Source organism: Apteryx rowi, unplaced genomic scaffold (assembly GCF_003343035.1).
Source record: "Apteryx rowi isolate R43461 unplaced genomic scaffold, aptRow1 scaffold_2, whole genome shotgun sequence".
NCBI lineage: Eukaryota > Metazoa > Chordata > Aves > Apterygiformes > Apterygidae > Apteryx > Apteryx rowi.
The window spans coordinates 5,982,208-6,054,296 of NW_020448307.1; the positions used below are offsets into that span (position 1 = coordinate 5,982,208).

The 72,089-nt window shown below is 44.2% G+C and overlaps 1 protein-coding gene across 1 annotated transcript; it reads right to left on the reverse strand.

The window, feature by feature from the left end:
• Positions 1–3,162: 3,162 nt before the first annotated feature.
• RASGEF1C (RasGEF domain family member 1C) lies at positions 3,163–32,688 on the reverse strand. Its single transcript, XM_026063378.1, has 13 exons — positions 32,512–32,688; positions 30,492–30,614; positions 27,732–27,869; positions 22,237–22,449; positions 19,122–19,196; positions 14,549–14,644; positions 13,579–13,681; positions 13,399–13,478; positions 12,415–12,510; positions 7,245–7,340; positions 5,715–5,838; positions 3,639–3,711; positions 3,163–3,187 (listed from the first exon to the last, which is right to left on the reverse strand). Exons 1-13 carry the CDS (start codon positions 32,686–32,688, stop codon positions 3,163–3,165), a joined length of 1,419 nt encoding a protein of 472 aa, XP_025919163.1.
• Between the last annotated feature and the right edge of the window lie 39,401 nt (positions 32,689–72,089).

Genomic DNA, 72,089 nt, shown 5'->3' on the forward strand with positions numbered 1-72,089 from the left:
TGTTGGAAGAAATCCATTCCCCAAATTGTCATCCTTTATTTTCAGTTGTATTCTCACTTTGTTAAACCTGCCAGTGAAGAAAGGCTCTAACCACTCTCCTGTCTTCTGGAGTTGTCCTCTCTAGTTAGGCCAGATAGGAATTACAAATGAAACTGACAGCTGTGATTTAAGGCTTGACCTTGTTTCTATTTAAATCAATGGGATTTTGGCCACTGAATTATGTAAAGACAAGCCACGATTCCTAAAGCCCAATTTTAGAAGGCCCTGTCTTCTCACTTTAAGCTGTTTGTGCACTCAGCTCCAAGTCGTCTTGCAAGGTGCAGTCATCATCTCTGAAAATCAAATACTAAGGATCTGTATGCCACATATCTCTATAAAACAATGATTGCCTCGGTATTCATTGAGAGGTAAGGGTGTTCAGCACCTCTGAAAAAAGTCTGTTTAAATGTGTAACTACATAAAGGCTTAAAGATAATTTGGTGCTTTTGAAAGTCTCACTATGCCCTTAATACCTCTGTAAATCTGACCTTTATGCTCCCATTTTAAGCACTGAGGTTTGAGAGTTTTGGAGTATGAAAGTGGTTCATTTTGCAGCAGTGACAAACTTTATGAGATCTAATTTAAATCATACTAATAAAATTGTCTGAATTCATGGAAGGTGCCAAAGAATGTAAAGTATTTTCATGGGAAATCACATTTGAATTCATGTTCCGAGTGTTCCAGTCTCAGCTGTCCCAGCCTCCTTCGGCTCATTAGAAAAGGAGTGAGGATTTGCATTTCAAAAAGCAGTTTTTAAGAAAGGGCCCATCTACCTACATTGGATTTCAGATAAATAAAAAACCATTTCCACCATGAAGTCACATTGTGCCAGTTAAAAAGATGTAGACATTAAGAAAAAATGACCATTTAGACCACAAAAAAATGACACACATAAGCCTTAGCATTGTTATAGATATGTTTATAGTTATTGCTCTGGATTTGGTTGGAATTTAACAAGCTTTTAATGGCATCATTTTGGAAATGGTTCTGCTTAAAGGAATGGCTGTGTGTGTACCTTTCTCTGTATAGCTCATGTACAAAAATTAACAAGCAGCTTATCAACACCATCCTTACACTTCGTTCTTCCATACACAGGCTTGAGTAAATGGATGACATTTTTATGTTCCCCTGGCTGGAACTCATGCTCTGATAGACTTATATGAAAAGGAGAATGGAAGCTCTGCCTCAAGCCCCTATGCATGCACATCTAGAAGTGGTCCTGCTCATCTCAAATGGCAGAACTGACAAGTACAAGAGCAGCATATTCCTGGTGGCCATGATCCAGACTGCACAGGCCTTCACAGATCAAAACGCAACAGAAGAACTGCATTACAGACACTACCAAGCTTTAGTATTTCACACAGAGCATGTCTCAGGCAGCTGTACCCTGGATCACCTCAATAGTCTGAGTTGTCCTCAAACACTAGCTCGCTAATGCCACACATTTCAACAACTCACTCAGGCACAGAAAACTGTTGTAAGGTCTGGCAGTGGGAAGGAATAGTCCCAGTTTCTGGCTGAACGCATAGGCCAACACAGCTAAGTTTTGTGATTAGCTTCACTTTTCAAAACACTACAGCCATTTGGACTTACTCTCTATTGAAATAAAGCTATTAATGATTTCAAAGAAAGGGCTGTGTCTTCTATTGTAGACAGAGAAAGACTGGAACATCTGAAAGGCCAGCATCAAGTCATTAATAAAATGCTGAGTTTAGTTTCATGTGGCATTAGGTTTCACTTAAGCTTTTGGTGGTCTTTTCTAGGGCAGGTGGGAGCAGTCCTTCCACATACAAACAATTAGTCTACTGTTAGGGCTTAGTTTTGAATCTAATATCCACATAGTCCATTGTAATTTAATATATGTGTTAAGATAGCACCACGACCATTGTACAAGTATAAACACAGACATAGTTCCTACTTCATATTATCTGTAAAGAAGTGGTGAACATGGTTTAGACACTAAAAATAAGAAAGAAAAAAAATGGTTATCTGCTCATGAATGACAAATTCTTTAGCTTAGTGCATTGGTTTCTAGAATGATACCCTTTGTCTTTTTTAAACCATACCATATAGTTCCCAAACTTAGAGCTATTATCTCCCCCTTCCTATTCTCTAGCATCATGTTGCAAAATAAACAGGACTGTATTAACTGGAACCTGATAGATTTTTTTTACACGATAATGCAATTTCTTTTTCTTTGAGTGTGATAAAGCCCTCTAAAGAACACATATCTCAGTATCAACCAAATTAGGGAATACACTACATACATTAACTAGAAGTGAGCTGAGTCTGGAGCCATTTTCTTCTTCAGCTTCAGATGTGGTAGGGGGGTCTTTAAGCAATACCATCTGCACTCTATGCCCTCCTCAAATCTGCCAAGATTCACAGTAAGAAAAGCAACAACAGTGGTGGGAAGAAGAACTAAGCACTAATCAAACTTCAAATTGTTCTCTGTAAAAATTCATGGGATTTGTACGACTCTCCCATGCTGATGAGATCTTTATGTGATGTGTGTATATATTTATATTTATATATATACATATATATGAGCGAGTGATATGAGTTTCATCCGCTGGAAGCTTATACTTGTTGCAGTCAGTGCATTGTTCAACAAGGCTGGGGGACTGCTGATGTAAGATTAAGTCCTTCTTTCTTCATACAGCAATTAACCAGATTGCTGCTTTGTCTGATTTAATTTTATAATCCTCAGAGGGTTTAAAGAGATCTGAAGCACCTGCTTCTGAAATAAGCATGTATATTTTTTGCTTTCTTTTTTTTTTAATACTTTTTCATTCTTTTTTGCAGTACCATTGTTCTCCATGCTCCTGGTTTTCTTATGTTTTCCTTCAGAGGCAAGCGTTACAGTGATCCTGATGCAGTTCGGGCACAGCCACAAATAGTCTGTCCTTCCTCTGTCTCCTAGTTAGAAAAGCATCATTGTGCACACAGTTCTGTTGATTTCAGTGGATGAATCCAGTTCATCCGTCATGTTAGGCAGTCAAAAAACCAACAAAAACCCAAACAAAACAAATTGTCTAAATCCCAAACAGGCATCTTTGGAATCAGTAGTGCAAAATGTTTACGGATTTTTTTCCTTGACCTACTGCAATAACCTCTTAGTCTTCAAGTCTTTCCTAAAATAGTGGATCTGCAAATTTAAAACATAAGAACAATGATAAGAAAGCAACTGTAAAAGTTTTTTTTTTTAAACCACTGCTTTTATTTTTGACTCTCTTTGGATTTTCTTTTACACCAAACATCTTTATGGTACCCTTATAAAGACATGTAAACTGTGGGAAGATCCAGTTAACCTTGGACATTTTTCATCTACACCAGGCTTCTTTTGCATGGGTAAAGAATTGTAAAAATGCACTAGTGTAGGGGTTTCTTTAAATGGTGGATAATTTGAGATGAAGATTAGATTTTATCAGTGCAGCCCCAGCTCTGTAAATTAGTTACAAATTGAAAAGACCTCCATCAGAGGTCACATTTTAAGTGCCAGCACTTTACAAGCTTCAGGCCCAGTTAAGAGATTCCCTGACCATCAGTGCAGCACTTTGGCGATACTTTAGAAGCGAGCTGATAAAATGAGTGGTTACCTTAAGGATTTCCACCTGTCTTTTTCAGTTTGGTTTTCTGGACTTTCACTTTCATAGGAAGCCAGGTACAAACCTGGAAAAGATGAAGATGTGTTATTTCAGCATATCTCTGTGGTGTCTTGTAGGTCCTATGCATTTTGTCTGTTCTTGCTACTGTACCACACAAGAAATTGAACTTTTTAAAACTTCATGGTCCATCAGGTAGCTGGTAGTGAGTAGGACACTCATGTTCAAAACATTTCTGCCTTTGGAAATCTGTTATGCTAATCCTGATGGAACAGTAAACGAGCCCAGAGTTGAAGATGTTAGTATGAATTTGTTACAACAATATTAAACAGTTAAATGGTCTCTGATTTTGAATAGAGATCTGCACCTATTTATTCCATCACAATACTGCTACCAAGGGTGTTATCAGAACATAAAAAAAAAGAGAGAGAGAGGACTGACAGCTAAACAAACTCTTTTACATTAAGAATCTTCCTGTCGCTTAACACAATTTAATCTTCCTCAGCAATCTTTCCAAGGCATTAAGGGACACGGTATCTTAAAAGGATACAAACCACCCCTCAAGATAAGAATGAGTTACAGAAGCCAGAACAGGAACACAGGAGTAGAAAATAGTTTTTTTTTCTTCCTTGAAAAACTTTGCACTGTATGCTGCATTTTATGGTGCCAAAATCTGTCTAGGCTGTAGAGTCTCCTCTGCATAAGCTGGAAGTGCATTAACATCTCACTGTCTTTACAGACTTTTAAAAAGCAGGTGGTGATTTGTGTTCACACACATTTCCTCATTTGATTATTTAGTTATGCTTTATTCTTTAATGCTAGAATCAGTACTCAGTATTCAAATCAGTGCTATAATTCAAGAGCATTTTTATATTTAAGAGTTGGCCTCCGCATTGTGACTAGCACAGTACAGCTGTATTTTGCATAACAGTGCTGCATCTCTCTTTAGTATGTTCTCTCATTTTTTATTCAGGGCAGATCTTCCTGAACTGCTCTTCCCTCTGGCTACCAGGAGAGTTGTGACTTCTGCAGAGGGCGTCTCATGAAAGCAGTATGAATATGGTGCAGCATGTGGGGGAGAGAAACTGTGAACACTACTTCTGAGATACCCCTGACTTTCACTGTCTGCTCTTCAAGAGCCTAAATACAGAACAAATGCCCTGCCTGTCTCCTTTCAATATATAGTACTTCAATCACATTAATTATTCCATTTTGGCAGTCATTTCTCTTGGGATTTAGGCAGGATTTTTGAGACCGCATGTTGTCTTCTGAAGTAGTCTATGAAATAAAAACTGTCTGGTCTGATTAACTTGAACGGGTACAGAAAACTGCCTATAGAATCAAAAGGAAAAATAAATCCAACACCAGTTTAGCTTATGGGAACATAGCTTTAGACAATTTCTGTGTGTGACATGATATACCAAGAGGCAACTGATATCTGCCCATATGAAATGATGCAGTCTGACATGCTGGCTATTAAACTGAAACAGAAAACAGGACAGATAATAAAAAGACAATCAGAGAAATGATTTCAAAACAGGGCTTTCATTAGCTACAGTTTAAATTAATTACTAGAAAAGGTTTTTCTTAAAAATTATTTTCTGTAGATAACATTTCTTTGCTGCTGTGAAGGAGGTCAGCTACTACCCCTGCCCTAAGCTCTGTTGGTTGAAGAGATGACAGTGTTGGTTTGCAGAAGAGATTAGGCCTGGCTCCATCAATCAGAGAATGAGTTTGGCTAGAGGACAAGTGACATCCATAGCAGTCCATGACATGGTTGTGTGTGGCCTCTTTCCGTGACTACAAAAATAGGGCCATCACAGCAACTTACTAGACAGTGCCTCACAGAGAAGCTACGGACAAGAAAAAAGCAACCAGCCAGCAGCTTCATGAGCCAGAAGGTAGTATTTGCATATGGATAGAGTGGGGACAAACAAGCTGCGAGACAGGAAAGCTACAGATGAACTTAGACTGGTCAGTGACAGAGATCACCAGAGCATGGATCAGGGTGTTAATGAGTAGCGATGAAGAGACCTATTTTCAGTGATTAGAGTTTGTACAGGGTCTTACCATCCTCAGTAAAAATGGGAGCAGTATGCAAGTAGTGGATGATGTTAGGGTCCTGTTCAAAGGGACATTCCACTTGCTTCCAGGTTATAAATTCTCCTACTTGCTTAGCCAGTTCCAGAAATTTCTGTAAACATAAAACCATTCCATCAAGTTACAGTGAGATCATGTCACTAAAACAGCTGCATCTGAGCAGATCAGGATCCAGGATCCCTAATGCCAGCTACAGGGATATTAGGGAAAAGCAACCTTGTATAGTTTTAGATGGGTGCCTTTTCCTAGTTCATTTACAAGAGAAAGAGGCAGGAAAGGGTGTGCTGCATTTCTTCTTACAGGCAGTCTCAGTTTGTACTTGAAAAAAAAATGCATCCATGAACAAGTTATGGGTTACACATACGTACTTGAGAGCAGAGGGCATAAACTTTGATGGAACAGGAAGGAGCAGAATTTAATATAAATACATAAAGCAGATTGAATCCAACTCCTTGCCGCTCCTTGCCTTCAAACAGAAAACACGCATGGCAGAAGTGTTCTGATATAATTTAAGGGGATGCCGAGCTCAATATCCTATGCATTACTCACTATCTCACAATGCCAATAACTAAAGGAGAAGTTTAATGTAACCAACAAAAGACACACTGAAGAAGTAATTTACAAAAAATCTGAGAGCTGAAAAACTGTTTTCTCATTGACACTGGGCAGTTCTTTTGGAAGTCCCTCATCTCTGTCCTTCCACAGAAATACAAGAAAGTAGCAATTGCAATGCACAACACAATATAAAAAGTCTGGGTGCCTGCACATTGCAGTTAGCAACAAGTAGCACTAGAGTAAACCCATCCTCTCCGGCACAGAACTGGGATTATGCAGGATACGTGACTAATACTACCTAGTGCCATGCCTGCAGGGAGGATATAAGTCCTTCTAGGGGAGTTAATGGAAATTCTTTCATGTAAAACTTACAGGCAGGAAATAACACACTGATCCTTACACCAACAGCATGACTTTTACCCCATGAACACCGTGATTCTGTGTTCTGTATATAAAATCAGCTCATATTCTAAATTTCTCTAATGACTGCAACTAATTTTTGTCTTTATAAAAAATGAGAAAGGGCTAAAAATGCAGCTAAAGTATAAAGCATTTTATATTGACTTGTTTATTTGTGTATATAGGGAAAACATAGTTTTTCTTGTTTTCTGAAGAAGTCATTTCCTCCTCCAAGCCATTATGTATAATCATTTATACTGCTGACACTACATTTCTATCAGCCAACCCACATGAAGCAAGTTAGGATCTGCCATTCACTCAACATTTGAAAACCCCTCAGTTTGGTTTTTGATCTGCTTATAATGTTTATATAAAATATACTTTTTTTTAAGACATTCTAGGATTGGTTTAACCTTCAAGCACAGTCACTCAAGACTGCCTGTTTTGACATATCCGGTCTTTGCCGGTCTGCACTGAAATTACAGGCAAGTGGTCTTAGATAGTGCTGTCAGAATGGGATAGATAAAAACATTTTTCAGATCTTACTTCAAAGTTGACATGTCCATTTGGAAGGCGATTAGCACATCCTTCATTCAAAAAATAAATGTCTTTGATCAATAGGCTGAAGAAGGGGATCACAATCTGTAAAGAGAAATGGCATAACTATTATCTTTCCAGCTCAGTATTTTCTCTGCATGAAAGAAGAACTCAATCAGGAGAGAAGAGAAAAAAGAAACATTAACTTTTCAGTGTGCTGTGCACTTAAAAAGCAGTATAGTGATAGGCAAGCAAAAGGGCAGCAGGGTACAGAGACACCTTCAGCAATCAGGAGATGACTGTACTCTGGAATAAATAGGCTCTGAGCACAATGGCAGGTAAGATGACTAAGAAAATACTAGTAACCCAGTTTCTTAACTCTCAGTATATCAGTAGTATCACTGAGCATAGAAAGAACAAAATTAAACCTGCAGACCTTTCCTCTCTCTGTTGGGGTCTTTATCAGTAAAGACGTTGAATAGACAAATCAAGCAATTTAAAAACATTTGGGAACCAAAGAACAGCAAGGGAGGAAATACTTAGCACAGATACAGTTAGGTGACCACTATTGTCCCAGAACAAGGAAAGATGGAATAATAAAATTTGGTGGCCAAGGACTTGTCTACAGACACAGTTTATCACCAGGAACAGTTGCATTTTCAACAGCTCCATTCATGGCTTTCTCTTGAGGCATGAAACTGCCTTTGTAGCAGCTGTTTAGTACAACCTGCTTCTCCAAATTAACCTGTAGAGGGTAGGGTTGAAAATACACAGTTTATTGAAAGGAGAGTGCCAACAGTAGGCAGAGAGATCTGAAAATAAGCCCTGGGCATCATCCGGGGCAAACTGGCATATATTATTGATCCTTCTCTTTAACCTATCAGAGTCAGATCTTGATTTGCTATAGAAAACGTCTACTTCAGCGCTAAGGTAAAACTCTTGAAATTAATGGAATTGCAGCAGGCATAAATTCGATGCCAGATGTGCTACAGCAGAAAGTAGTGGCCGCGCTCCTGAAGTGCATCCCCAGCAGTTCAGCAGAGTGCCAGGGCACAGCAGACTTCCTCCGAGCCCTCTCGTGACACAGCTCTGAGTTGTGAGAACGTGAAGGACCAAGCCATGACAACGCTGACCTCCAGTAAGGGTTCTGGGACCCGATGTTCAGATCTGAGTCTTCACGACTCCTCTGCAGCGGCACTGTGATAGAAAAAGGCTGCATGGAGGGTTTGAGCACCCAGATCTGTGAGCATTTTCCTGCAGCAGCCATCTCTGTCTTTTAAGCCAGTAAGCACAGACATAATCACCATGAACGGATAGGAAAGCACATCATGTTGCAGAGTTTCCAAATGTTTCCGCTGGCCTACTGTAAATTAACTGAACTGTAGCTTGTTAAGTGTGCACCACAGTTCAAGTGCCTTCACGGCACGCAAGGCTGGCCAAGGGAGCTGCTGACAACAAAGCAATCGTTCAGTTAAGTACTTAATGTCCTACAGTTATTCCATCTCATGCTGAACATCAGCTGAAACGGTATCTGAAATGGACCTAGAACAGGGCGGCAGCTGCTATTTTCCAGTCTGTGGCCTTCATGTTGCAACAGCGAGTGCAAGCAACTCACACATGCTAAAACACTGATTGAGGGAAGGCCTCGTCAAGCCGCTGCCTGCTTTTGCTGTGAAAATGGAAGCCAATTTCTCCTTCAGCTAAAATACTACACGTAGGGAACTGCTAAAGATTTGCATTTCTGCTGGCTTTTTTATGGGACAGCTATAGACAAACTCTCTGATGTCAGTACAACAGCCATAAAAGGCTGGACTGACACTCCAGGAGCTACTGGCATTATCCTGGTACACCACACTGATATAATAAAGAAATGGGGACAAAGCAAACTCAGTATTTTGGACCTAACCCCACAAAGTGCTGGGCCCTCCTATCAGAGTCAGGTGGGGTGATTTCTAGTCACAAGCTGAGCCAAATGTGTTTCAGGGCTCATTTTTATATCATCCAAACTAGATGAATCAACCTGAGGTAAAGAATGCAATTCAGTATATGGTTTGTTTTCTACCAAAAATGCTGATACTCAGTAACCATTATGGCAGCGGTCTTACAAAGTGGAAAGATATTCACAGAGAGCTGGAGCCAGATACTGATCACCAGCTAGGAATTGCTGCCAGGTTCTGCCTAATGTTTTTGTGCAGGTCCATGTGAGCTTGTTCTGCCCTGCTCCACGCTGCCTGGGAGCTAGGTCACCATAATTAGTGGTACTAAACATAAACTAAAAGCCTTGCTGAGAGGGAAGGTATATTAATGTGGGCTCCATGCCATGTTAATAGAGCTACAAAGCCACCAGTCAGCTCAGAACATGGGTAGAGCTTGTTCTCATCCGCATCCAAAAGGCAGCAAAGACATCCCCTAGGACACCAATTCTCTGCACATATTTCCATAGGATTTCTGTCTTTGGGTCATCATTTATCTCCCCAATAAAAGTATGTCACTCTGCCTGTTTTGTTTCCCAAATTTCTGTAGTAAAGGCAACAAAAGTGGATATAGCTGCACTTTAATGCTGGCTTTAATCCAGGCACTTTGCTAGCATAAAATCTGGGCTAATGCCAGAAACTCATATTTCACTCCCTTTTGATTGCCCACCCTGAACCACCCAACTCACCCGCACGCTGGAGGACAACTGCCTCCTGCAGAACGAAGGAAGCTAATGAGATCAGGCATGTTCTTCTCCATGGCGTCAGACAGCAACAACACACAGTACCGCACTGTACACGCTCCCAACATTTCAAAGCCATTCAGAGAAACGGCATTAGCACAGTGCAGTGTTTCCCAGTGGAATGACTTAATTTGGGGGATGACACAGGTCAGCTGCCCGCATAGATAAAGGCAGCCTTAATTCCTGCCAAATACACTCCTCTGAATTCTGCATGAAACAACCCTTTTTCTTTACCAGTTCTCTCACTCTGCACTATGGTAGCTTTATTTCTGCCGCTGTATTGCAGTCTCGCAGCTTGGAGAGCTGCATGGCAATGCCTTCCTAGAAGCCTGCTCGTGAACAAATACAAATATCCTAGTTGTGCCATTTACACACAGGCAGAAAGGCTGGATTGTGGTGGTGCCCAAGTGCGGCTGGTTCATCCCGTCTCTCCCTGAGGATGTCATTTAGCCCCCAAGCTGTGCCTCTGTTTAAGTGCTGTACAAAACTCAGCAGCCAAGGTAGCAGCCCTAAGGAAAAAAGGAAGTAACGTTTCTGGTGAAGTTGCCAGTTAAATATTAGCTCCTCCAAGCTAAAAGCAGTTTGTCTTCCTGCAAGACATAAGCCATGGCGCAATCTGTCGGTCTGTGACGAGCGCTCCTTCCAGAGCTCCTTCCTTCTCCAGCGGGTGGACAGGGCCCCGCAGCCTCCATGTGTGCTTTGTGGTGGCCACTTGTCGAGAAGGGGGTGGAGGAGGTTGGGATCTCAAACTGTTATAAGCCTGACCCAATTTGAAAATAAATATTTTGCTTCAAAAGGTAAGCTTTGCTCATAGCTTGTCACGAAACAAGGTAACATTTTAGATCAAAAAAGTGGTCATGTTCTTACAATTTTATTCATTCCAGTAAAATAAACAAGTAGGAATCTTGCTTATAATAAGCAACAAAATTTCTTAATTCCTAAAGCACAAATTACAGGTTCTGCTGTATCTGGCACTGTAATATACCCAGCATGATTAGCTACTAAGTCATACGTTTGAACATTTTCTTAAGCTAATATGTTATGTACACAAAGGAAACAGAGCATGGGCTTTTTAATGTAAAATAGATTCCTTTCAATCTAGTAACCTCTTTGCCCTTAGTCTTAACTAGCTGGGGTAGAGAAATGACAGAGATTGCTAACTTCCACAGGAAATTAAATCAAACAATAAAGCAGCTGGCTCAAATATGAGATTGTCACAGAAGAACTAGATTGCAGAAGCATCTCAGAATGACAAGTCCTAGCTGCAGCATGCGAGAGTTAAAAGAATTTCTCTGCTGCTCATAAACATCCAAACCATCATCTCCTCTTTGCCTAGAAAAGTGTTTTTCAGAACAACTCTGTGCACTCCCATCAGAGCTGAGTCAGCCTGTGACCAGATTCTGATCTTGTTTTGCTGTAATGCTGTGAGTTTTCATTCACTTCAGCAGATTTACATCAAATTTACAGTAGTATGAGATCAGCATCTGGGCTGCCTCCTCTAGCAAATGAACATTCAATTCTGTATTATGCTTGTGGATGCAGTATCTACTTTTCCTTAGTTTTGTTCTGTGCAGAGGTTGCCCATTTACAGCTACATGCAATTACAATGTTAAAAACAAACTTAATCTCATAAAAGAAAAAAGAGAACCAAATAGAGAAATAAAAAAGAAAATGAACAAGAAACACACCAGGGCACAAACAATGCAAGATCCTGCACCAAAATCTGATCAATCTGATCTATTCCCATATCAGAGACATCTCAGAAAGATACATATCTGCCATAAACACTGATAGAACACTTCAATTCTTGCTCAGCAAGATGGCAACAACCAAAGGAAATGAAAATTCATAAGGGCAGAATTTCACCCAGATCTGCTGCAATGGGGTCAGACTAAACTTGTTGGTGTGACTTGCGGTAAGTCATCTTTCCCTAACATAAGTGGAGAACCACCCCATCATCTCCGAGTGCTGCACCCTTTGCTCCCTATCTCAAATCACACACTACACAATACGGACTTGTCTGCACAGAGACGCTGGCTGGCACAGTTGTAACAAAATCGCCCTTCCACCCGGGCCTGCCGGGTTGATGCTCCATACCAAAATAAAAGTCATTTTAGTCTGGAATACATCTTCCACCTGGAAGCTGTTTGGTTCATCAATCTAGACAAAGTGAATTTTCAAGGGATGCTTGCACCAAAGAAGTCCTCCCTGCTGTGTGTCCCCCTGCCTCACTCCCCAGCATCTGAGGAGCAAGCCCACAAAAGCTCTGTGATCCATTTCAGACTCCCCTTGGCCGCAGACTGACATTTCTGATCCAATTCAGCAGTGCACTAGCCTTGGCCCCGGGGAAGCAGGAGAGCTGTTCATGCAAAGCACTCGCATCAAGTGCTTCAGTTGTTGACCACAGCAGTGATGCTCCCCTCCCCATCCGTTGGGAGGCCCAGGAGCTGGGGTCACACCTACCTTCTCCCTGTTGCTGTGGGCAGTGAGGGATCTGTGAGCAGCCCCCCGCAGTGCTGTCCTGTAGTTATAGAAGTTACCAGTAGGGTCCATCTGGTGCTAGATCCACAAAAGAAGACACTTCGGTTAGAAAGTGAACTGTGTGCTCCAAAGACAGCTTTACCCATAGCTTTCCAAACCCTAACAGAGCCTAGCCTGCATCTTTGGAAAACCACCACATGCAAAAACCAGACGTGTGATCCACAGATACAATGAAAGCTCTAGAGGCACAGGCTGTGTTTGTTCGTACCTTTGATTTTATATTAATAAATGACTGAGCTTTTATTTGGAGAACAATTTATTTGTAGAATGAGGTGACTTACTTGGATTACAGGAGGACTGCACATTTTATATATGCCAAATCCTGGTTCCCTCAATAACAAAACCCAACCAACCGGATCCAATTCTTTGAATAGGTGGTGCAAAAATGTGCCCCCTAAGCTCTGCTGATAGCAAGCCAAATTCCAGGGGGAAGGAGGGTCAGTCACTAGCAGTACTGCATAGCTGTACTTCCACGTAGCTAACAAACTCCCAAAGTCACGCATCCCTTTTGATCTTGTTCTATGTCCCAGGTAAAGCTTGGGAGCTTTACACTCACCATTGCGTCCATGGCCAAAGATAGCATATTACAAGGCAGAATCAGTGCTGTGAATGTGCCCTTCATAATATATTTTGTGTAGAATACACCTGTTTCTGACCTGTCCTCTCCAAGCCATTCCTCATTTTCTTTTAGTTTCTGAACTGTTTATCACTTTTTTTTTTTTGCTATATGTTTCAGTGCTCCGATTCCCCTCTGCATATCAGCAGCTTTCCACACTACCCGCTAGGCACCGGCAGCCAGAATCTGGCCCTCTGCCTGTGAAACATGTCTACAAGCATCTCATACCTGCATAGCAATGTGAAAATTCACAAACAACAAAAAAAGTTGTTTGTTTGTTTGTTTTTTACCTCGAGAATGAAAAATTTGGCTGTTTTCACTTTTGACCAAGTCTTCTTTAGCCTGGAAACTGGACTCATGTTCATTCCAGCTATAGGAAGGAAGAAGAAAAAGGACAGTGAGTGCAATTCAGATTTTCCCTTTTCATCCACGATAGACGATGGAGAGCTCTGTTGAGAAGCAGTACTTACAAATGATTGCCATCAGCGAATTAAAATTCCCTATGTTAAAACACTCTCGGGCGACGTCGATGAAGAACTCTATGACTTGTGCTCGCTGTTTCTTTTTTGCAGGCTGCAAATTAAAAAAAAAAAAGCTGTAACAAGAATATGCAGAATTGGAGGGCATCTCCAGTATTTGTTCCACACAAGTGGGCTCATCACCATGGACTTTCCTAAGGGCAGGATTTCCTGCCCATATAACAGCAGCTTCTTTGTCCCAGGAAGACTTTGTTTCACTGCATTAAACCCCTTCTGCTGTTCTGGGCCTTTTAAGAAGAAGGTCAGGCCAAGTGGTAGTTTGCATTTTCAAACCACATGTTCACTGTGCTGGAACACCCCACCTTTCCAAAGAAGTTCTCCAAATAGCAATGCTTTTGAGCCATAGGCAATCTGGGCTGCTCATCCCATTACTATTCCTCCCTTGCACATCCTTTTCAAAGGAGAAAACATTCAGTTCATTTTGATGGGGTCAAGTTAAAAAAAAAAGAAACAACTAAAACCATTACCAAGTTAAAAAACCCCTAGTCACAACTACAGGAACAGACAACAGGACAAAGAGCCATGCAATGGAAATTCACCTGCAGAGCAAAGCTTTAGGCGGACAGATAACAAATATTGCTCCACTAGAATCTTTTCCAGTAGAACTCGCACGGGCTAATTCAAGGCTTTTTTTCCTCTCTTTTTCCCTGCAGGGTTCATTAGTCCACACTGTGCTCCTACTACATCAAGAGAACCATGTATCCCCTGCGTGTCGCCAGCTCTGTTTCACAATATGCTTATCATTTATCAGGTTGCTTCTGCGAGTGAGATATTACTAAAACTTACTGCCTGATGCTTGGCTAGGTTATAAGAAATAATCCCCAGGTTTGCTTATTAACATACCATCTCCAACTGGCACATCAAGCATGTGGTAAAACACGGCCACATACATTTTACTTACCATGCAAATTTCTGTTGCTACAAGATAGCAGAGTCTATTGAACCATTTCACATAGGCCTCAAGGTTACTTGTCTTCTTCTGTTCACTGAAACAAGTCTGGGGGAGGAAAAAGGACAGAGAGACATTTAACTTGCAGTTAGCTGTCTGAGTGCTACGATACATGCTACGCAACGGTAATCACTTTGTCACATCTCTCTGACGCACTTGGAGGATGGTGCATTAAGGGCAGAGTTCAGAAAGTCAGTGGGCAGGTGGGTGGCTGGTGGATGGCTCTAGCCGAGTATGTCACTATGCAATTCATGTCAGCAGATGGAAAACAGCCCCGTTTTGCCTGCAGCAAGTGTTCACCAATGCACTGCGCGCTGATCCTTGCTCAGTGGGATATTAACAGGCACTGCAGGATCCACAGAGCAACAACAATATGCAGAAAAATTAAATAGGACAAGCACAATCTTCCGCAACACGTTCACCTGGAACCTTCCATTCCAGGACCTTCTTCATGTTAGTAAATACAATCACCCGCAGCCCCTTTCTGGAGGGGAGAGTCCATAATTTAGTGAGGTGAACAGGAGGAGAGCAAGAGACAGTTATAATTGCTTCTTTGTGGGAAAAAATTATTTCCCTTGTTCTCTTGAGCATTCAGGATAATTCGCTCTCTGCTGACGGCTCTGTCTTGCCGGCTGCTCTGGAAACAGCCACTTACGCGCGTGAGAAACTTCGTCAGAAAGGGCCATTATAAGAAGTGCATTCTCCACTTTCTATACAGAATTATATATAAATTCCCACAACTGACACAGGCTGTGGGAGCAGATATTTGGCTGAACTCTTCCAGTTCCTTTGACTTCAACAGATAATTTGACTTCAGTGGAGGTATGGCAGTTCACACAGCCTAAAGATGTTGCTCAGGATCATGAGAATTCGAGTTCCTTTCCCAGACCTAAATTCTGAGAAAGTCCTAGGACTCACTGTTCTCTAGATTTCACGTGATTTATTTAAACATTCATTAACATCCACTAGAGGGTATCAGAGAATACTGAATTTTTGTTTTATTAAGATGAGCATTTCCCAGAGCTGCCATAAATATGTGCCACTAAGAAGAAAATCACAGTGCGTGAACACAGATTCATTAATGGCAATAAGAATGCCCGTATTACATAAGTTAAATACCTAAAAGCCTTTAAGGAATGTGGACTAATATGATTCCCAAAGTAACTGAAAAAAATATATTCATCTATGATTCTGTAGACAGGTGTTCAGAAACAGAAATCACAGAAATCATGAGGAAAGTCTTAACAAGCCTAAAATTCCTAGCTACTTTAAGACTAAATTACATATTCAATAGGAAAAATGCATTTTGAAAGCATCTCAAAAGTAACTATCAGCAAGTAATACATGAATATCAAACCAAGCAAAAGAAACCCAAACCATCCCCAGCCTATCAACAGCCATTGCTTTTCTTGCTCTCTGTGATACTTCTCATTCCCCGTTACAGCAAAAAAACTACACGAAACTTAGACTTTGCTCTGAACACAGTATTTCCATCATAACACTGCTGTCCTCTGCCAGGGCATAGAAACCACAGCTAATGCCACAAAACTTGTGAAGAATGTGCCCATTTAAAGTTGAACCTGACTGCTTTTTAAAGTTTAAGCTTTATAAATGGCAACAGTAATCTCCGCGGGTCAGGGCATGACCGGTCACTCTGCGTAAGGGCTGGGAAGGTTTGTGCTGCTCTGCCAGGTCCCACGTGATCTCTCAGCATAACACACCGTAGTGCAGAGGTTCTTCTCAGTCATTGCTGGGACTCCCCAACAGCCTGGCAGAAGGGAGAGAAAAGCTCCAGACTACCTCTACTTTCATCAGCCTTGCTGACTTTAGCCCCAATAACTGAGTCATGCCATGCCTTGTCGTAGTTTTTGCTTTACTACGTAGGTCCTTATTAGGGGGAAGATATTGCCTTCGACTTCAAAGGCAATACAGTGATGCCTCCCTTGCTCTTGCCTCTGCTCTTTTCCCTGTTATTAAGGACTCCAATGAAGTCACAAGTGTGGTACTCATTTGCATTTGAAGAACCTGCATAACTATATATTCCTGTCATATTTTGAAAAATCTCTTATTTATCTTGGTCTATTGAGATGATTTGCTCAGATATCCCAACCTGCCATTATTTTCAGGCTCCCTGCCTTTCTTTCAGGCTCTCTGCTCTAGTCCTTCCTGTCCACCCTAGCTGATGTTTCCTTACATTTACTTTGTAACCTTAATTTCTCTTTACATCTTGATATTCCTCTGTGCCGGCACTGTGCTTGAAATTACAGATATAGCTATTGCCAGATGATGCACACAGCCATGGTGCATACCTCAGTTTATCACTGCACATTTCCTTCTTCCTCTCAGCATCCCTCCCCGCCATGGCTTTAGCCAATTTGATTTCACTCACTGCTGCTTCTCCTCCCATTTTTCCAAAATTCAGTCAAATTCAGTGCCTTCATTTGATCCCTTTCATTTCACTTGCAACAGAGATGATGACTTCCTGAGACACTTGTCCTTTTTCAGTTGTCCCTCATGTTCACAGCAGGTTGCTGAAGTCTCATGAAGGCTGGTTTGTCCTTTTCACTGTGTAACATTCCCAAGCAAAGATTTATGAAGACCAGCGTAGGGGGTAGTGGTTGATGGGTGTCTGAGAGCAACTACGAGGTAGTATGCTCAACTTCACCTGTTAAACTTCTTAGCTGTGACCTCTTCTTGTCGCTAGCAACCTCATCCTCCTAGGTACACCAGACATGATGGCATAGAGGTGATAGGAAAATGCAAAGCTTGTGTGCTGTAAGGATCAAGAAACACTAAGACTAGTTGCTGCCTTGTAGCCAAGAGCACATGCCACCCATGAAGTCATTTCTTGAAGTTCGTTAAGTGACTCATTAAGCTCATTAATTGTGACTCTCCTTGACAGAAGTGGCTGGCTGAAGGATATAGCAGCTACAGGGTCTCTTCTAGATGTGCCAGGCTGGTAACCAGCACAGGGATAGTCAGAGGGCTGCAGCAACCAATAAATCACTCATTGTGAGGGTGGCTCACTCTCACCATGGACAGTCCAGCAGCTCCACATGGGAGCCCATGACTCCTCCTCCAGCCTCTCCTCTTCCTTCTCCTAGCAGTAGGAGACTGCAGGAGCTGTTCCTGGGCACCATGACATTGGAAACTAGCCGAGTTTCTGCTTTTTCAAGTGGCAGAAGAATGATTTTATTGTCATTAAATCTGAGTGGAAAATGCTTAACTGCAAGTTCCTAGATTCTATCTAAAATGAGATGATTTTTAGTCCATCTTTGATACACTGGTAACTCCTATGGAGACAGCAAAATTACTACAGGTATCAAAAAGAGACAGAATTCTTCTCGCCCCAGGACTCTTGACTAAAATTTGACTTGTGTTGGCTAAGCTGATAATAGATGTCATTTTCTCAGTGATCAAAAGCTCCAACAGTAATATTTTTCATTAAGAAAGTCTCCTTAATACACATCTAAGCCCAAGAAAGCATTTTCCTCAACACACATTTCTGTGAAGTTCTTTACTAATAATGACAATTATTTTTATGGCACTCAGAGCTTTCTTATTTCTGACACACCTTAGATATCTGAGGGTTCCTTCCTAAAGGATGTGATCAATGCTCAGAATACCTGAAACAACAGCTCTGCCCACTCCCAGCCAAGTGCAGAATTTCCAGAATTCCAGTGAGAGGAGAGAGCCCAGTGTTGCACTTTTTATCCATCCATCCATCCATCCATCCATTTCTTCATCAATACAAATTATTCTCTTTGGACAGGACTAAAACCAGAGGTCTTTCTGTTATTTTCAGCATCTAAAGATGAAATTCTGCCATTGATGCATGATCTCTGTGGGAGCCCATATGCAGTTCTGCGAATGAATTTTCCACCCTTTCTTTTCTGACAGTATGTGAAATCTCAGACTCTCACTCTCTGGCCAGGAATCATTTTTCCTTATTGAGGCACTCACTGAAGTGCTGCTTCAAATCCCACTGGAATCAGTGGAAAGGCTCCAACTGGCTTCTCTGGACTTTGGATGAAGCCCTGATCAGGCACTCCATCCCCTACAGTGCTTTGGGTCAAAAGCTATTGTGTAGAGAGAGAAGAGTACGTTGATTCATGACGCACTGACTCATTACTGTGGTGTCTGGGCACACACTATGGGCATTACATCATGTCCAAAGTCTTTACGCCTTCATCACTGGGAACAGATATTCCCTGGTTCTTTACAGCCACAAGCCATCTGCCCTGATCAAAACACGTTAGGAGGAACGAGCAAGAGGCCAGGATATCGGGATGCTGGCCGTCTCCGGCTGGGACATATTCTCATCAGGAAGGAATGGCAATGACCTGCCAATGAGAGAGCTCTACCAAAGGTCCTGTCCCTGCTGCGAGAATATAGATGTCTGCCAGTGGGTCTGGTCCTGCTTGACATGTGCCCCAGGCCCTGTTCTTTTGGATCTCATTAGGTCAGTTCATCTGGAACAAACACAGTTATTGCAGGAGATATTTTGCATGCAGTCAAATCATACCTTGGTGCCATCCAAAGGGTCTTTATGTACAAACGCCTGCACAAATTCCTCAGGTCCAATGTGACTTAGCCTTTCCTTTTAGAGGGGAAAAAAGAGAGAGACAGCAAGAATGAGAAAGTACCCCAGAATCTCTTCTGTTTCTCTTGGTAAGACATTCCCGTTATCTGTCAGCTTTGAAAGGGTGTTACTGAACTGGTAGACAGCCAACTAGCACCAGACATTAAAATTCATAAGAGCAATCAGAGTTATTTCAGCAGAAAGAGGAGAATGAGAATAAAAATGTCGCATTACTGACAAGCCACAGTAAGAGCCCTCTCCACTGCACAGAGAGAAAGGTGCAGGATGCACAAGGTCCCATCTGGGAGTCAGGAGACCTCAGTTCTGCGCTTAGTGCTGCCATAGACCTGCTGTGGTCTAGCATCTCTCAATAGCTTTGTTTCCCAGCTGTTAAAATGGCAGTAATGCTGAGATCTGGTAACCATAGCAATCACTAGCTCCTCTGCACACACAGTGCTCTGACCCTACCTCCCTACCCAATGAAGCTCAGGTGGTGCCCTGGGGTACTGGCTCTGTGCCACTGAGGAAGGAAGGCATTAAAGATGCATGTGCTTACATTAGAGGCATTAGTTACATAGTAGTGTCCCAGGCACTACCCAAAAAAACAGTAAATAAAGAATACATAAGGGACAGTCCATCTCCACCAGCTCCTGAACAAAGCTGGCAGTCTCAGTCATGCCTCTGGGCGCTGTTCAGGAAGGACAGTGGTTATATTCCTCCACATCAAGAGGAAAGGACCACAGATGGGTTGCAGACTAAAAATAAGCTGGCATTTGTGATCCTGCCTCTATGGGAGCTCCCTTCGGTTCCCCAAAGAACTAAGTTTGCTGACAAAAGAGGGAAGGAAGTTCCTGATACTGTTTTGTGAAAGGTTTGTTTGGCATTGGCCCTGCAGCCCTGGAGGAGCTGAGCAGCTCTCCAGTGCTTCTGGAACATACGGTCATGGCAGCGAAGCTGTCCTTGACCCGACGGCTAACTTCTTTGCCACCATGGTAAACTGCTTCCACTGCACCCCAGCTATTTCTCTGAGACTTGACATCTATCATATTGATAGATCTCGAAACTGTTGAGAAAAAACATGACGTGAGCTATGGTATTTTACAGCAGTTAGCATCGTGATTAATTATACTGAGTCTGGCTGCTGCTGAGCCTATTTAGCCTATTTCTTAATGAACTAGGCCCTCAGGGCCACATTTTCATATACACGCCTTAACTCCTTTTGAGTTCTGCTTCTGCCCATCAGCACAATTCAGTTGATGCTATGAAAAGGGGAGAGAAGATCACTTCCATCTTCTGCGAACAGAAGAAGCTAGTGCTAGTGATTGAGCTATTGGTGGGGCAGCACAGCCGGTAAAAGCCCAATGGTCTGGGAGTCAGAAGATGGGCACCAGTTATCCCTGCCCTGGGTCTTGGGCCTTTCACGTCTCATCTGTACATCTCTTTCCCCAGCCTGTGACAGTAATACTATGGTCTGCAAAATGCTTTGGAAGGCCCCTCATGAAAGCTGAGCTGTTAGTATGATCCCACTGGGTTACTAGATGTCAAAGGTGGTATTTTTAAGGAAGCAGTATGTCACTTCAACTCCCCATTTAGCAGTTCAGTTCCCTGAGACACGCTTATTAGAAGCAAGTACTTCCGAAAGATTACAGGCCTCCAAGATATGCCAGAGGAGATATTTTGGAACTCATACAGCCCAATCTTAAGACACTCAAGCAACAATAAAATCAATGGCAGTTTTACTTAAGTGGACACTTTATGGCTACTCTTATGGTATTTCTCTTGGCTTCTCACCTTGACACTCTGATAACAGTACAGAACTCTTACTAAAAAATAACTGTTATTAAATAAATAGCAAGTAATTCTTACTGACAAATCAGCACTAGACAGTTTCAGTGCAGAGTAATTGGTGCACAAGGTGCAATACGTGAAAGAGAAGACAGAGCACTGAGTATAGTAAAGTGGAATGAAAACCTCTGGCTGCATCACGGTTTCAAGAGTGCAGTTTGGTCACAGGGACTCTCCCCCTAGAGGGTAGTTGTATTGTGGAGGAAAAGAAAAACAAGAAAAAACTCCAGGCAAAAGGAGCTGTACTATCTAGCTTAAGCGATATAAAACTAAGAGTGCCAAAGCTGCATGTTCTCAAAACAAACCATGACCCTAAATCAGGGGTTTCTGAGCTATTCCAATTCTTGAGAAACAGAATATGAACTACTTTCAGAATTTCCAAAGCTAATTCAATGATATTCACTCCAATCTACAGTCCAGGCTTTCATTTAATGTTGTTTTTTTTTCCCAGTCTTCCTCTCAAAAATGAACAGTGTCTACTGGAGGACAGGCAGTGGGAAATTGTTAGAGCACTGAGACAGCAGCAGTAAGGTCGTGTACTCTTCCGTGGACCTCCGGGTTTATATGGAGGACCTGATAGTGGGAGAAGAATTATGTGCAACACAACATTGTCAAAGGTGTTGGCACTGAACTGGAGCAATTACCATCAAAAGCCTGTTTGAGAATGAGCTACCATTCAAGGAGAGAAACAGCAGAACTTTGTGTGGAAGTGGGGAGTGGTTTTTGTGTTTGCACACCCTTGTATGTGCATGCAGAAAGTCCCAAAGGGAAGAATGAAGAACATATTAGGCAACTTGAATGCTTTCTGTATCTGCAGGAATAGATTTGAACTGCTAAAATTTCTTCCAAATTAATAAAAGAGCTAATAATCAGCCATTCCAATAATATCTTCAGGTTGTGGGGCTCAAAGCATCTTATAGAAGTCAACAAATGGACCCCCTTGACCTTTCTGGGAATATGACTCACATTTTACAAATATGCAAGCTGAAGAATAGAAAGAGGTAAAGTGACCTGTCCCAAGATACACAGAAACACTCTGATGTATCTCTTGCTTCTCAAGCATCTCTCTTAACCTGCCTCCTTCTGCAGTGCTGATACAGCATGGGATGTGCTGCAGCAGTGCAGGCATTTTGGTTGTGTCTGGAATACTTAGCAGCTGATGGCTTAAAAAAAAAATCTCTGACTGCAGAAGTTGGAAACCATTCCTACTTACCAACTCCACATGTGTGAGCTGCTGAGCCAGAGTGTAGGGGTCACTGCAGACACTCAGGATTTCTCTCTGGATTGATGGAGCTTTGCTTTTAAAGGCAACCAGCTTATCGGAGACAGCAGCACTGATCTTGACAATCCCTTCTTGCCCATGGCTGAGGGTTGCAAGCTTCTGATTCAGGGTTTGCAAAAGCTGATTCATTTTTTTCCAGTAGGCCTGGAAAAATGGAGAGAGAAAGAAACATAAACCACTCATAGAACTTGATAATAGTGTCTTTTATGTTGAACTTTCCTACTGCAAAATACTTCTAAGCCAGCAACAGGTCACCACTTTAGTTTCAATGAGCCTATTTCAGAATAACCAGTTGCCTTAATTACAGTTCTGTGCTCTGGACCACAGAAGCAGACTGCAGTCAAGAGAAGAGGCAATCAGGACTGGTGGGTTGGGCTGGCAGCAGTACTAACATACTCCTGGCAACATCAGTGCTGGTGGGATAGGAGGAGAGGTAATGCTATTAATACGAGTTATACCAGCTTCTGGAGCAGAGCAGCATTCGGTCCCCATCCTTTATGTTAGGTAGAGTTCTTGGCCAACACTTAGCTGTTAATGTTGCCTAGTAAATTCCTGTTTACTAGGAATAAGAAATGTTTCTAATGATATACTCTCCATCCCTTTGAGCTGAGAGCAGTGGAAGCATGCTGTTATTCCTACTCTGTTGGAGAGGTCCGAGCATTGCATAGCTTTGAGTATTTAATATCCAAAATGTTAATTGCTATTGGAGGAAGCTCATATCGTATTCCAAGCACAGCCATGTGCTCAGCAGGATGATCATTACTAAGTTGCTCAGGTTGCTCTCAGAGCTGGAACAGCTCTTCACAGACAATAAGTGGAGCCGCTGGCCACGGAGGATGGGCAGAAATGCCTTCAACTCTTCATGACTGACAGATGTAGACATTATAAAACTGAGATAAACGAGAGAACAGGTGGATGGGTTCTAAAGACAGGATTAACTGGCAAAGTCCTTGGGCTAAAGCCTCATGTGGAGCAGAGGGTGGCTGTATCCTGCTGAACAACAAGGCCTCACGGGCTCTCCCTGGAGGAGAAAGGAGCATCAGTCACGTGTGGGATGGGTACTTGTTTGACTTCAGAGAGCACGGTCCCTTGGGAAAACAGTTTGCATGCTGGCCCACTGTGAGCTCCCCCTCCCAGCACACAGCTAGACAGTGGAGAGATGCCCTGGCTGATCACAAGTGGAAAAATTCCTCACTCCTCCTCCAAACAGAACTGAGCCACATCAAGCTGTCAGTAACACCAGTTTGTAAGCTGTCAGTGCATAATCTGAGCTGGCACAGAGCCCTCCTCTGCTACATCTGTACTACGCAGGTGGACACCATGGCACCCTCCATGCAGTCATGATCATCACACCAGCGACTTGGACAGAGCGTGCCTTCCCATGAAGACCAACACACACCTGTGTCACATCCCAAGTTGGATACAGCCCAAACGCACACTTGGAAAGTGCCCTTGAGCTCCATGATTTAGATACAGCCTTTGTCTTCAGACTCTTCGAGACTGTGGATACTCTGAAGTTGTAGGTGTTGACAGCACTCATGTTTTAGGTGTCCAAGCTACCAGGAGCCAGGCTCAGTGCTCTTCTCACCTACACAGGATCCCATCTGCATACAGGAAGCACTGTCTCCTACTGCTTCACAGGCTAGAATAACATGCTCTCATCTGCCCTGTTTTCATTATGGTCTGAGGCTGGAAACCCTCAGAACATCAAAGTGCTTCCACATTTGCTGCAAGACTTTGTAACATTTGCTCGACTCTTCTAGCAGAAGGATTGGCATTATTGAGGTACCTCTCATTTCACGCATGGAAGATGCCCTCTTGAGCTGGGCTGGAGCATGGTCCAGTGAGCAGGATGTGGTCAGCCTATTTTGCAAAATATAGCTGACAAGCCCAAAATGAAGTAAATACCTAGAAGGCAGGAGGGACTTCTCTAGGAAAATGTTCAACACATGTTCCATTTAGAGGCAAATCACAGAGGAGGAGTGAGGAAGAGTGAAAAAATAATAATTGAAGTAATTTCTAAGAAAATAGGAATCATTCCTTCAAATTTCATCTGCTCCTGATGTACACTGGCTCCCAGGAAGAGACTGCCAGGCTTCCTTCACGTAAATCCTCACTCAAACAGATGGTCACTCCTTTGATTTACAAAGGCCAGCCTGGACCCACACCACCGAACAGCATCCGAATGTTTCTCTGGTTTACATCCCAGGTGTGTTTGCAAATCTCAGCATAGCTTTTGAAGTCCTATGAATAGAATAGTATTTTTTAGTTGAAATTCAAATGGTGACATCTTTTGGTATTTTGTGAACATATTCTGCGAACTGGGGGAATTAATTTTTTTTGGTGGGGGGGGGGACACTGACATCAAAGTTTTCTACAGAACATCAGACACTTGCTCTGAAACTTTAAGCTGAAAACCCAGTTCTCTTTCAAAATGCAGTTTGGATGAGAAATCTTTGACTAGCCATGTCAGCACCAAATCCTTCACTGTTTGGATGAAAAGCCAGATAGCAGCATAAAATTGCTTGAAAGACAAGTATATCAGCAAGTCTTTCAATAAACCCTCATCAAGAGATCTAGTTTCACCTAGTTTTGTAGGAAATACGGCACAAAAATATATACAGACAAGAGTAAATGAAGATTCAGGTAGGCCGATCAGCAAAGGAGAATGAAATAAATCAGACACTTAACGAACACAAAAAAGATTATTCATAAATTAGAGCTTTTAAAGAAACTCACAGAAAGTTTGTTGAGTGCACCCTTTCCTGGATAGCTTTTCTATGAATATTGGGGGAGGAATAATAAAAAAAAAAAAGGGAAACACAACGTTTTTTGCCCTCTTAAAAGCATTTCCTGCCTTCTTTATAATATATTCACTAAGTCAAAATGACTTTTTTCATTACCTTTGACATGCTGGTAATTACCTTGCCACAAAGTGAACCCCTATTGTATGGGAGCTGCGTGCTGGACTCACTATCAACCTATTTTTCTTCACTCCCACATTAACAGTCAAAAGAAGCATGCTACTGTTTAATATTTAAAGAAAATGTTTCATTCTTAACTGAGAAAGTTCCTCTGAAGACAGCAGGCCTCAGCAGGTGGCTTAGGAGCTCAAATTTTAATTAAAATTTCTAACTCTAAATGCAAATCACAGCACTTACTAAGAAATGCTTCTCAGCATGGACACCCTTACAAGCATATCACAGAGCCTTTAGAAAGTGGACTATACAAAGGACAGGAGCATATACTGGAGGGGAAAATCCAGCATTAACCTACATGGACTAGAAGACCTAACAAATCTTTCAATCTTTAATTTCTATGATTCACAATGGGAACAACTTTCTTCTAAACAATGGGCACAACCACTCTTTCATGCTGTCCCTCCGAAAAGGAAATTTGCATTTGCAGGATAAAAGCTGTTCCTTAAATTAATTATTGATTTCACTCAGGCATAATCACTTGCAATTACAGTGCCTAGTAATATTTGAAAAACAATGATTTGGACCTAATCCAGCCTGAGGCCCCTCAGAGCACCTCTGAGCACCAGTACATAGAGCTATGCACTATGTGTGCACACGAAGGTGGGCAGCAATTGCTCAGGTCTGGCAAATAAACTGTTGCTTTGTATGCCAAAGGTCTTTCTTCATGGCTCTTTACCAGGAACATGGTTTAAAGAAGGCCGCAGGATGGGTCACCTCCCTCCCGCAGATGCGGTCAAGGCCACCCTAGCCCTTTCTGTTCCCTTCAGCTCCACCGAAGCGTCACGCCGCTTTTCCCCACGCTCTTCTCTCCCGCGGGCTGGCCAGCCCGACCAGCAGAGCCGTGCCAGCCTACAGCCAGCCCCAGAGTGCCAGCAGCAATGCCGGCCCAGTCCAAGAGCAGCTGTTTCCATTTCTCTTGTGTTTCATGTGGGTAGGAGGGTCCTATTTCATTTCCATTCTGCTTCAGCCCTGCTAATTGTTTCTCTTTTCTCTCCACCCCTCTCTTTTCCAGCCTCATGGGTATGTGCTTTTTGTTATACTGAATTGCACACATCTGTGGCCTGAAGCCAGGCCTTGATGTAGCCAATCGAGCTGAATTCTTCCACATCTCATGGTTAACCTAGAAGTAATTAGAGACTCTCAATGTGCTGTTTGCCCATATCCTTATTATTTTCATGGATTTTGTGGTATTTTTAATGTTTCTGAATTAATTTAAGGGGTTCGCCCACCAATTTGCATGCAGGTCTCTCAGAGACTCTCTGTTCACTGTGTCCTGCTCTGCCGCACACATACCTCGTGTATCTGAACGCCAAGAGGGAACCTGTATAACCATCTAGGCCAAACTTCTGTCCAGCAGGCCACATGCTGCTGTCTTTTGCCACTTTTATGCCCCAGAGAACCTGAGTGTCCATAAACATTTTTTAAAAATGTAAGGACTGTCCCTTGCTATCTCTCCAGGTCAGCAAAACAGACTGGATTCAAAAGGAGCTAATGTCCTGGCCCCCATAGGTCCTGTGGTCTTTAATGCGGATCCCAGAGGCATTAGGCTGTGATCGGAGTCTGCTACTCTATATCTGCTCACTCTCTGTCTGTGTCCCAGCTTTACAATATGAACCAGTTCTAGCATCAAGCCTGTGAAATGTTTTGCAAAGGACAGGAACGTGCAAGCCAAACCCTTGTTGGATTCACTAATGAAAAGATGATGACAAAAAGCAAAGATTGTTTCAAAAAAATTACCAGACTGTGAAGAGATGTAAACTAAGGAATGAAAAATTAGATTTCTGGGCAGGAGATCAAGGACATACTGAAACGGGAGAAGGTGAGACAAAATAGGACCACGAATGTCCCTTGCTGATTCCACTTTCACAACCACTCATTTTCATTGAGAGAGGAAGCCTTCTTCAGGTACCTTCAAGCAACTGGTGATCTTCTTTAGCTCCCCCATGCAGTAACTTGAAGACTGGCTGCTTGCTCCACTCCTCATTTGCTAAATTAGACATCCAGGAACACTCCATGAGCCACTGCTTGGGCAGAATGGTTGGTCTTCAGTCATGATACTTAACTCCTCTGCTAGACTAGAATTTGGGAGATCACAGGGAGATTGCTATTTGAACTGTGAATGCCACATTCAGCCTATGCTATAACTCAAATCTTCCATCTGTAAAATGGGAAAGTTATTCTCATAGAAAGTGGTGTGCAGTGGATAAATTCCACTGATAACTCTGATGTGTCCCCATGTCACTGCCACACGAATACCTAAACTGAGACACATGACTTTTGGGGAAGCTACTACAAGTTTTTACCAGCAGAGAACAAAATTGTAAGAGTTCCCAGGAACAGGCATGGAACAGAACATGGCAAGTAACAGGAGAAAAAGTAGGAGGAACCACGTGGGATAAATGAATTTAACATCTCCAAGCAATGTTCCCAGCCAGACATCCTCACCTCATCACATGGGGCTATCCTGTGAATCATGTCTTTCAGATGGCCGATCATCCGCTCTTCCTGAAAATCATATGGGAATGTTTCCGTCCACTCTGTCAGCAACTGTAAGATTTTGGGTCCAAATTTTCTGATCCGTGCCTGAAAAGGAAACCAGAGTGATGGATAGGGATTGAAATGTCCTTACTCATTAAAGTCCCAGCAAATATGTATCTCACTGAATGCGGGGCCAAATTTTCAAAGAAGGCACTTACGGTTGCACCTGCAAAATCTCCACACATGCAAACAAATAGTCTGGTGCACAAATGACACATTTCTGCATGCAAAATGTACCAGTGGCTATATGCATGCACAATTGTCTGTTTTACATGCAGATTTATGTATTTTGCCCATGCAATTGGCCAGTTTATGGTTGGATGGACATATTTTGTTGGTGCAACCTTAATACCTTATTTTAAAACATCTGGCCTTTTTGCTGATTTGAACCATATGTTCCTCCCTACAACCCTCCTATGCTTTCATCCTTTCCTGAAGAACTGGTTGCAACGTTATTCCTTGACCAAAGAGGTGAGTCTTTTGCTTCTTTGCTTTCTGGCAGGGGAATGCACTGCTTAGTGACCACTGGTAGATGTAACACAAGGAAGAAAAGACAGACAAAACACAGGCACATTAGTACCTTTACCTGGACTCCTGATAACGTTGCCCTCTTCCCACATGAGCTCAAGGTCATGATAGGATAAGAAGGACACCCACTCATGTAACACACAGCTGCTGCCCACATTGCTTTTGGTGTAAATTTGCCTGATGATGCAGCAGCAGGAATAGTCTGGGGATGATATGGGGCAAGGAGGGGAATGGGAGGGAACAACACTGTTGGTGCCTTCGTACTATCTCAATACACAGCCAGAGTGGCTGCTTCCAAAGCTTTCATCCTCCATTATCCAAGAACATGAAAAGAGGAAATTGCGTTAAACAATAAACTGTATTTTTATTTACAGAAAACACAGAACAAAACAAACAGCCTTCTTCTGCATACGTACTGTAGCTGAAGTGTACCCTGTAATCAGGAAAAATTATACTCTTGAGCTCCACAGAGCTCTGCTTTTCAACCAAGGTGGTTAAAATGCATATTTCAGCTTTCCACCAACAACAGGTTTCAATGAACCACATCTCTAAAAATAACTGCTGTCAGCTAGCATTAAACTCACGCTCAAAGACCAGCAGGTGGCTACTAAAAGGAAAGCTTTACTGGAAACTACAAAGGTCTGGGGATACATTTGCTCCAGCTGTGTAAACTGCTATTATGAATTGAAGGAGAGGACTTTATGCAAGTCACAGGACATGGCTCAAGGGATGGGAGGTCACTTGCGTGCAGCCACAGTTTCAAAGTCAGCCCCACTCTCAGGAACACAAAATCAGCTGCGTCCCACCAACTGTGCCTTACTACAGGGCTGTCCGAAATGCAGCTTCACTCAGAAGCAGCTTCGCTTCAGGCAGATTGGGAGATTTTTGTATTAAGACAATAAGATAATGTCTCTCATTTCTTGCAAAGTTTGACGAGCAGTGATAGTCTGCAGTGCTCACGTCTGAATCCTCATATACGTGCTTCAGGCATTGCACCTGCTTTAGAGAACATAACCTATCACACCTCAGAAAAATTGTTTTGGATGCTGCACCTGACACAAATTTTTGTATTGCGCTCAGACTGTATGTGCAAATCAAATATCAGACTTCTGCGTAGGCTGGCTGATTGCACGCTGTAGGGAAGGTGGAGCTCCTGTTACTCTTGCAACCAGCTGCCTGGGCAAAAACAAGCACACGTGCTCAGATGTTGGTGATTGATTCAGCATTGGATGCCAAAAACACTGTGTTTCAAAGCTGGGAAGGCTGATCCTGAGACACATTTCAGAATTCTGTTTGAGGTTTTTTGGTAAAATTGCAACTGATGCACATTATTCTCTCCTCCACTGCACTGAAGATATATCTCCTGCTCCAGGCAATGCACTGGACAGGTTTTCCTCAATACTCCAAGGAGAGCTGAGTGGAATCTGGCACTGAACAGGATCCAACGGGATCCGTCTCGCCCGCCGTGCCTTTGGGATTGCCAGAGGACACACGTGTGTTGTCACACACTGTATCAGTCTGCTCAGTCCTTAGGCAAATCAGGAGGAGCAGAGACGCAGTAACAGCTTGGATTTTCCCATTTTGTTAGCTTGTCAGAGCCTCGCTGCTGCTTCAGCTCGCTCCCGGTGCGCCAGACAGAGCCCTGCTCCGCAGCCCGGCTGCCCGAACGGCCTGTCAGTGCCGACAAGGGAGGGCTAGTGGGGAGCTGCACGCTCTTACGCTGCGTTCGCAGTGACAGCAAAGGCCAAGGGGAGCTGTTACACACTGTACCAGAAGCAAGAAAGCAAAACGGCAGACGCATTAAGTAAAAATGGGAGAGTGCTGTGCTGACGTCGGCGACTGACAGTGCTGCGTTTACATCCTACCTCCTCGCATCCTGCAGGCTTCATCAGAGCCTTAAAATAAGAAGGAAAATCACCAGGGAAGACTGAGACGGGGGAAAGGGAAATTAGAAGAGGATTCATTGTGACCAGTGCCTGGGGCACCGCTCTGGACGCTGATACTAGGATGCCTCAACATCAGGATCTCAGCAACAACTATCGCCCTTATGAGAACACTTTTGTTCAACCCAAAGGGAGTCGAGGGACTCTCTGCCCCTTGAAAATACCTCACATTTTTCTGCTGTAAAGCCAAACTAACCTTGTCCAGCACCGGGTCATCCAGCCGCTGCTGCTCAATGCACTTGTGACAGACTCGGGACAGAAGCTCGTGAGGTTCGATGAAGAGCCTGGAACTCAGCAGGAATGTAAAGATATAGGCTTTCTGCAGAAAAGAGACAAGCAGACCTACCATAAGCCAGCCACCCGGTGGCTAAGATTAGCCAGAAACCCCCTGAACTCCATGGTTTTTGCTATGCTCCTACTGCAAAACAGTTTCCCCACTCAAAAAGCAATACAGACGCTGGAGCATAGTCCCTGCTTAGAGAGGACACAGCTTTTCATTAGACATGTCAGTAAGTCATGACTTACGGCTGCCAGGTGGATGTCTGCTCTTCTGTGTTTATTAAATACAAACTTTTGAACATTTACATTTCTTTTAAACAGCAAAACCCATTAGAGCAAACAATCTGCTCTTTTATAGCACGGCATTTGCACTGGGACAAAGCTGTATGTCTAAAAGACCTAAGGATTCCTGACCCTGAAACTGGTTACAGCGGGCGCATCCTGCCATTCCCATGAGCCAGTGGCATCTCCTACCTTCTCAGCACCCATTTCCAACCCTTGCTTGCCCAAACCCTTGGATATCTGCTGTGCGGAGGTCCAGCGAAGACCACCTCTAGCTCACTCTGCAAGAGCCAGCCCAGGTATTGGAGACAGCAGAAGCAGGGACAGATGGAGGCCAGCGACAGGTAAGTGAGCATTGCTCAGGCAGCCCTGTGCCACGCTGGCTTGGGAGCTGTAGACACCCCCACATTAGTAATATCTCCCCTTCACCGCCCTGCAGGTCTCACCTTGCCTGCTTTAGGGAAAGTTTCACTCGTTCTACTAACTCCCCCAAATTTGTTTCTAACACCCAAGCTGTATCATATGCAGTACCATTTCACTGAAGCTGTAGGAAGCAAGACTTTTGGATAAATCACTGGATTATTTAAAATACTCCTGGAGTGAATTTAAAATATATGCATGAATCCTCATTCGTTTGCATCCCAACCCCTCTTGGCGCCTGGATTATCTTCTTTTCCCCAGACCTAGCCATGCTCCTGAGCAGTAGGTGAAATTATTTCATATCACACATTGCTTACCGGAAATCTCACAGCCTAATCTCGCCATTACCTACTTTTATTGCCTCTCTGTTCTTTTTTAATTGATATGCTCCTTTATGACTTATTTTTAGCTGATCAGAAGCTGAGCTGCGGCTAATTTAAAACAAGCTGTCTGCTCTGCATTGATAACTTTAGTGGTCCTCTAAACTGCCCAGAAGCCAGTGCTATTCTGGCGCTTTGAAATACAAGCCTTTCCACAGGGACACATTAGCACTTAAAAGTCTTCCAGTCAAACTCTGCCCTAAATTCCACTGAGGATGTGCAAATCCAGTGAAGTCAATGGCTTGCAGGACCATAAACCTGCTTTCAGTTTAGATCCTTATATTATCAGTGAAGAAACACTGAATTTTCACTGAAGGAACAAAGATTAGGATCTGAGCTTTGCTGTCCAGTGACTGTAAAGTCTCTGTGCATACATCCATATAACCCTAGGTAAATTAAGAACCCATCAAAATTTCTCTATTTTTGCTGAGGGAATGCTTTATACATGCAGAGAAACCTTGATGGTTTTAGCAGCTGCTGAAATTCAGCTAATTTAATACCAGTTCAGACTCAAAGTTTTTTGCTTCAATCTTCATCTAAACCTCTCTGGGATGAACTGCTATTTTTTGAAGTTCTCCTACCGCTACATCACTAATTCATCATCACCGCAGCTTTTTTTTTTTTCCTGTTCTCTTGTTTAAAGGCAGTATCAACTTTGGGATCCGCTCTTTCATGGAAACAATTACAGAGCAGTGCAACAGCATTTAAAGCCGTGCATCAATTTACCAAGCTTTAATTGTATGCAGTTTTTAAATAAGCCCTCTTAATTCAAAATTGAACACATTTGCATTTTTGCATAAAGTGCTGTCCCAATTCATCAAAATTAAACTGTTTATTATACTGTGAATTGCTTACTTCAGGGTAGTAATCAGTGGTAGGTATAAGATGCTGGATTAGAGCATCCAGAGATGCTGAGGTAAGGTTTCCATCCTGGAAGATCAGTCCTCCTTGTTCATCTTCTTTTGAAGTATGTAGATGAGGGCTGAAGCCACATGGGGTAAACATGCTGGTAGACCTCAGTGTTTGGGGCATCCCTTCCTGCAACAGAGAGAAATTCATGTCAGGGACAAGATCTATCAGATTTACAGCCAGAGTCTCAACTGTCCTCTGCTGATGACTTGAAAAACACAAGCCGCTAATAAGAGTTTCCTGTTCACAAAATTAACATGATCCCTCCATGACACCCTCTGTGATACCCTCTTTTACAGTTGCCACCAGCAGATCACACCTGCGATGGGAAATACTCCCACAGGAAAATGGAACATTCTGCTTTTGCTTTTGGGCCACAAAATGACGGCGGCTGCTTTGGGCTCCCATCCCAGGCGAGATCTGTGGTAACCTCCCTTTCGCTATAGCCCAGGGCAGTGCCGGGCAGAAGAGGTGAGATACTTGGCACTCCAATTCAGCAGGCTCCTGAGGAGAGCAAAGCAGTAGCTTTGAACCTCCATCCCTCTGAGAACGAGCCTGAGAGGATTTAGGGGGAGAGAAGGGGGAAAAATGGTGCCAGCCAGGGCTTGCTCAGGAAGGACCTTGAGAAGCGCTCTGTGGCTGCTGAGGGACAGGAGAGTCGCCCGAGTAAGCAGTCGGGGGCGAGGGCAGATACAGGAGGATACGGTCAGCCAAGTGGAGGATGGAAAAAGGAAAAGAGAGGTGGGAGGAATGGAGAACGTGGGAGCTGAAGAAGAGATTAAAAAGCAAAGAAAAGAGAAATGATGAATAGGGAAAAGCCAGACACCTGCACTATTTTTGGAACCTAAAGTTACTCAGTCCTAGATCTATACTTAGGCACTAAATATATGTTTCAAAAAGATCCTGAGCACTCATCGACTTCACTAGAGCTGCAGGATCCTCAGCACCTTTGAAAAGGAGGCCACGCAAACTCAGAGCACGCAGCCCACCTTCCAGCTCCCTTTATTTCAGTTTTCTGGGCTGTACTGGTTTACTTTCCAGGCTCCATCTCGATTTTGTGGCTTACGATCAACTTGAACTGTTTATTCTGTTGATCAAAGTTGCTTTGCTTCCAAATTGATGTGAGGGGTGGAAGATTTTGCCCTGAGGGCTTTAAAGCATCTCCAGCTGCCTCTGCAATCCCCCACCTCAAAGCTGCTCTGCTCCCAGCTGGAGGCTGCATCACAGGACTTGGACCAGGAGAAGGATGGTGCTTTCTCACTCCCTGATCAGCCAGCGCATCGGCCCGAGCAAGGGTCTTTGCAAACAACACCCCTCTGTGACCTGCCAATCTGCTTCTAAATTTGATTTTCCTTGGGGTGAGGAAGGATGGGAAAATGCCGAAAGGGAAGAGTCCTAGCGCCACTCTCTACTCCCCTAAGCAGCAACAAAACATCATTCAGGACTCCAGCTCTCCCTCCCAAGCATCAGCTCTGCCTGCTTGAAGGACCACGTCTGCCCCACGACCCACCAGCCCAGCACGGACCTCCCTGTGGCTAGTGCTCAGCAACAGGGAGTGAGGGGACATGCTTTATTTTCCAATATCTTTCTCGACTGTTTGCTCTACCCTGTTCCACCTGGGTTTCTGCCTCTTTCCCACCTCACAAAACTTCAAAAGCTGCCCCACAGATTTGACTTGAAAACTCAGGTTTGTGTTTCTCCCTCACATATACCAGGGGACGTGCTATAATGCAGACAGCAAGCTCCACTTTAGTTACCTGTACAGCATGTTGTATTTATTCCTGCAAATACCCCTGTGTGCCCAAAGTGCCTCTTGGCCTGGCACAACCCAACTACTCCCCAAAGCTCAGGCTGCCAAACTTGCCCAGTCCAAGGGGTGCCGAAGACGCGAAGGGCAACGCGTCTGCGAGCCAGACAGGTGGGAAGCCCCAGGAGAGGCTGGGAGCTGAGCCCAAGCACCGTGGGAGCTCAGGCTTTGCTAGCAAAACACGGGTGACTTGATCCCTCAGAGGAGAGCCCGTTCCCCGGGAGCCGCGGTTGAGTTTCTGCATCACGCCGCATCTCCTGGGAGGCGCACAGCCTGCCACCGGGATTAGCAACCAGGAAGAAACCGCAAGAGGCAAATCCAGCAAATTCCTGCCTCAACGAAAAAAACAAACAGATGACAGGGATTTTAGTTTATTTTAAAGACCAGAACATCCAAATGTCATCCGAGCCAGAATGGAAGCTGAAGTATCTCATTTTAATGAACATGCAGATGTGCTCATTAATAAGACTCCAAGAGCAACTAATTGCTGCTTTTTGTACACAGCTCAGACTTAGCGTAGTAAATAGGAACGACTGCCAAATCCCGTTTGTTATTTCTAATGCTCTCTATGTTACGTCTTGTTTCTATGGCAATAATCCCAAGAAAGATTACATGTCCATATAGATCAAGAAATAAATCTCATGGACATCTAGCTGTCTAGATGAGGAAAAGAAAAAGTTAAAACCACTGTGAATTTATAGGACACTTCCTTGCTTCAATGTAAAATAGAGGACTCTAAGTAATAATTTATACAGTGTAATCCCTCACTGTCAACGCCATTTTTATTATCAAATAGAAACACATTTGAACAGAATATTGTCTGAACTTTTGCATCTCATCACGAGGAAACTTGATGAAACACATAGCAATGCTACGTAAGAAAAAGTTACTGTTATTTTTAAAACTGAATAAAAACAGCTGCACAGCTGTTGTTGACACAGTTTTGAGTATTGTTAAGAAATCAAATTTGACCTTCTACTCTCAAGTTCCTGGGCTAATCTAAAATTTACCAGTGAGGCCTGCGGCATATCTGAGCTGCTGCCTGGTTGCTACCACACCTGCCACTTATGGGAGTCACACTTTTGGCATAAGAGAAAGGTACATATGTTGCAGTCCCGAAGGTGTTAACATCAAGCCGTTTTGCTCACCGCTGTCTGATGCTGTTACGGTAGGGTGAAGACCAACCGTACAGAGACTAAGAACCTCTTGCACTACTAAGCTCGGTAATAACTACTATTTGTATTAGGCAGATTGGAGTTTAGGACAGTGACTTCTCTGCTTAAAACATCTCATTTCTTTTTCTGTTTATTCAGTTTCTGAAGCACTCTTTTGAAAAGCGCCTAACAGAAATAAGATCTTGCTTTGAAACAGAGTCTATGTACGATTGCCTGCAGTAGGCAGATGGCTAGGCTATGCTGTCAATCAGTGGCAGAATACAGAAATGAGGAAAGTACTGAGAGAGTGGAAAACAAGCAAGCAAACAAGAACCCCAAGGAGATTTGTCTTGCTGTACCCACTGGTTTGTGGCATGGAAAAGGTAGCAGGTGTAGACAGAGCCAGACCCTTCTTGGAGGAGGAGCACAGTGAAAGGACAAGAGGCAACAGTCACGGGGTGCAAAAGGGAAATTCCAGTTGAACATAAAAAAAAAATCCCTCCCATGAGTGTAGTGTGAAGTCAGAACAGGGGCTCGGGGAAGATATTCAATCTCCATCCCGTGAGGTTTTCAAAACTCAACTATTCAAGGCCCTGAGCAACCTGAGCAAACCTTGAAGTTAGCCCTGCTTTGAGCAGGAGGTTGGACTAGAGATCACAAAAGGCCCCTTCTGATTAACTTTTCTATGATTCCAATACATGTCTTTTCTCAAACTGCTGCAATGTTATTCCATTTCTGGAATATACTCTTTCAGGGAGAGACTATCATGTGATAAAATGAAAGCTTCTTTTAAAGTTTAAACCATGGCAAGTAAAAATCTAGTCCAGGTCATTAGATATTTGTAAAGAAGTTCATTTTGGATGTAAAACTTTCTTCCACTATGCCTGGACACAACAGCCCACATGTGGTAAAAAGGCCAAGAACTGCATTTCAAGACCACTTGCACCTAACCTGAAATCAATGAGATTTAAGCATGTGAAAATTCAGTAGGTAAGTGCTTTTCTGAACTGCAGTCCAATTCAACATACAGTGTTTTGGTGAGCCTCTCATTTCAGAAAGTAGTGGGTTTAGGCCTGCAGGTGCTACCTGTGTGCCTGTACCCCCTTCAAAATCTTTTGTATCATTTGCCCAGTTTCAACCACAATTTTCAGGAGTAGATAGAGATCTCAAAAGCCCTTGAGTTCCTGTAAGTGCCACAAAGCTGAGCAGCTGAGTACAGGGGAAAGACCCAAAGCAGTGACCCTGTGGGCAGACAGCGGTGATGTGAGCTGACCTGTACCACTGCACTCCAGAGGACCTGTTTGGAGGGGAGAGACCTTAAGGAAACACCAGCTGCAGGAGCAGCATCAACCTGCCTTGCTAAGTACAGGAAAATCTACTCACGCAATAGAAAGCCAAAACCCCTTGTGCAAATTCTGCTGCTCTTACCCATACTTATTAAGACTGGAAATTTTCACCAGTAAACTTACTGGAAGGCTGGTGCCCCGTCTTTGGAAAGATGCTCTGCTATACACTGGACCCCAAACCTGATGTAGTGCTTGTGGATTCGGAAGGAGCATGGACACTTTGCTCACAGCATGCAACCTCTGGTGGCAGTGACAAGGGTAAAATATAGCATGTGCCTTGAAGGACCGCTTTGATAAATGGGCTCTGGGGGGAGTGCTGCTGGTAGGTGGTCTTAGCAAAGGGCACACTTCCACACCCCGCCACAGAAAATGATTGACGATACAGGTAGCTGCACACATACCAGCGTTCAAACTACCCCAGTGTTGTAAAAGACTGAGACCTGGAGCTGAGCAAACACCTATAAACATTTAGGGGAAAAAAAAACAACAAAAAGCACACCCTGCAAGGGAAGGGAACCTGCTGGGACCAGGCTCAGATAGCGAGTCTCCTGCTGGATGGGAGAGGGCAGGACGTGTAGCTCCTTGCTTTTGGAAGAGCCAGGTTATAAAATGGAAGAAAGCAGGTTGGACTCTGCACTGACGCCAGCACAAAGGCAACATAAAATGCTACTGAGCCGGTACTGTAGCATTTTCACCGAAATGTTATGACCACCCACAGTGGCACAGGGTAATCAGTAATCCCAGCCCAATGCAGGTCTGCTGAGCGAGAAGGCACAAGCCAGGTTCCTCCTTGTCTGTCTGTGTGTGTTGCAACACAGAGTCCCGGGGACCCTCTGTCCCCAGCAATGAGGAGGATATCGATGTTGTACCGGGCTCCTTGATGCTCTCCATGATGTTAGCGTTGTGCGTTCAGCCAAGGATATCCTGATCGGGAAATGCAACAGCTCGGGCGATGTCTTGTTCAACAAGGGCTCTTCTGAATAGTAAAAATGGGCTTTGCTGAGAGTGAGCCCACCTCCATTGCAGAGAAAATGCACTTTTGTGGTGTTATATGAATAACCGAAACAGAGAATCTTCTCCCTTCCTGTTCTTGTATTTCTTTCTACCTCTCTTCTCTAACTACTCATTAGTCCTTACCTTTCACCAGTTTTGAAGTGCTTTTTTCTGTACATTCTTTTAATATATTTCATACATTAAGATTTGAAAAGAAATAAAAAATGATAGCAATATACTCCTTTTTAATCCTTCTTTCTCCACTGGCCAGGACAGCTCAGTATCCAACACAGAGAGGAAGGCAGGTAATCCACAAGACGCTTCTCACTGCAAATTATGCTGCTTACACAAAAACATTTAAGTAACGACTTGATTCACGGAGCCAAAAATTGGAATGAAATGATGACCAAGCCAGCTGCAAACTCGGCACTTGCAACGCACTACAAGTATGTCAAAACCTCTGGGAAATGGTTTTCCATGCCCAAACCTAGGAAAAGCGAGCAGGGCACAACTTAAAGAAACAGCTGCCTAATCACGCACATAATGTGGGCCCATCTATCGGCCAAAAGCCTGTCTCCTCTCCCATTGCCATTTCTCCAGTCCCAAATGCAGACCGCCGCGCGAAAGGTGCGATGTGCTGGAGGACGGCGAAGGGGCTGCCAGCTCTGCCCTGCCCGGTGCCAGCCAGATGAGCTGCGGCAGAGCTGCCAACGTAAATACCTCGCCAGCACTCGCTGACTCCAGCAACTGCTGCCACAAATGTCCCTGTGGCAAGTACAGTTAATGCTTACGTGGATGCAAAATGTGTTTAATGTGTTTTTCAGCGGCTTTGATGTGATAAGTGTTTTATCCTTTTATCAAAAACTTAATTGCACTGTTTACTTTTGATCTGTGTTTCATCTCTGCCTTCCATCTGCTGTCCTCTCTCAAGGGGAAACAAGGAGCCGGTACCTACCACGTGACGAACGGAGTGGGGCTGCAGACTCACCTTCCCTCCCACTTAACCTTCAGATTAACAAAATAAATAAAAACCTTCCCACTCCAGGGATGAAGTGCACAAGCTTTTGAAGATTTCCCACCAAAAGTACAGGAGCTGGAGAGGATGGTATGGGAAGGTCTGGTGGCTGGAGTGTCTGCCTGCGACGCGGGAGAGGCTCCTGTTTTGCTCCCTCTCCCTGACCGCAACGGCGGGCTCCTCCTCACAAGGACTCAGGACACATGAGGCAATGTCCAGTGACCATGAGCAGGGCGTTTGCCGAGGGCATGGGAGACCCAAGGTCGAGCGTAAGGCAACAGACTTGAACAAAAAACCCTAATCTAGTGTGAGCTGGACTGCTTCATACACCAGTCTGCAAACAGAGGTGGGGGACATCTCCCACCCCATTCCATCTTGACCCTGCAACATCTTTATCAGTCCAACTTTCACCAAAACCAGAGCTCAATGAAGTGAAAATAGTTCACGCTAAATGAACGTTTTGGAAGAAAGAACATCTTGGAAAATTCCTGGCCAGCTTTCATAATCAAACCTATTATCCAACCAGTGCTATTCACTTCATGTGAAGCTTGAAGAGCTTTGCTGAAGCATTTGCTCTGTTATGAAAGAATCAGGAACTGCAGGATGGAGGAGCAAGAGAAGAGAGGAGATCACAAGCAGCCGTCTCCTCTACATGGATGTTGGCCCAGATGATCCAAGGAACTGCGTGTAGCTGCTGAGGAGTGCTTGCAGTGCGGATTAGATGTATAGGTCTCTTCTCCATTGACGTTTAGTTGCACTGCAGTACCATCGAGACTGAGGGCCTCCTTGTTCTCATTCGCATACAGACGAGCCCTGCCCCAAGTGAAAACCAGTATGAGACAGACAAATCGTAGAAAGGGAAACTAGAGCATCAGGCAATCTACTCAATGCCACAGGTGGGAGAGAAACCAACTCCCAGTCGTATTCAGTTGACCCCGGGGTCCAAACTATAGCTGGAGTCACCAATGAGGTAGCTTATAAAAAAAGCTTTGAACCCTGAACTGACACTAGAGTAGGTAAAGCCTGAAGGAGTCAGAAACAATTACACTGTGGAGCAGGTCCCACAATGAAGGCAAGTTTGGGGCCCTCCTCACTGACAGCTTCCCAGACAGCCTGCAGGCAAAACCAGAGCCAGGAGGATTTCGCTGTTAGTAAACACATTATTTGGCAGGAAGACACTTTATCAATGATGGCTGAAAAAGACAGACACCTGTGTTTAAGATTAGGCTGAAGATACTTCTGCAGGCTCATTATGCCAGAGCTTTCACAGCTCTGTAATTGTCGGATGTAAAAACTGGCTTTTACACCTTAGGCTTATAGCTCCCAGTGCCTCCTTGACTGTTGACAATCAGCTTGGCCGTGGTGACTGTTGCAAGTATTAGGACTCGGACACCATGGGAATACATCCTCCACCGTGCCCAGCAGAGCAGAGGGGAAGCACTGAACCGGTCCATGTCGCTCATGCTTCTGCTTTTTCTGTGGCTGGCCAAGCCAGAAAACATCCTGCTGAGACCTTGTCCAACAGCACTGGCCCTTCTCTGCTTTCCCATGTCCTGCCGCTTCTTTTCATGCTGACTCCCTCCACTACGTCCGACATGCTCCCCTTTTTGGTACCCCCTTAGTAAAACACGCTCTGCGGTCCAAAGCCTCCTGCGAGTCACTGCCACGCACAGACCTGCCCGTCCGGTCCCTTGCATAGGCGCTGCCCTGCTGGTATCTCACTCATCAGTCGATCAGGTGCTACTGGGATGCTCCGGGAAGGAAGGACACGGCGTGACAGCTCATGCTAACTGTTCTCGTCCTACAAAAGCATATAAATCTATCTCTCACCAAATGATGATATAACAGCATGTTGCTAAACCAGGGCAGGGAGCAGTGCCACCATGTCCAATATGATCTGTGGGAGCCAAAGATCAGTGTTTCTAATAAAAGCAGTGTTAGACTGCAGAGAAATCCAGGGTTTCTAACCGAGTGTTTCTTAGGTAAGGTCTCTGAGGAGATAGGTATTTGTCAGAGTAAGTTTGGCTGGGATTACTGTATGATATAGCTTCCTGAAGTGGACGTTGAAACTAACTGCCCGCTTGGAAAAAATCTGCTTGGAGCACGTAAAGCAAACTCTGGCATACAGCTGCACTTCCAGCCTCTCCTCGAAATGAGACCTCTGCTCAGCCAGGGACCTGTGACATGCCTGCTTCCTCGTGCAAGCTTCAGTGCTGGGGTCTGCACTTCACCGGGGTGCACCCGTTAGATAAAACAACGGCCTCCCTATGGGCACAGGCCACAGCTGGTGCAAGAGCACCTAGTTCAAGTGGAAGATACCTGTGCTAACACAGAGCCCTACTGCAAAGATGGAAAGCTGCAACACAAGCATTTTGGGGATATCGTCCATGCTGACAACCCCCTAGAACATGATGAGAGGGAAGAAGTTGAGAGAGAGGGAGGGAGCGCTGTCCTTCTGCTGGATGCGCTGTCCGGAGGTGCAGGCAGTACCATCGCTGCTTCACCGCTTGGCCGCACGCTCCCTTTGGGTCCCAGCAGGACGAGGAGCGAGTCCGCCAGCCGTTCTCCATAACGCACTCGCTCTCCATCCCATCCGCTGCAGAAACCCGCTCTGCGCTCTCAGCATGAGACATAATAGGGTCTCATCTGCCTCGCGTAGCTAACCACCACCGTCAGACAAGTCCTAAACACCAGCAGGCTCAGCAGAGACTTCAGTAACACATGCTCATTTTTTTTACATTAATTTCAGTAATTTTCAAGCTATTCATCTCTGCAGGCAAAAAAACTTAGGAAGATAATCAAAACAACTTAAAATTCAGACCTTTCTCTATTTCTTTTGTAAGGAGGGAAGCAGAGGAAGGAGGAGAAAAAAAATCTCCAGGGTTTCAGAAAATAAAAGGAAAACCACTGCAAAGTAATTGCTTCCATTTGTCAAGGCCACGGTTATAAATGTTTTTTTCCAGCAAGAGTACCTGGCATTAACAAACTCATAATGTATTTGATGCTGATGTAATTAGGAAACTGATAGCAGATGTAACTTTCTTTTCACCTTTTCAACAGTCCATAAAGGATTCAATTTACAGTCCATGAAGTTGTGAGATTGCACAAAACTCCACCTCTCAATCCCAATAATGTTGGAAATGGTAAAATGAGCAATATAATGAAGCTACACAACTTAGAAACACAAAAGAATCAGAAGGGATAAGAAGGGAAGGACTGGAAAGGTGGGAAAGAAAACGTTTAACTGCAATATTCTCCAAACTAAATGACAGTGATTACATCTAGAAGCAGGCAGGCTCTCTCACTTTTCCTATTCATACCTTGCATTGGCTGAGGCACTTCTACTCGGATTCACAGGAACGGAATTACAAGAAAAGGAAGACAATTCAGGGACTTTGGTTTTCAGGTATCTAATCAGAATTAAATGAAAATTCTATTTCCTTTGATGCCACCTGGTTCTCACCTCTAAGTCATCTCCTTTTCCAAATCATTCGCTCCCCTAAATCAGGTACATCCACAGCTCTCTCACGTGGAGTCTCCTTTGGGTGTTGAGAACAGGAAGCGGAAAGAAAACGTCTGCTGAACCTAAACCACCAAGAGTAAAAAGCAAACTTGTGTAAAATAAAGAAAATGAGAGCAGAAGAGTTCCAAAATGTGCCGTGGCACATGGCGACCCCTGAGGGGAGGTACATGGGTTAGGAGGAGACTTAGGATGCCTGCAAAACTTTTTTCTGCATAAAATTTCTCTTGAGGGGAGGGGAAATCCCAATACACACCTGGTTTGGTCCAAACCAAAGTGCTCTGGAGAAGAACCATCCTGGGAGTTTCTGGAGCTTGATGTTTGGGCAAGTCACTCCCCATCCCCGTTCCTGCAGAAGGGAGGCAACACGCGGCAAAGCCCCGGCCCTTAGGACAACGTGGCTCCAAAGAGGATGTGCTGGGAAGCTCCAGCCATGGAGAAGAACAAGGGTAGCAAAGTAACTGCACTACAGTTCCCACAGGGCACTGAGGAAGCATGTAAAACCCCAACCCTTTTAATCCAGTTTTCCCAGGAAAAAAACAAACCAGAAGGACCTCTTCCATAAAAAAAAAAATCAGCTAAACACTCACATACTAAACAAATCCTGACACATTTCCAATTTCCCCATGAAAAAGTGTTCTAACCACAAAGAATAATTCCAAAGCTTCAGTCCGGAAACACGGCCCAGGACCTCTGAACCAGCACCTATGTCGCTCCAGAAGTGACCTGAACACACAGACAGCCCGCACATCTCCATCCCTCTCCCTGTAAACAGTTGGGCAGATTGTGGAGCACAGACTCACATTTTTGGCACGCACAAAAAGGAATCTGGTTTCTTCCTTTGCAGCAATTCTCTAAGCCAGAAGAGCCCTGCACGAGCAGCGATAGCAGCTTAACTCCGTTCCACAAAAGACGTTGCAATGTGACAAAGGTTCAGCTCAAAATCCATAGAAATCACTAGGCTCTGAATCTCACGTATTTAGTGAGGGCTAGAACAAGAGCTTTTATTCTCTGATACATGCACATAACTGCATTCAAAGTCAGCCACACGGAGAGGCACGTGTATATCTACCAGCTGAATTTGTTCTGTCGCGACAGTGAGAATGATCATAGCTACTGTTGTGCTAGAGGTGTATGACAAATATCCTGCAATCAAAATACTGCAGTGAAAAAACAACTACTCCAACCAATTACCTAGAAATCTGATGGACATGCTTCAGAAAGAGGCCCAATTTATAGGTAAGGAGGAGGCATTAAATCAATTACCGCTACAGTGCTTGCAAGAACAAGGTCACCTTGCTGAAGGAATATTTCTGTTTATGCTCATGTCTGAGTATTTTGTTCGACAGAGAAAAACGAAAACCTGATTATCATGAATTTGGTGGACTGGTCTGAAGAAGAATGTAAATCAGAAGTGAGAAGATTTATAGCCCATTAAATTGAACTCCAATCAAAATCCCATTCAGGCAACAGTTCCCTGGGGGCTTCAATTTGTTAGTGCCACATTTTTTTAATAACTTTCTTTTTCATGTAACATCAGCAATAATAAAAGCCCTTCAATAACAAGCAGAGCAGTGAACACGTTATTTATCTTAAAATGCCATCATTGCTTAGAATCAAAAAGAATTGAAACCACACACTGTAATCACTCAGAAACAACCCCACATAAAACTACACTGGATGTAAAGGTTTTTTCTTGGTCTCGGAACAATTTCTGTTTTCCTTAAATTGGTGCAAGTCTGAAGTATTTCTCCCTACTGTAAGAGAGTGAGTTGGGATTAATCCTGGCATGAGACTGAACACAGCCTCCGACATCTCCGAATCGTGAGCTCAAGCCTGTACGACTCACTTTCCTAATATTGGCATGTGCATGTGAAGTACAGGGCCTGTGGCGTATTTGTGCCTCATCATCATCAGATTTTTAAAAACATTATAAGGAGAACCCCGCCAACGTATTCCAGATGCCCTTGACAGCACTCAAACGTACGCTAAATGCAGCAGTCTGGATGTCTCTCGCTTACGTTAGGCTACTAAATGCATTTTCTGCTCTAACCTGCCCTCAGTCCCCTTACGCCTCCCCCTGGTCCCCAAGTTCCTGGTAAAACTCTTAGACAACACAAAGACTATTCTAGGGGACGGGAACTAATTTTTTTTTTTTGCTTTAAGATGCGGATAAATAGAATGTAAATAGAATAAGGGAAATTGGAGTGTTTAAAGCGGGAATGACTAATTCTATCTTTTGGTAAACAGAGAATTGTAAAATTCACCCTGAGCAAAGTCAGGGCTGTCCCAGGCACAAATAAAAAGGGAAATCCGGGAACAAAACCAAACAGGCCGTGTTCCCAGAAACCTCCGACATCAACAGGAGCCTTTTGGCTCATTCAGTTGTGTCCGAAGGGCCATCACTGAGACTGCCTGGAAATCAGTCAAAACTTGGATTTTCTTGCTTCGATAGAAGAGGTGGCGAGGAGAGGAAGTTATTTGATGATAACTAACCGCTGTCGATCTGAAGAGTCGTGTGGTTTCGCAGGGCAGTCTGAGCTGCGACATTATCAAAATCGCACTTAGAAGCAAGAAAGCTGATGTGGGAATTTTATCTGATATCCAAATACAGGGGTATGATGCTGCTACCGCCTTCAGTCCCCTTCTCTCAAGGGCAGCCTCTTCGCGAACAAGCCTGGAGGAACCGGAGGGGCTTAAAAGCAGCAAGGCAGAGTCAGGCCCCTGCAACGCCGTTGGCGTTGCACAAGCAGGGGCGCCTCTCCCCATCCAAATGAACGCCGTCTCCGCCGGATGCTGCAAGAATTACAATGGAAAGCCCGTAAATAAAGCAAAAACGCAGACCTAAGTCCTACTCTCATGACATCTCAGTGAGAACAGGCCCTGACAGGAATAAAAAAAAAAACAAAAAACTCCCACACTAAGCAAAGCAATTCTGCTATTTATGCAGAAGGAAGAAGGAAAGCTGTATATCAAACAAATAATTACACGAGCAGCTTTATCAGTCCCCGCTGATTGCTCTCAGCTCGGTTTGATGACTCTGCCCGTGCTCCGCAGGTTGTTCAGAGAGGTGCATGTCACAACATTTCATTCACACTCCTTTCATTTATTTGCACCTACTGCTACCTGTCTCGTATTCAAAAATCTTAGCATACATTTGTAAATTGGTCTCCTGGAGTCTGGCAGGGAGGTTTAAAAACCTATAAATCATATTTTTATATTCACACAAACAAACTCAGGCAGACTCCACATGCATATATGAATGCGTAATGATATATTTTGGCATTATATAGATGCACTCATAAAGGCGCACACACTTTTATATAAGCATATGCACACACAGACAACCCCCCCAACATGTAAATACAGAAATTCAAGTAACTGTTTATTACTGCTCTAGTTTGGGTGGGACAAGACATTTTACTTGGCTTTGGGCATTTTTTCCAGATGCACTAGAATATTTAAGGGAAGAGGGTCTAATCTTTATCTCAGAAAACGTCAATACAGTCTGAAGAGCAGCATAAGCTCTGCCAGTTACCAGTGTCAGCTTATCACTACCGTTAATTACACTGTATTTGAGAAATGTTCAGCTACCCGATTAACATGACCATCATATAGATTTTTGCTCTTGCCATAGTCTGAGGGCATCCCTTAGATCTACGCCCCACCGCGAGGCCTCCTTCGCTGCGAGCCCCTCTGCGTTTCGGCGTGCAGTTCCCTGCCGGCAGGACAGACCGACAGAGCCCTGGATTTACGGCACTCGCATCCCCCTGCCTATTTTTGCCTTCTCAAGAGCTTTGCAAGGGGTTGAGGGAGCAAGACCGAGCGTGCCGGCCTCCGCTTCCCACCGGGGAGGAGCGGCGGAGCACAGGGCTTACACCAGCGTAGCCGGCACCAGGCTCTGCTCTTAGCTGTAGATTTGGGTTATTCCATCCTAGCACGCCCAGAGGACTTCCAACAACAAGCCGGCGCTCATGCCGGAGAGCTGGCATACGGATGCGTCTTCCTAAAAGAAATGGCGCCTCGGTGGCACGAGACAGCAGAGCCGCGACGTCTGCTGCAGCCGCCCCCGAGCTTGGACACGTTGGCTCTGTAACATGCTCGGCCCACGCAAGCGCAACGTGCTTTTGGCCAGCCAAAGGGTCTTCTGCTGACAGATTCTCCCCGGCTGGATTAAGCGTATAAGAGAGACGCTGCTGGCAGTTGAAGTAACGCAACAAGGCTGCAGCTGGCTAATAAACCCCTCGCGCTGGAAACGGGAAATTTCAGCTGCAGCCCAAGCTCCGGCACCTCCCATCCGCGGCTCCCCCGATGAGGGTGCTCGGCCGACGCGGGTGCCCCGGGCTCCCCACCGCCTTCCCCTTCCCCTGTGGGCGAGGGGGCACGCGGGAGCCAGCTGCCGAGCTCACTAATTGCTCGTTAGCGGGAATCAGCTTGGTGAGCCACTTGTGTGATCACCACTAAGGGGCTGGCACTGAAAGGGGCTGCAGGCAGCAGTTCTGTGCTTCCCATCGGAGCGCTGGTGACAGGACGTTCTGGCTCCAGGAGGAGCAGCAGGAGATCGAATATCCATCCAAAAACTGCTATTGTCAGTTATTCTCAGTGCCCCTATAAAAGTTACAATCTTCGGGAATGAGCACAAGCCTTCCGAGGTCTGAGCTCGGGACCTCGGTGAAAGGCAAGCGCATTGGAGGCGCTGACTTGAAATACAAGGGGACAAATCCTTTCTTGGCATCGCTCCACTGACTTCGGTAGTGTAAAAGCCAGGGGTGACTTTGGGCCAAGACATACACGGAATAAGCTAAATTCTGCACTGCACTTGCCGACCTCATAAGTCACCAGCAGTTGAAACGCGGGTGACAAAGCCAACTTTCCTGAAGGGTGGGTTCACTCGGCGGTGGGAGACCGAGCCGAGCTGTGTGAGCACGCCACCGAGATATTTCCCACATAATCTACATTCATTCCATACTTTTTGGAAGTGCTCCTTGAAAGACAGTGTCAAGGGTGCAAATGCTATGGATCAGCGAGATATGCGATCCAGACTGTTTTTAACCCTTTATTCTGGTGTTTTGAGAAGCCCCAAACACTCTCGGTTTTTCCTCATCCATCCAAGGCTACAAGGACTTGCTTGGTTTATAGACAGCCTGGATGGCTACGTATACGCACGCCGTTAACTCTTTAAGCAGGACATCCCATACAAGAATGCTTTGTCTATGTATAAGGCCCGCACGAAATATTATATTCATTCATTTTGCTTATTTCTCAAGCAATAGTGAATTTTTTTAAAGCAGCAACATCCAACACTACTATATTGTACTGTTTAAATAATATAACTACCTACTTGATACAAAATTTGAATAAACACTAGAGAAGTTATCCTGTGGTTAAATGTCTCACCCTCGCTTAATCTTCTAAGGCTCCAGACCTGCACAGACAGAGACACAACCAGGCTTTAAACACTGTAGGAGAATTTCTGGTGAAGTTATGCATATACAGATATGCAAATACATATAGGATTTGCAAAAGGAAGAGTCTAATGTCACCTGTAATCTCTCAAGCACATGGATTTACGCATGCAATTGAAGAAAATCATTGACTTTCCACATACCAGCAAGGGAAATTAGATGAATCACATGCTCAAATTAGGTCTGGCACCCCCACATAACCGGGGCCAAATTCTGACAATCTTATTTCTCTTCAGTGGCCTCAAAGGGCCCTTGAAATCAGTGCGACTACTCCCAATCTACGCTTCTATTTCATGTGAATAAGGAGATTCAGCTCTGATCCCCAGATACCAACAATTACTCGTATAAATATTCACAGCAAGTTTGCATGTTGCCTTTAAAAATACAGTCTCTGGTATTTGCAAATTTTCTCGAGGTGCTAATACCCAAAGCAGAAATGTGCTACTTGTCTTGAAGCATTTATTCAGCTAAATAATCATTTCAATTTGAATAATTCTAAAGGAGCTGAGCCAGCCGCCTGTTTCAAACAAAGAATATTGACGGGAGTGAGCAAACATGGGCTTATGCTCAATTTAAGGCAGTAACTAAAAGAAACATACAGCATGTTCTCAAACAGATACAAAACAAGCGGGCATATGTGCTAGGAGAAAGAGAGGCCTCAGAAGCTGTTTTTGCACTGATCTCTATTATTATTTAAATTCTGCATTTCCAATGTCCAAAGTTCCTTTTTAGGAGTCCCTGCTATATTTTTAGAGTGCCCCGAAACTTCACAGTCGGTGTTTCCTTGATGCCACGCAGAACGACCGAGAGAACCCATTTAGAAAGGAGCCGGAGAGGTAACCAGCTGGAAACCCCCGATGAAGGAAACGACTTGTTACCTCCCCGAGGGAGATGGGGGTGAGTAAAAGCTAACGGCAGGATAATCAGCAACTCTTCAGGGGTATCAGTTTATAGGGCACGAGCATATTTAACCATGAGACTTTTTTGCATATCAAGGGACTACGGGAGAAGGTGTGACAGGCAAATGCAGCTTATGAAAATATGGCTATCTGTAAAGCCGATAGCTTCTTTGCACGTGAAAACACAATCCTCCCGACGCTCAGCTTGGCAGCTGAAGGCTAAATAACATCAATGTGTCTGGTTCGGGCAGCCTGCGCAGTGAAATCGCTTCTTATGACATTTACACTGTTTTCAGCAGATGTGCCTGGGACTCAGAGAAACAAGCTGTTTTGGGGGATTTCAAGGATCTCCTCTCAAAATATCAAAAGAAGAAAAAAGAAATACCCATACTCCAAAACAACACGGTGGAACTGGATACTTTTTAATGATCAGTGAAGAAAAACAACCCTGAAACGGCTCAAAAAAATGTCAAGCTATGTTCCAAGAACAGAAAGGGATGCAATTCAGTTTTAGACAGAGCTGTGGGCATTTAAGTTCCTCAAAGAATTTTAACAGATTGAATTGCAGAGCTGCTGCAGCGACTGGGCACATTTGGGTGCCCTTCAAACACCGAACGCAGCGCTGGGCAGGTCTGCAGCCGCGCCACCTCACCTGGCCATTTCCCCGTCTCTCTGCAGGGCTGAGAGTCCCCCTCCGGTCTGCTGTGGGAGACCTTCCGGGGAAATACGGAGACTCACGCTTGCATTTTCACGTGACGTTTCTCCTTTGCAGTTCGCCCATATCCGATTTCCTACCCTGCAGCAATCGGCGCTTTGTTTGAATGCTCTTTTCAATAAAAATATCTGTGAAGATATCTCCCCTTCCCGCCAATACTCCAGTTCACTTCCATTCTGCACATTTAAATACTCGCCCCAGTAGCCGGTGCGAGAGCGGAGGAGCTTTGGCCAGGTCTGTGCTCGGACCTTCCTGCCAACCTCGGCACAAAACTCTCCTTCCCCTCCTGCACCGAACGGGTTGGCAGTATTGCTGCAGACTATTAAGTGGTATGAAAGGGAGCTGATTATTGAAAGCTTCTCACTGGGATAAGCACTCAAACGCATGATTTTATTATTAGAATCTGTTTTGTTGAAAAGGAGGATATTAGCCAAGATTATCTCATTCTGTTTTGTGATCGCTTCTGTGAAATCTTTCATTTTGGCCAAATTCAGAAATTTGGGGGAAATTAAGTTATTTATCCTATTATGGCACTTTTACCATGCTAATGACTAATATACTACTTCATTGTCAGGGAATTTTTAAATGTGCCTGTCATTCATAAATATATAATTGCTATCTTGTTTACAACTTTTATGTCAACATATTAAATACTTGGATGGATACCACATAATTACCTGGAGAGAAAAAATTCCCTCTTACACGTGATCCGATGCACCAACATTTTCCAAACTATAGCCCATTTTACTAGCTGAGTCATTTCTCAGCGGGAACTCGATTCAGAAATTCCCCAATCCTCCGCTTTTTAAGCATTCTTTTTATGTTACAATGGCTCTTCATTCCACTCCACTGACACACCACGGGCGGTGAAAAGCTCAAGTCAAAAGGTTATTCTGGAACTCAGTCCATCATTATTCAATGCCCATTTCTACAAAAGTGGCCAGGAGCTTTTAAGTTCAGAGCTACCCTCAGATAACGAGAGGTTTTGCTCTAGCACCACGTTTCCATACTCTCTAGAAGCCCACCATTTTTCTTCTCTCACATCTGCCAATCTTGGATAATTTTCACCTTCTCAAGGCAGTTCAATGACACTTTTGATTTGCAAGTAAGTTCAGGCAGGGATTTTAGCGGATGAGTAGCTTCGCTCTCTGCATGCATTTTGCTATCACATTAGTATTGGCCCTCTTCCAAACGGGAGGCTTGTCAGCATCCCAGCGAGGTCTTTGTACTCAGACCAAGCCTTCTGCTCAGCTGTGGGCACTATCTGTAAAGCGACTCTATGAAAATGACATCATTGTGTGGCAAACTTGTTCTTCCTACCGTAAATTTGTTTGGCACACAAGTCAAACCCAAGCTTCTTCAAATTGTCAGCATCTTGAGCTCAGTCTTGCAGCTAAACGCCACGTCGTGCTCCTTCTAGTCCACGTCTAACGCATCAGCAACAGCGAGAACGGAGCAATCAAACCTGAGCTGGTGTTTTTTTCTGATGACTCACAAAGCTGATTAAAACGCAGTTGCTCTCCCAGATCCGCACTGGCTCCAAACTGCAGCGAATGTATCAAAGAGGTGTCTCTTAATTCCCCACCCTTTGTTCCAAAAATTAAACACACACAGAGAAGAGACAGATGCGGTAATGGAGTGCACATTTTCCCGTCATTTGTAACCAATCCAGCCCTTAACTAATGGGACTTAATGTCGTCGTACATTACGATTTCAGATGGGTGTCTTTGCTCCCGCTGAGTTACGCTCTCCATGAGTAGCAGTAACAAAACAGCGCGCTCACAAATTGAAGCATTGAGAAATAAGGCCACTGTTAGACTCTGTAAGTTAAAATGACATTTAGCAGCATAACAGCCACATAACCGCAAGATACAGACTCTTAACCCGTAGCAGGCTTATTTCTAACGCTGTGTTTGTCACAGGTGACAAGAAATTACTCCCCAGACAGCACTGACACATAATAGAGAAACCTTCAGTCTCTCCGAAGGCAAAAATATTTGTCCTTGTCACCCAGGCGAAGGATGGTAACCCCAGCCCGGCGTGTGCTGTAATCACACCTGCACAGCAAAACCAGGGAGAGGAAAATTAAAGCAACAAAGAGGTAGCGCCTACCTTTTGAATCAATTTATCTTAGGGCATGCCTGTAACCCTTCTCTGTGAGACACTGCTGCCGGGCAATGGCAACGTCTTTAAAAGTCTCCCTAGCAGCCAGCAAGTATCAACCTCTAAAAAGCCAGCCCGGCTCTTCTCTGCAAGCCTTGGATGTGACTCAGCGTGGGAATATGCCTTCAAAGCAAGGATTTCAGAAAGCACTCTCTTAAAAAACTTGCAAACAAACAACTTAGTTCCTTGCAAATCGTTCTTCCTTTCATTTTTGTTTTTAATTGCACCAGGAATGAGTTTTTCTGGGCTACTATTTTAAGAGTTTAGGCCCAGAGGAAGTTCTGCCAAGTCCTAGCAAAACACAACGCAATTTTAAAATTACAGCCTCACAAATTGCTGCTTAGAAGAATGATCATCTTTTAATGATCGGGCAGGCTGTCTCAAATCGCTGCTTTACATCAGTTAGAGAAAGGGCCACAAGAACGTGTAGCGGTCACTGCTCCAACTCCTCACAGCCTGGGACGTCAAAGACATCAGAACATCTCCACATTATTAATCAAAATCCCAGAGAATTGCTCTGCACCATTGTTATTCAGTGTGAATTTGGTGAAATATCAGAACGGTACTGATGCAAGTCTGTTCATGTCTTGTTACAACTCCAGAATGATACCACACGGCTACAATAAATAATAAGAAATGATGTCTCCCAGATATGATTAAGACCCTTTGTATTAAATAAATCTGAGCTGGAGTGAGCACTAGAGAATATCACACAGAGACTGGGCACACTAGAGATCATCTAACCAAATCCAATACTCCAGACACAGCAATCTGGATTCAGCTGGATGTGGGACTGAAAGACCAGTGATGGATGATCTCTGGGTCTCAGCACAGATGGCAGAGACATCTATTTTCATTCCTACAGACCCCTCAGCAGCTTTCAGTGCTGTCAACAATAATGTCACCTGGCAGAAGCAAAGTTGTCCTGGATAGCACCGTGACACGGTTCTACCAAATACATAGGAGTGATGGCACCACCACTATCAAGCCCCTCTCTTGGATCACCTTCTGCTCTGCCCCCATTTAGCATCTCCAGGTACCACAACGCGATGGGACATGCAATGAGGATTTGAGAAACCAGCAACAGACAGCCAAGATAGTGCCACCTGCCCGTTCTTCTACGCAGCCATACCGTACCACCAAGACGACGCACTGCATCTGCAAGGACGACGACTGGCTGGGAAGCAGCTGGCTGCAACTGAGCATAGCCTTAAGAGAAGTGATGCTACTCAGCCAAGGAAAGTGGTTTTGAGGAAGTTCCAGCTACAACGCAGGCTCTTCTGGCCAAAGGCCTAAACAAGCCAGTCCCCTGCGCACATTCCTCCCAGGCCAGGCTGAGGGAACAGCCATCCGACGTGCCAGCCACGCTGCTTACAGCCTTGCTGGAAGGCTGTGGGCCAGCACGGCACTTCACGGCCCCCTTCAGCCTGTGCCTTCCTCCAGCCAGCGCCTTCCTCCAGCCAGCTACAGGCTCCCCGTGGCCGCAGCCACAGCTTGGGACACAGCACTCGTCAGGCAGAAGCACCGTTACGCTGCTGCACGCTTCGGCTAGACTTGAACTTACACCTTGAGCTGAATACCCAGAGTCTGCGCCAACTGCTGCCTCCAGGCAAGCAGGATGTGAGGATGAAAGCAGGGAAGAGGTGGATTGACCAGTGGGCGTTTGATCAAAGCACAAGCTGATTTATCCAGGGAGAGAATTCACCACTGAATTTGCCCCAGAAGGAGGGGCAAATTCACTTCTAAGACTTGACAGACTTGGGAAAAAAAAAAAAAAAAGAAGAGCTTGAGCCTGTGTCCCAGTTTTCTGGCTTTAGGAATCTGCAGAGCTCTACTTGCCATGGTGGCTGTAACCTGGAGCATTACGCTGCCCAAGATTTATGTTTAAAGCATATTAGTAACACTTTTTAATGATGAGGGAGGCATTTCAGCAAACAGTAAATTCTGCAGAAGCTCTGTTTGGCAGAGTTATCAATAATCCTATTAATGACAAGGTGCAATTTACAGCAAACTGGAAGTGGAACGGAGATGCAGGACTTAAGTGAAACAAAAAGATAATACAGCATTATTCCATTGACTGTGCGTTCTCTTAATTGCCTTGTTATGCACACTCAAGGCACGCAATCTATCATGGATGAAGCTGCTTGTTTGTAAAGCAGCACACAGGAATTTTTAATCCAAGATCCCTCTAGCTGCATTTCAGGATTTATTTCAAAATTGCCTTTAATTTTTTCTAAATTCCCTGCAAGTTTATCCTAATACTGGGAACCACTCCTCTGAAAAGATGAACTGCTGTGCTTAGTTGTGTTACTCACACTCAATTATGTGACTGCTTACTGAACCTTTATTTAATAAGGCTACACAGAGGCATAACTTGCAAAACAGATTCCAGATCCCTTTTGTTGCTCTTTTGCTGCCCCAGGTTTATGGCAGGGCAGTTGATGCTCAGGACAAAACCTGACTGCTGCTCATTCGTATCTGCTAAAGCAACCTGTGCCCAGCTTGCCAGGTTCAGCGTGCATGCAATAACACAAGCATCAAGAACGCCCTTTGTGCAAATATAAATAACTCTACCAAACTGAATGCCCTAATTTTAACATAGCAAGCAAACTTCACCCCTAAGAATGTATCTGACTTTCACACTAATACATGAAAGACACTGGAAGCTTTCAAGACCATACAAAGATATATTTGAGGCTTTAAAATTATTTAAATGATTTGTTTTCTTTTCAACATTAAGTCATCTTCAGGTGTCTGTGTGGGAGGGCAGACAGACGGTTACTCAGTTGAGGAGCTTTGTTACCATTATACATGGAAGGGCCTAATCAGCGGTCTGAAATCCTGAAGATGGGCTTTAGACCAGGCAAAAGTCCAAACGCAGGAGGAAAGACTACAGAAACATCATTTAAGGGAACGGCTCAGATCTAGCTTTTGTGTGGTTTTGCTTCTGCTCAGATTCCCAAGACTCTCACAGATGGATTTGGTCATTACCCTATGAATAACTAAAAAGCCCAAGGTGCACATTTTAATACCATATATAGTGCTAAGAATGTAAACTATGCTGGGAATGAAAATGATGAATGAATTTATTTTATTTGTAGTTTTAATTATCAGCTGAATTCCATTTACCACCTAGAATGTGAATATGTTTTATTACAATAATAAGCCTCAGGCATGAAGCCAAAAAAGACCTATCAAGCAAAGGGGAGGGGGCATTAAATTGCGCTGGCTTGCGTAGAAAGCACTTGACATTTCTCCATTTCATTTCCTAGGTGCAACATCATAAATAAGCTCAATAAACTGTTGCTTACAGCCCTGGCCAATTTGAAACCCTACCCAATAGATTTATTTCAAGTATACTCTGTCCTCCAAAGCTGCTGGGAAACAACAACTTATCATTGCCAACCTATTTCTGGACCCTACACTGTCTGTAGCATCAGCAAGCCATTCCCAGTGCTTGTTTGCACAAAGTTGCTAACAGTGACTGGAAGCTGATGGTTGCCTGCACTCATCACTGAAGAGGTAACAGATAAGCTGAGTGGCTTTTAACTGCTGTACATCACTTGTTCTGTCAAAAGCAGAGACCCCATTAAAATGCAAGAATAGGTCTAGATTCTTTCAATTCATATTGCACCACTCAAGAGAACTAACAAAATATTCCTTGCTTCGTATTACGACACTGGCCAATCTTTTTCTATAGCTTTACTCATAGCAACTAAGTTGATTTGTATTGGAGGATTTCAAAGTTATTCAAACTTTCTCCTGCAGAAACTGTCAGCTTGACTTTACATGCCTTTGGCAAGCACAGAGCAAAAATCAGCTGAGGGTGTTTCTCCAGGTGGGCACTTGTTAAAATATGCCCACGTGTTTGGCATCCTCCACACAGATGACTGATGTTAACAGGATTGGACTGGGACTTTCCAATTTGTAAAGAGTTCTTAGCTTAAAACAAGCTGCAGATGAGATAGTCACGGTCTGCTCTATTAGTTCAGGTATACAGTGGAATCAGAGAAACCCACTCAGTCCGGGGATCCTACACCTTTTTGGAAAGCACGGCAACCGCTTTGTACAGCTGATGCATACTGGTACCCTCACGTGGCATGAAGGAGTCGCAAAGCATACCTATCTTCAGGTTCTCCGATGCGGAGGACATAAAGCTATTGCAGACTCCTGCTGCTAAGATGCTCTGGTTGACATTCCTGCTTAAAAATAAATAAATAAATAAATAAAATAAAATAAATAAAAAAAAAAAAAAATCAAACCCTGCCCCATCCATCCCTCCAATCCGTTTGCTGCCCACCATCCTCTGCAGGCCCAGAGTCCTATGGCAGCATTTCCCTCTTGCACACATGCAAGGCAACAGTTTGGCCTCTCATCCCAGCTGGAGCTGCCAGGCAGAGGGAGACAGTCCAAGAGATTTTGGCATTTCCATGGCTCTCCATGAATGACTTCAAAGGAATGCGCAGATCCTATCTTCAGGAGCTTAGCTGAAACTGTAATGCCCACGTAGGCAAGCTTGTTCCAGTCTTTTATCCTTTAAGTTGCAGGAACATCATGCAGCTGTGGAGAGAGAATTCAGAACCACATTTGCCAAAGCCTCCTACTCTGGGTGTGCAGGAGGTCTTCCAGCTGCCAGAGCTATATGGATGATGGTGCAACACCTATAGCCTATCTTATGGGACTCAGAGATGTTCATTCCAACATACACAGCAACAACCATTTTGCTTAGTAAGTATTCAAATCCCGTCCTGTTTTCAGTTCCAGAATTACTTTTACTAGTTAGTTTACACAACATAATTACATTTCCACAAACACAAAGCCTGTTTCCTGTCATGCCTTTACATTCAAATAAACAGCTCAATAACACACAAACGCACGTGTCTGACGGATGGCAAGCACCTGGGAGCTTCGGGTGCAACTTTACGTGAAGAAACTTTGCCTGCAAAGCAAAGAACGGGAGCTGCACCTGTCATGAACAGTAAATACGCTGCATTGAAAAACTACATGTGGGTTCCTACGTGCGACTGCTAAGCCCAGGGGAAGCTCCATATGCTGTTAAATTCCTATTTAGTGCTGTCAGACAGAGGCTCCTTGGGCTCTGCGCAACCTGCTACGGATGGGCCCAGCACAGTCCTCGCTCATGGCTCCATGCGAACGGGGTGGCAAAGAAAAGGAAGGCGCAAGGTTCCCGCTCCCGGAGGAAAGCTCGGGCTGCGCCAAGCCGTGCTGCCGCCTAACGAAACGCTCCGGCTCGGCTCCGCATTAGCAGTCTGGAGCACAACTTTACCTTCCCGCCTCGGAGAGCAGCCCTTGCTTTGCATAAATCTTTAATGAAACGCTCTGCCTCAAGCACTGATGCCTACGCACAAAAGGCAGAGTTGAAGGAAAACATGGTTTTGCCTCCAAAAAACCAGAGCACTTCTACAGATAGCACATGAAAATTACATTTGCTACGCCTCTCCGGGATCCCCGAGGCTCCGTTAAAGACAGGGTACAGCATTAAGGAAAGTGAGGCGCTGGGAATAATTGTAAGTACTTTCCAGAAAGGCAGGGAGGAGGCTAGTTTAACTGTGGCACACGTTAAAACACAGCAGGGTCGATCCAGCCTTCTGATGTGCGTGTCTAGTTTCTGCATGTGCAGGAGATTATAGGCTGCGCGCGCGGCGTTGCCAGCCCCGAACGCTCCTCAGCGACGAAGCAGGCTTCCCGCGGATCAGCAGGCTGACGTTAAAGCCTCGAGATCTAAAAACACACACGCAAGTCCATCAATTTTATGTTTCCTCTGGGATTCTGGGCGTTTATGGTGAATGCTGTCGAGCGTTTCCCCTGTTTCTTTCGCCAGTGTAAAGGCTGTAAATGCCCATCTCCCTGCTCGCCCCCAGCACAAACCAAGTAGAAATAATAACTGAAATTGCACCATTGCGATCCAGGACTAGGAATTATGGTTTTAAGATAAAACTCTAAGTATTATGAAACTAAAGATAAAATTGCAGTGGCCGGCAACACAGTGCGATAAGGACAGTTATGGTTCTGCTGCAAAGCAGTGACTGGGACATGTTGCAAGGCCTGTGGAGCTGAGCATGCAGCCTGGTATGCAAAGAAACCAAGTATTTAAGGCTTTGTACTGTAACACTTGATTGATGTTTTCAAAGCAGTCTACAGGAATTAAGACATGTATCTTCCATTAATCTTAATGGAAAATGTTTGCTTAAATCCCCAAGACTGCTTTGAAAAAGAAATATCTCAGCTTCACAGTCTGGGTTGGATGCCTGAACTTTCATTTTAATATTCACATCTGCATGCAGGCCCCAGGTCGGTAAATCATTTAAACATGTGCTTCAACATGCAACAGCCAATATGTGCTCAAAATTAAGTAAACATATGAGGGTCGCATTGAGCGGAGATGGGCTCGCTCACATAGTTCTGTGTTTTGCTGAACTGGTGCCTAAAACGTGCACAGAGGTGGCCATAAGGAAGTCAGTATTTTGACAACAAATACCATCGTGTTACCGTACTTATTCTTGTAAAGCGAGATGAAAGGCAATCTCGGAGACACGCTCCGAGACATGCTCACGTCTCCGAGACATCAGATACTTGTGAATCTTGGCTTTGTCATACATATTTTGGGCTCCCAAATCAGGGATCTGAGAACTAAGTTGAAAAACTGGGCCCAATTTAATATTTTTGATATATCCCTTGAGACTTTCTGAGTATCAAGAATCCTGGACTAGGTTTTCTTTATCACTTAATAAGCTATGGTGAGGATTAAAAATAAAACAACCAAAAGACGCAATCCCTTGAAATAACAGTAACAGAGTAGTACAAACCATCCTCCCCAACTGGATTTAAAATATGCCAACTAGAGAGGGCTTGGGTAATTCAACGTACTTTCAGCTCCCTTACCTCTGCAAGCACCCGTCTGCCTCGCTGGCAGCACTGGACGCCCAGGGACAGGAACTTAACTGAGTGGCCAAAGCTAGGAAGGATAGTTGCTCCCTTTAGGATCAAGTGTTTTGGGAAGAATCACCCATTCGGACCTAACCTCAGGCTTGGGCACTGAGGTATCTGGAGAGTGGAAGTATTTGCATCCAGTCATCCAGTTCTCACCCCAGTCAGCACAAGAGTTTGACGATGAATTAATGACTCCGTGCACCCAAACTGTTAGCCTTTTTTTAAAAGCCAAACAACTACTTGCGGCTGCATTTTAAAACTCAGAACCCAACACCAGATATAGAAAAGCTCAACAGTTTTTATTTGCAGATGCACCCAAGATAAAGCGTAAGCAGGTAAGACAGCAGTTTGCTGATAAATGTAAACTGGTGTGACCACGAGCAGTGGGAAGGGGAGATCCTGCTCCCTCCCCAACCGCTGCCTGCTGCTTCCCTTGCAACAGATACAGCAACTGGGAGACAAGTGGGATGAAGCCATCCAGGCCAGTCTGCTGATCGAGCAGAAAATTAACACATCAAAAGAAAAAAAAAAAAAAACACCCAGGGATTCCTCTGCCCCTTATCAAAACTCAATGTCCCCCACAGGATCAGCCCGCTGGCTCGGCTCCCCCGTCAGCCACCCAGTCCACCAAGCTGAGGCAAGGGAGCGGGAGGAGATGCACATCCGGGAAAGAGGAAAGGGACTACTCTTCTTGGCATCAGTTCCCAGTTTCACTGAAGTAGGGCAAAACTTCAAACCACGCTCTTGGTGAGCAAGCAGCACCCAGCACGTGTAGGGGCAGACACAACTGGCGCTTTTTGGGGCTAGCCAACAGACAGCGGCAGCTTTGCAGAATAACGCATAACCAGGGCATGCAGAAACACGCGCATAAATCACAGCACGTGGCTGGCAATCTGTGCAATTCTTTCGCCCAGCGGTGCCAAGAGGCACGCTCAAATGCGAATCGCACATTTGGCCTGTCAATCCGTACAGCTGTTAAGGTCGGCTGAAGCCCCGCCAAGCACAGAGGAGCGCCACTTTTAACACCAAATCCTGCCCTCCCAAATACATTCTGCTCCATGCACTCTTGTAACGTGGAAGGAAGAACACACGTGATAGAAAGGCAACAGGATTCACCCAACCAGGGTGCTTTTATGGAAGAGGTGTCAAACGGATAGGGCCCATTTGCACCGCAAGTACTGGTCACAGGCTCAAGCTGACAGAAATCCACCGCAGCAGCTAGCTGTAAGACAACTGCACACACTTCCACCACCTTCCTGGGGCAGGCATTGCAGTCTGAGCTGCATCCATGTTGTCCCAGGGACAGACACCCAGCTACTGCCAAAAAACGGAAACAATCTTTTACTCTTTGCATTGGTGCTTCCAGCAGATAGAAAGCTGCAATATTTTCCGCAGCCCTTTACTCATATTCTCTGTGGCACCCAGACTCTTCAGCAGACTTTCTTGAAAAATCACAGCAAAGGCAGCTTCAGGATCTCTCTTCCTATCCGCGCCTTCCCGAACATACACCTACCCCTACATTATGGCAAAACAAGGACTTTTGCGAGCAGGTACCAGGGGTCACAGTGCACATGCAGACCACTGTGATCATCTTGTCTAACCCTGAGTATAAAATGGGGTTTCCTTGAATTCATTTCTGCGTGAATGACAACACCCTTTTCAGAAAAAGAAACTTGCCTTGATCCATCCGAATAATACCACTGATGGCGAATCAGCTGCAGCACCACTGGCAGATTGCTCCACGGCTCGCTGATTATGCTCAGTGGGGATAAGTATACGGCTCAAACAGGCTGGTTCAGGCACCACTGAAGACAAATCAGGGCAGGAAGCGATGGCTAAAGTGGTGCATCCACCTGTACAGGAACCACAAGAGCACCTTGGCTCAAGGAGAACAGCAATAGGTTCCTTTACAGCTTCAGAGAACTGAGCTCCAGAAGATCTGCTGCCCCAAGTCTTGTTTGTTCTTCCCCGTGGCTATATCCTGCTCCCGAGTGGATGGGCCGCTTCACGCTGCGGTCCCAAACGTGCATTTGGTATGCATGACGGCGCTCCTGAGGGCAGCGCCTACACGAAGCAATGCGAAACATGCTGACAAAGGCAAGAGAAGTGACCTGGAAATGACAAAGTGAAGCAAAGCAAGGAGCATAGATGAGGTGGCAGAGCAGAAACATTTGCATGGTTATATCGATAAAGCCCGCCGAGGAAAGGCAATGGGTTTTGTCTGATACAGCTGGTGCAGTGCAGGCGTTGCTAGGTGTCTCCAGTTTGGGCACGAGCTCTGTAGATTGGCAGCCAGAAGATTAATATTGCGCCGCCCAGAAGTAGTGGGGGCTACACAGAGCAGAAAAAAAAATTGCTACTTTAGTTTTCTATCACGTAGAATATTGCATTGAACAGCACACGTAGCATCCTGAGCACAGGAGCAGCTTCCTGGCAGCAAGCACAGATCTGCCACACCGTTCTTAGAAGCGTAAGCTGTAATTCTTAAAGCTGAGGTCCCTTTTCATATCAAGAAGAAGCAGGGGAAAAAAAAAAAAAATCACTTGTAATATCCAAAAAAGATCAGTTGTAAAAATCAAAGATCAAACCTAACAAAAAAAAAAAGCAACTTTTCATGACAGATGATGTTTTAAACACTGCAAGACAGAAAAGAGTTCCCTTAAATAGGTGCCAGTTAATTAATGAGATTTGGTAAGAGAGCGCGTTTCCTGTGCAACAGACTACAGACTTCCACTTGGAAAGTACATCATGTTAGACTGGAGAAAGGCCTATTATTCTGGAATAAAAGACTGCCCACTGGAGGGGTCATACTAAAATAAGTATTCCAAGAATATCTTCATCCAGGAAGACAAGCAGTATATTTTCAAGTAGAAACTAAGCAACCCTTAAATATCCTGATATCTCTTAAAGGAATGAGTACAGTAAAAGATTAATCTTCTAGTAGCCAAAGAAAACACAGTGGCTGGGCCTGTCGGTTTATACAGAAGCTCAGGAGACAGCGGGATGAGCTGCCTCTTGTGCGTACAAGACCCTTGGGGCATCTGCATGCTCTATAGCACAGAGTCACAAACCGGCACCGTACCCAGCGCTAACCCGGCAGACATCACGCCTCTCAGCCCCTCTCAGTACCCTGGGACCACAGAGAACTTTTATTTAAGCAGAGAGCTATGATCTGAGCGGGTTTGTGCAGAGTTAGCCCAAGCATTTGGGCACCATGCTGCATTGCAGAGTACGGACCAGACGGGGCGAGCACCCACAGCACCGTGGGCCAACATGGGCTGCTATCAGCAGGGTGCAAGGTAGTGGTGGAGACCACACAGGGGATACATGCTCCCACTTCACACTGGAGGAGAAGACAGACATGGCAGCTTTGTATCACAGTCCCCCAGTGCCCGACACCCTAAACTCTGCGAGATGTCAACCCGGAGGGAGTCATGCTCCCTGAGTGCTTCACCCAGTGGGCTCCTAAGCTTGTAACTCACAGGGGCGGACACTGTCTTGCCAACACACACACAGGTATCCATTCCTTGAGCCAAAAGTTGATAATCCTTAGCAGATTCCTGACACGGAAATACTATTTGAGTTATTCTCCAGAATAATAAGCATCATCGTTACCTCCTAAGGACTGTATCTCTGAGCTCCCCCCTGCAAACAGCCAAAGTCAACTTGCTGGGATGCCAAACTCTTGACTTTCATGATGGTAAATTATTCACAGCAGAAGTGTCACGTTAGCAGTGCAAATTCCACACCATTATAAATATTTTCGAGTCATGACTTTCCTTCTCTTACACTTACAGAGTCTTAGACCACACTGGTCTCTTTAACCTGCAAGGTTGTTCCCACACGGAGGACTGCCCCCAACTTACCGGAACATAGAGCAAAACTCAGAAGAGCTCTCAACATTTTCAGAAAGAAGCGTTAATATTTATTTCTTACAGTACTTTCACTGATTTTTCAAGTTCCCTCAAATACATTCTCTTTTCTGACCAGAAGGCCCAATTATGCAAACGTTCCATCTTCGGAATAATCAATATATTGATACAGAAGTGAAGACCTCTCAGTACATCTTTTTACAGCTTTAAGACCCTGACTTTTCCCTACGGCAATGTGAATTAAATCTATTCTAAACCTTAACTGTCCTTCTGTATCAGTGATTTCCAATTCAATTGCTTTGCACTGTCAAATACACACATGCATACACATATGTACATGCACATCTTCTATGAATAGAGTAAGAGATACCCGAGTCCTTTAAGATTCTTTCCAAAGCCTTTTACCATTTTCCTATCAATTAACCATACTGAAACATCTGTGTTGTTCAATGCCTTTACAACAGGTTTCTCTCTACACAGTGGTCAGAGAAAGACAGGACCATGTTACAGAACCATGTGTTAATCTTTTCATACGCAGATACTAAGTCCTGGCTTGCCTATAATCTCTTTTTTTTTTTTTTTTTGCTAACGTATCTGTGGAAGAAAAAAACCCCTTAGTATGGCTTGTTCACAACTCCACTTACGCATGCTTATTTTTGGTAGTTCATAGCAGGACTGCTGAGCCCCGGTATCAGAAACATCACCGTATCCTCAGCGATTTGTCTGGCGTGGCCAGTACTAGTTGTTAAGACAGATTTTTGGACATGTTAACAGGATGACCAGGACTGTATGGCAACAGGACACAAGAAAGGTATTTTAGAGCAGCTGGAGCGGCTGCGACGCACCGTACCCCGATCGCCCCAACGTGTCACCCCTGAGATGGCAGCAGTGACAGAGCCCCGCTTTCCACCTCCACGCCCGGCTTCGCGTGGCCAGCTGCACTGCGGTGGGGCCGCGGGCAGCTTGCTGAGAGGTGGGCAGCAAACGAACCTGGCACAGACACAACAGGGCTGGAAGTCCGCAAGGGTCTTCTCCTCCACTCAGCTCACATCAAAACAGCTGGGGAAACAACAGGGAGACTCAGTTCCTGGATGTTCCCCAAAACATTGATCTACAGTCAACCCTCTGAGAAGCTACTTGCGTTTCCATAATGTCTTCAGGACCACACTAGTCCTCCTCTGTAGGCTGCAAGCAAAAGATAAGAGTAGTCCCTTCCACAAGCCCCAGTGGCCCAAGTACGCTTTCTGGAAGCAAATCTCCAATTTCTCAGTCTGTGTTTTTTTAAATCAAAATCAGCTGCAGTGTCCTGTTTAGAAAGGCTTTTCCTAATGGGCCTTTGTCCATTGGGATAAACACACATTTCTGTGTTCTGGTCAAAAACTCAGACTTTTTCTTGAGCTAAGAAACTGAAACTTCTGCGTTGCATTAAACACTACAGAAAAGAAAATACTTTTCCTAGCTGAGGAGGAAAAAATAAGAGAATCCTTCCTACATAAACATTATAGAATAGACACTTAAGTCACATACCAAGCATTTTACTGTGGTTTGGGAGAGAAAAGAAATACAAAATTTGGAGTTAACATTCCTCATGGAATGAGATTAGAGATATTTGTTTTACGCCCTACTTGAAACATCATTGTAATTTTCATCTGCACTAATAAAAATAAATCAGAAGCTGATCCTCCATGCATTAAAATTACCATTTCAGGCAACAGTCACAATGTTTGAGACATATGTGCCCTTTGGAACTCATGTCACAGATAGAGCTGAATTTAAGGACTGCAGTGTGCATGAATTTATTACATCAATTCTTTGCAAAGGAGGAGATTGCCATATACAAAATACAATGTGGGGAGCTAGAGAAAAGCTTCCAACACTGGAGTAAAAACTCCTGGCTTTCAAGGGGAAAATAATCAGAAGATGTTGAAAGAAATAATCATATGGCATGACACCAACTGCTGAGTGACCAGCAGAGCCCTGTTCACAGGATACTCGTCACCCAGACATGAATTAATGAATTAGCAAGCAGTCCTCACGTCTACAGCTCAGCCTGGCACAAAGTTGCTCATTTGCAGAGCACGCTACAACTTGCTGTAAGACAGGAGAAGTTCAATATTCATTAACAAAGAAGTCCCCCACTTTGTGTTGCTGTCTGCAGTACAAATCATCAGCACACGGGTTTTGTCAATCCCATCACCCGCTGTTTTGTGAATGCTATATCTAGAGACACCACGAAATACATCAATATTCCCAGCCCTCAGACAGGGCACCTTCATGTCCAGAGCCCAGAACTGGCAAAATGAAATTGCTTTTTTTTTTTTTTTGAGCAATTAAAATAAAAAATGCTGGAAAGACAAAAGATTTCATCTTTGGAATATGCATACAGCAACTCCTCCTAATAGCAGCTCACTCCGAGGAAGAGCTGTGCAAAAGGGAAGCATTGCACTGGGCAGGCGCCACAGCGTGAGATTTGCTCCAAATCCTCCTGGGTAATTCTGCGGCAGGCTTGCAAGCGCGTGCTTTTCTTTTGCAACTCAGGATGGCAATACGTTCAACTGTGCTAAAGCAAAACTGTCAGGCACACAGTTTAAGGAGATAATACAGTGAAGGCTCAGGGACTAGATATAACAAAAAAAAAACATAGCAGGAAGAAGCTGCTTGTTCCTTGTTCTTTACTGTCACATGTCCCCCTTCTTATATTGGATGGGGAAGGAGGAACACAGTTGTTTTGGAGGAAAGGGAGCCTGGGGTAACCTCTTCAGCTGCCCAAGGCACAGTCTCATGATCCAAATCTAAACCCAGCTTTCTCACCACCACCCTTGTTCTTCTCTTTCTAAGACGACATTGGCTCTGCTCACCAGTGCAAACCGCTGCATTCCTGTGTGTGAGACACTAGATGTAGAGTGGTCCACTCCGCTCTAGCAAACACCATTAGGCGAAAATAAGTCTCTTAAAAGGTCAAGGAAGACCTTTCCTGGATTATTCTGTGTCTACATTTCTGGTACTGAGCTCAGTAGTAAACCACGGCTGCACGCGGACAGCCTCAGCACTACACAGCAGTCATATCAGTGCACTTGAAAAACCTGCTTTCAAGTTTCTGAAAGCCACATAGAAAAAGGTATTTGCAGCCATCTCCTTGGTCTCTGTAAGCACTCGGTCCTGGCAGAGGCACTGTGGATGCTGGAAAAAGAATCCAGTAACCTGCAAAGCCCCACAGCGACATGGGCTGAAGTCTTCTACCCCAGTGCTGGCAGTGCTTGGCCATACATGTTTTTCTCTTTCTATCATATGCCTGAAGATGCCCTCTTTAGAAAATACCTATTTCATACAGTCTTGTCACCATTTTCATATAACTCATACAAATGTCTCATGTTTTTCAAGTGGCATCATAAAATGTGGGGCTGCACACGCCACAAATTGATATATTTCACTAATACAATCCAGTAGCACCACACAGAGAATATTTATACCACTTTTTTTATGAAAGGTAAATGACCCTTTTGTTGAAATGGTGACTTACATAAACAGCATCTTTGTTTCTAGGAAAAAATACTAATGGGGGGTGGGTGGGTCAGAGAGCTTGCAAGTTATGGGTACAAATTGCTCTGGTCCTTTTGTAGAGGAAAAAAAATTATTTTCTTCCTAAGATTCACTGTCATTCATCTTTCAAGCTGGTCTTGCTAAACTAGTTACTTGACACAGTAATTAGAATAAATAAGAAAAAGTTAAAGATATAAATAAAATCCATATATTGATTACGTGATCCTGAGTCTTGACACACAAATTTCCATGATCTGAAAGTTACCTTCTTGAGATAATTTTGTATCTTAAGGTCAAATACTTCTAAATGAGGAAGCAAGTGACTCTGCTTACTAGTGCAGGGCTAATACGAAGCAAAGGTCGCTGTACACGGCGATGGGCTAAAGCATTCCCAGGCCCAGGAAGCAGTAAGATTTCAGAAGTCTGTGAGTCTAATTAAGTCTTCCAAACTGCTGTTTTACTAATTCAGGAGGATCAGTTTTGTCATGGATTTAGCAGCTACTGAACAATTAAGTGGAATGCAGCATTAATTCCTAGTTTATCTATGGAGGAAGGCCAACACGTGTGTGAACTCAAGGAAAAAAAAAATCAGAATGATGTAATATTAGCACACATCATCTCATGAGCTGATAAGCCAAGAAACCAGCACCTGCTCTGTGCAGCGCCAATGGTGGGGGATCACTTCAGTGGCCTCGGCCCAAGTAGGTAACAAAACACCAAAACCTTACATCTTTGCGCTTGTGCTTTGCTCTCCGACAGTGATAACACCCTTTGAAGGCCATGCCAGAGTGAATACTTTGTCATATTACAAAGTATTCTTTTTCATATATGTTTTCTGGTATTCTACTTTATAATATTTCAGGCAAAAATCTATTCACATTTCTAAAGACATTTCACTATCTCATATCTTTGCAAAAAAGATCTCTTCTGCTGCTAATATTGAACCTATCCCTCTTCTACTCTTCAATATTTTAAGCACTCACAGAACCCCCAAACATACTCACAGTCTCGTGCGAAACAAATCAGTGCTTTTCTACAGCTGGAAGATAAACAGATATAAACTTGCAATGCTGCTATTCCAATTTCCATGGCTGGTAGAGCCTGCTCCACTCTCCACCATATATCACTGAAGGGCTTCCAATGTCATTGCTTACATACCGGTCTGAATCGGGGCTGAACCGATGTGAGCACCTACATAGCATAAGCACTCTTAAACCACGACACTGGCAGCCTCTCCACTATTCTGGCAGCAGCAGCAAGAGGCAATAGAGATGCCGAGGGAAGGTCTCTTGACTTTTAGCACATACTCACCTGTCTCCCTCTCTGATCTGCGTCACAGTGACCCATGCTACTTCTGTAGTGGGTTTCCTGGCACATGAACCTCACGAGCACTGATACTTTTCAGGCTCCGGCGTCCCATCCAGCTTCTTTTGAAATGCCAAAATGCAGATTACAGGTCCAATTCTACCAACTGGGGCCTTTCTGGTCTTTTCCCACCAGTCTGGGAAGGACCTTGGTGGCAGCACGTGGCCAACACTTTGGGAAGATGACCTGCCACTGCTGCAGAAGTAAAGCAGGAACAGAACAAGGCTGCGAGAGTCTGAACAGGTTTGATGCAGATACTCTGTGGGCACCATTCAGAGCACAAGGAGCGAACAGATAAACTGTGCTCCTGGGGGTATTCTGGGAGGGGTCTGGAGATGGTCAGCATTTGAGTTGAGCTGCTGCCCACAGCTCAGAGGAGCTGGAGCACCAGTGTGAACAGAAGCAAAGCCGGGGGTCTGCTCCCAGTGGGACCAGCTGGCCTGGGATTTAAAGCACCACCAAATTCACTTGAGATGCTTTTGTTTCACAGCTGAGCTTTGGACCACAATAAAGCAGGAGCTTTTTATGGCACAACACAGACAGTCTCAAGAATTAGTGGCCTTTCTGTGCTTGCCTACCTTTCTTTGGGGCAATCCTCATCTCAGGACAACAGGGAAAAGCCACCCAAAGGAAACACAGGTACAAACTCCGCACACAGAACCCGGACGGCAGATCATCACAGAGGAGTAACACTGGAACAAGGGCAAGACTGAAGACATCAGTATATCAGACAATGAAAATGTCATATCTCTGCATGTTTATTTTTCTGCATCCCAGAGTCTTCTCCTGTGTCAAGGTAACAGTCAGTGGAGGGGTTTTTAAGCTGGCCTACTGGTTAAAAAGCACCTCAGCCTCACTGACTGTTGTTGCAAACACAATATGGGGAACTGAGTTGCCTCTTGGACCCATAACGTTCACTTTGCAGGCACAGAAAGGGAATAAGCAATCTGTGGTTTCATAATACGCCTAAGGCAATTGTTCCAGCCCATCCCAGAGCAGCTCTGCTGACCAGGGCTTTTACCCTGAGCTCTGGCAAGGGTTTCTTTCCCTGCTGAATCAGCCAGGCAGGTGCAGTGTCAATTTGCATGGCTCCAGCATTTGGAAACCAGGAGCTATCTGGAGTAATGTGGAAGAAATAGGGCTAGTCCATCCCCCTTATCAGCACAGGATCACCTTGGGGACATCAGCCAGAGCCATTTGAAAAGCCCGAGTGACACTCTCCCAAACACCTTTCCCTTGGGAGGCAACGTAAGAACAAGATCTGCTAATTTGAAATAGTCAAGTCTTGCTGCTTTCTCTACAAATTTCGTTTTGGTTCCTCTCTCCATCCCTCTGAGAAACCCTTGGCTCGCTCCTGCCTTCAGTCCAGATGCACTTCTCCAAAGGACATCAGTGAAAGCTCCCCAGGGTCCCCAGGCAGTGTGCAAACCACACCTTGAAGGAAACAAACACTGGGTTTCCAATTGTTCTTTTTATTCAGATGCTTGCAAATCATTTCTATGCACATGCTTGCTGGTTTTCCCAAGCCTTTGCAATAGCTACGGAGGAAGCTCTACACTGAAGGAGGATTTTTGCAGTGACCATGATAAAACATATGGGGAGCAGTTCTCCTCCCTTTGAGAGGAAACTGCCTCTGCTTCCCCCTCTGCTGTGTGGGACACAGTGCTCCAAGGCGCTGATGGGACAGGACTGTCACTCTCCCTTCTCCGGTCTGCCTTTGGGGATCTAAGGCAGGAGATAGTGCCAGATTTGCGCAGTATTTGTTTGCCCTCCCAAGGAAGGGCAGAGGAAGAACAGTCCAAGAATCAGGGGACCAGGCTGAGTTTTAGGGTAACAGCGGTCAATTTTGTGCTCTGCTTTATCAGAGTGACTTCTAGACAAGTCCCATAATCTCACTGTCCCTCTGTTTCCCGCCTGTCAGAAGTGGATAACAGCATGTCTCTAACAGGGAAGGATGCCTTGATAAATGCACTAATTATCACCAGACACCCCTCCCAGCAAGAGAGAAAATAGAAGGCATCTATTCATCTGAAAAACTTCTAGCTATAAAGCCACTGCTAGAAAATTCTGCAAGACCCTGGAACCCGATTTAATTAAATCAATGGGGATTATATCATTAATTTATAAGAAAGCTCAAACCTAACAGGAAATTGTTTATATTGACCAGCATACAAAATCCTTTCATATGCTCACTGGCAGCTGAGAGCAAATGCATTTTTATTACTCCTAGCACTGCAGAAGCCTGACATCAAGCTGCCCAGCGGTACTTCCACTGTCAAACAGCCCATGCAACCCAGCTGCACCTACATTGCTCCATTTGTCATCTCAATGTACCATTTGTTCCTCAGAACCCAGATCAGCTTACACAAAGCAGTCGTCATGCATCTTCCCAGTGCTGGCCATTTCAAGCTCTTCACACATTCCTCTCTACACGCGCTCATAAAAATCACTTGCCATATGACTTTTTTAAAGGAATCTCATCAAAACATCACGATTGAAGGTACTCTCAAGACAGAACCTCAAAATTCTTGTGCTCTTTACTGAAATACCCATACACACAGCCTTATACAGTAGGCTTTTCTTTTCAATACACATCGCTGATATATTTGGACACAGCTTGAAAAGGAGAAGAACCCTTCTGGGAGAAGAGGTGAGGGAGAGACAACAATCTTAAAACAAACTTCATGCACATAAAAGCCTACAAAAATTAAAGCCTGGTTATCACTAATAGCAACTGTTAGAAAGTGGTTTAAAGTAGTTTGGAAATACAGTTCCAGTGGCTGTCTGAACACAGCTTTAATACACAAACGCTCAACAGGCTATTTATATTCCATGGGGAAAAGTTTCACCTACCCAAGCACAAAAGGCCAGATGCTATTCTCAGTGAAAAGGACAAATTTTGAGCAACTTGAATGGACATGAATGAGTCACTAGATTTATCTCATTTTAACAGATTTCAGAAAATTTACAGAAGGAATACTCAAGCTCTCCCAGTCTCCGAGATACTCAACCCCCTACTAGATCTGCTGTGGTGTAGATAGCATTTGCTGATTTATTGACTGCAAAACGCTTTGGATCAAGCCTTAGTGTTTGCTAATACCTCTGCTGAAATTGGCCTTTAATGGTCCAGTGCAACTTCCATTAACAAGAAAGGAATGACTCCTATTTTCTTTAATGGGAGTTGAATGAAGTTGTAGCTGTTAGCATCTGATCAGGAAAAATATAACATCCAGACCAATTAATCTTACTGACTGCACCTTCTCCGTTACGAAAATTCCAAATCTAGGGCTACAACAGCGAATTTCAATTATACTGCTCCTTCCAAATAATAATAAAAAAAAGGTGGCAAGAAGTAGAAATCCACTTTTCATTCATTTGGGTGTAATTCAGAAGTAACCCTGGTGAAGTCAGAGCAGCTCCAGAGACATAAAGCAACAGGGGAATCCAAGCCACTATTCGCATCACATATTTCATGTTTCTTTCTATTTCACAGTAATATACCAAGTTAAGCTGCTTATTAGATGGGCTCATTTTCCTAACGGCTGCACGGATTTGTATTTTGTGTTGGGTTTGCCATCAGTAGTGACGGCCCTTCAATCAAAATACCGCTGTCATTTATGGTTCCACTTAGGAAGTTACTAGCTTTAATACATAAACTGGGCGGCTGTTAACAACCCTGTTATACCCCAGAAGAAAGAGGCACATGAGTAAAGCTATGACGGAGACTTTGTCATAACAATCCCTGTTTATATAGACCTCTGTTAGAAAAATATCTAACAATCTCTACTCTTGAATATCTGTTAGTCTACATGAAACTGTGGCATGTCCTTCTGAGCCCCACAGCACACCAATTTACAATTAATGTTCTTCCTGAAATGACCTAATAACTGTGCCAAAAAGAACAAAAATATTTGTTGTGCAGAAAAATTACTATGGAATGGAAAAAAAACACCTAAATTCTTTTCATTAGTGGGATCCCTAATGGCTGCATACTTGTCATGTGATCAATTTATTTTTGAGAAATGCTTAATATCTGTTAAAAAAAGTTATCCTAGAAAACAATAACAAACCCAGAAATGGCAATTTCAAAATGCACACTGTGGCATGGCAGCTTATGAATGAAATGCTCTGTAGGTGTTTGGATGCATTTCTAATTTATCCAGCAGTGGTAAGAAATAAGACGTCTGCACATGACAAGCTGCCATTCTCCTGGTTGTGTACACTCCTTAATGATATCTTCTAGCAGATCTTAGCTAGTCTCATGACCAACTTCTCATCCAAGAGACAAACAACAGGATCCAACAGGACCTCTCTAGCATCTACTGAACTGCACTGGCTCTGCCATCACTAAGTTTGTATTGTTGGTGTTTTAAAGCAAAAACATCTACACAGAGAGCAGCTGAAATGCTGTTGAACACATGCATACACTGAGAACAAAAGAACAAATCCTGATGCACGCAGTGAGGATATAGGGTTTATGCTGGTAATCTCCACGGAGGCGAGAAGGAAGAGTCTTTCCTCCAGGCCTCAGCGCAGGAGCAGAGAAGCTGCTGACCTTGCCCTCCAGTGGTACGCAGAGATGGGTGGTGCGATTCGCCCAGCTGCCCTCACCCTCCATCTCCTCTCTGCGGAGAGAGGCAGAAAGGTGCTGGGGATACCACTCCCTAGGAGAGACAAACATCATGGCCCGTTGCCTAGCTCTTGCCTCTCCCACGTTGT

Coding starts and splice junctions, on each gene's coding strand:
- RASGEF1C (XM_026063378.1), bottom strand. CDS start 32,688: ATGCCCCAAACACTGAGGTCTACCAGCATGTTTACCCCATGTGGCTTC. Junction 12,511..13,398: donor CCAAATTTTTCATTCTCGAG/GTAAAAAACAAA, acceptor TTGTGGATCTAG/CACCAGATGGACCCTACTGG. Junction 7,341..12,414: donor CCCACAGCAACAGGGAGAAG/GTAGGTGTGACC, acceptor TTCTCTTTACAG/ATTGTGATCCCCTTCTTCAG.